The 71,446-nt window shown below is 47.8% G+C and overlaps 3 protein-coding genes and 2 long non-coding RNA genes across 49 annotated transcripts in view; 3 read left to right on the top strand and 2 right to left on the bottom strand.

Annotated features, from left to right (window-relative positions):
- Nucleotides 1-20,315: 20,315 nt before the first annotated feature.
- On the top strand, nt 20,316-20,750 carry LOC120669457 (probable E3 ubiquitin-protein ligase ATL45). Its single transcript, XM_039949205.1, has one exon. The coding sequence runs from the start codon at nt 20,316-20,318 to the stop codon at nt 20,748-20,750; it is 435 nt and encodes a 144-aa protein (XP_039805139.1).
- Nucleotides 20,751-21,392: 642 nt separating this feature from the next.
- Nucleotides 21,393-25,949, bottom strand: LOC120671619. Of its 44 annotated transcripts, XR_005673724.1 has the most exons (8): nt 25,249-25,940; nt 25,063-25,155; nt 24,446-24,525; nt 23,252-23,306; nt 22,801-22,855; nt 22,595-22,691; nt 22,063-22,266; nt 21,404-21,941 (listed from the first exon to the last, which is right to left on the bottom strand). XR_005673724.1 is itself a non-coding variant. In XM_039952009.1 (5 exons), exons 2-5 carry the CDS (start codon nt 22,867-22,869, stop codon nt 21,544-21,546), a joined length of 327 nt encoding a protein of 108 aa, XP_039807943.1. In that variant the 5' UTR covers nt 22,870-23,168; nt 23,252-23,306; the 3' UTR covers nt 21,393-21,543. The 44 variants fall into 44 exon arrangements, 2 of the variants coding, with proteins under 2 accessions (XP_039807943.1, XP_039807942.1); XR_005673720.1 differs by adding an exon at nt 22,375-22,437 and having other exon boundaries at nt 22,801-23,811; nt 25,063-25,944; XR_005673718.1 differs by adding an exon at nt 22,375-22,489 and having other exon boundaries at nt 22,801-23,811; nt 25,063-25,943.
- Nucleotides 25,950-26,956: 1,007 nt separating this feature from the next.
- Nucleotides 26,957-30,296, top strand: LOC120668809. Of its 2 annotated transcripts, XR_005672578.1 has the most exons (4): nt 26,957-27,153; nt 28,172-28,322; nt 29,937-30,003; nt 30,108-30,296. It is a non-coding gene; the product is annotated as an uncharacterized LOC120668809 (long non-coding RNA). The 2 variants fall into 2 exon arrangements; XR_005672577.1 differs by having other exon boundaries at nt 29,937-30,296.
- A 10,017-nt stretch (nt 30,297-40,313) lies between these two features.
- On the top strand, nt 40,314-50,058 carry LOC120671618. Its single transcript, XR_005673681.1, has 3 exons — nt 40,314-40,393; nt 43,294-43,389; nt 49,754-50,058. It is a non-coding gene; the product is annotated as an uncharacterized LOC120671618 (long non-coding RNA).
- An 18,266-nt stretch (nt 50,059-68,324) lies between these two features.
- The window catches only part of LOC120669456, an 8,185-nt gene continuing 5,063 nt past the window's right edge, over nt 68,325-71,446 (bottom strand). The window contains exons 2-5 of the mRNA XM_039949204.1: nt 70,059-70,223; nt 69,930-69,983; nt 69,708-69,848; nt 68,325-68,693 (exon numbers count right to left, since the gene is read on the bottom strand). Of these exons, the coding sequence (XP_039805138.1) occupies nt 68,325-68,693; nt 69,708-69,848; nt 69,930-69,983; nt 70,059-70,223 (729 nt within the window). The remainder of the gene's footprint in view (nt 68,694-69,707; nt 69,849-69,929; nt 69,984-70,058; nt 70,224-71,446) is intronic.

The following is a 71,446-nucleotide window of genomic DNA, read 5'->3' as shown; positions in this document are numbered from 1 at the left end:
ACTTTTGTGCAAACTAGTTGGAGCCATAGGTCTAAGTTTTTATTAGTGCCTAATTCACCCCCTCCCCCTCTTAGGCTAGAGCACCCGATCACTTTCATATCCCATCGGTGAGGCGTTGTCGCATCGTGGTACTGTCGCGACTGTCCGGGCTCGTGCTGCGGCATGGACGAGTAGTCATGTCAGCCCACGCGGGCCTTCCCTTGACTATTAATGGTCTCCACACCGCGGAATGGTCAAGCTGTCATGTGGTCCCGCTCCCTCCCCCTCTGCGGGGGTCGGAGCGATATTTTCCCGCAGGGTCGGGCGAGGAGGAAGCCTTCCCGCGGGGGGTCAGCTTGAGCGGGGCGGTCCCTCTTGGGTTGGACGAGGCGGGGTCGGCCCCCGGCGGGCCTGCTGCACTCGTCTTAAACCGTGCTTGTCTTAATCTTATTGGGTCTTTATCGCTTAATGGTGGTTTTGGGGATAAAGATCCAGCAGCAATCTCGACTAACATAGATCAAGGAAGGAGATGCCAACACCAAGTTATTTCCCCTCAGAGCCACGACAAAGACGGTGGAAAAACTTCATACCAACTCTGGCAACAGCAACAGGCATGGTCATTGCACAGCAAGACAAGGCAAACACACTACTGTCACACTACACTAAGCAGCTCAGCTCCTGCCCAACCCGAGCACACACGCTTAACTGGGAGTTGATGGATATACAGTGCCACAACTTGGACCATTTGGATGTGCCGCTGACAAAGGAGGAAGTCCGAGGTGCCATCTTTGACTCACTGGCTGAGAAGGCACTTGGGCCAGACGGATACATTGGCCTATTCTACAAAACCTGCTCGGCAGTGATCTGCAATGACTTAATGCAAGGGCCGCACCAGGCAAACATCGTGTTACTGCCTAAAAAGGAAGACCCGGCGAGAATCACAGATTACCGCCCAATCAGTCTGATGCAGTGTTGCTAAAATCTTAGGGAAAGTGCTAGCTAACTGCCATGCGCCTCACTTGAATGACATTGTATCGCGCAGCCAGAGCACATTCATGAAAGGCTGAAGCATACACGACAACTTCCAGTACATTCATGGGGCAGTCAACCACTGCCATAGGTCCAAAACACCGATGATATTTGTCGGGTACCATGATTAGGGGCACCCTAATCAAAGGACTAAATTGCCCTCAAAACGCAAAACACGTGTTGGGCGATCAGGCCTATGAAGGCCCGCAGTCTCATCCCGATCTAAAGGAAACGAAAGGACTCAAAGAAGCCCAATTCACAGCCCATCTCCACAGTACGGCCCATCTGAACCCCCACGAACCCGCGGAGCGATCTCCGCCTCGCTCGAGGCCTCCCCGCCGAGACCCTCGATAGCGCCCCGCATCTTTGCCTCGCTCGAGGGTAGCGAGCCTACCCTTGGGAGAGCAGGCCGACTCCGCCTCGCTCGAAGCCACCCCTCGGCAGGCAGAGTTTGCAATCCGTTGGCTCACCGTCTGCCGTACAGAGGCATTAAATGCCAACTACTCCCCCGCAGCACCTGGGTCAGACGGCGTCAGGCCGCCACTCCGCACAGCAACAGCGCCCGAATTCTCTTTCACCAACTCCGGTCACTGCTCCTCCATCCCTGACACTGTGATGACACTGTGGGAACCTGCGGCGCGCTGTGCGAGACGTGTTTGGCACTGCTCCCGCCACTGTGCTGCCAACTCCCCGTACTTCCCTCGTACTTTCCCAACCACGGAACCCTCGATCGGCATGGGCACAACCCTCGAACGCGGTCTGGACCTTGACCATAGCAAGACCCCCCCCTGCAGGACCCTCGAGACGCCTCCATGTCAGGCGCAGAGGACAGTACCATCCACAGCAACCACCATGACGCCCGCTGGAGCCGCCAGGACACCGGCGCGATCTCCGCAAGGCTAAGGACGACGCCCAGGACGACCGCACACCCGGCTCCATGTCCTCCAGTGCCCCACAGTGTACTTTCTACAGTAGACATCCACTGTGCGGCCCCGATTCGGGGAGGAACGACGACTTCTTCCCCCCTCCTGTACATGTACTCCGCCCTTCCTTGTGTCTATAAAAGGGGGGGGGGCTCCATTTTCTCCAGGCTCATCTCCTCTCGCATGCTCACGTACACGACCAACTCCTTAGCTTCACTCACTCACTCTCTCGATATTGGCACTTGTCTCAATAATCTAGCAGTGACTTGGGAGCTTCCATCCCTCTCTCGCCTTGCTTGTACCGCCTACTACAAGTATCCTGGTGCAAGATAGTATAGTGCGCTCGCACACCCCTTTGCTGGATGTACGGCCCCGTGGCCGGAACCAGGATAAACCCGTGCGTTCCTGTGTTACCTCTTGCATCAACCATCTAGGGTGAGGGACCACGCAGCACGTTACTAGTTGGTGCCGGACCGCTGGGTCAGGACGCCGACAGTTGGCGCGCCAGGTAGGGGGAGCGCTACGTGACTTTTGTCTTGTTCTCTCTTGTTCCCTGGATGGTAGACGAGCCACGCCCACTCCTGGCGGGCATAGTGCTTCGGTTCGGGAGCTTCGACTTCGTCGCGACCGGCAACGGTTACGACATGGAGCTCCTCCCAGCCGAGGCCAACCCTGACACTCCGACTCCACCGCCCTAGCGCAGGAGGTGCTCGGGCCAGCGCACGCGACAAGCGCGCATGGAGCGGCGCAGGGCGGCTCATCTCAGCTCCCCCCATGCGTCGAGGCTGGTGTGCCGCAGCCCGGTGCCGTGGCGAATGGTGTCACCACTTCTTCACCACCACCATGTGCAGCTCCGGAGCCTCCCAGGGAGGGCGCGACTGCACCGTCGCCCTTTCCATTTGGGTTGCGCAATGTGGCCACGACCTTCGCTTCGTTGGTCAGCACGGACATGGGTGCGTACGAGGACCTGTCGGGTCATCACCTCATCTCGATCCGCAACCTCATCGCGTCATCTCCTGACGACTCCTACCCCGACCCGGCGGGCTCGATTGCCGACAACATCAACTTCTTCATGAACAACCTCACAGCCTCAGAGTGGGACTACTCTGGGTTTGCGACTTCGACGCTTTCCGGTCGTTCCAGCTTGCGGCGATGTACTGCCTCACCTGCTCCGAGGACTCCAGTGAGGGGGATTATGATCCTACTCGGGACTGCTTCATGGTCGAGCTGGCGGACGGGGTGGTCAATGAAGTGCCAAGCGACGACGGAAACAACGAGGAGCCCCCACCAGCAAACCAGGCAGTGGTGCCGGTTGCGACGCCCGCTGCTTCGTCAAGCTCGGCGGCGCGACGGGCATAGCTGGCGCAGCTCACGGAGCTTGAAAAAAGGCTCGAAGAAGAGCAACGGCAAACACGACTACTATGTTTCGCGCTTGAGCAGGAATGCACCGCGCAGTGCGCGAGCTCAGGCGGCAAGGCGCGTCGCCCGGGAGCGGATCCTGGCCGACGACAACGTTGACAACCCGCTGGACCTAAAAAGGGCCAGCCAGAAGCTCGTTGCGGTGGCTTACCTACTTCAAGCCATGCCCGAGCCCTCAACTACCATGGGTCGCAACCTGCGCAACGAGGCGCAGGTGCTCATCGAGTAGGCTGTGGTGCAACAGGCTGAGAGCTCTGTGTCTCGAATGCGCTCAGCGGCATCGGCAAAGGCCGGTGGAACTGCACGGCAGGACCACGAGGCCTCGGTGCATGTCCCACCAGGTGGGAAGGGCAAGGCGGCTGCGGCGGACGATGTAAGGGCACCCTTGGTGCACGATCGCATCAAAAGGCCTCCTGTGAAGGAGCACCTTCACGATGCGCGCGGACACGCCGACGACGGTGACTCCCGCAACATCATCAACGGGAGGAAATACACCCCTCGATGGGGTGGTCGCATCGACCCCGAGCACGACAGGGGCGTATCACCGGAACCTCTGGGCACCCATGTGTTCAGTCAGGAGATTCGCACCGTTCCCTTCCCTCCATGCTTTCGACAGCCCACCACCCTCATCAAATACTCGGAAGAGACCGATCCCGCAGTCTGGCTCAATGACTACCGCCTGGCATGCTAGCTGGGCGGTGCGACGGATGACGCGGTCATCATCCGTAACCTTCCCCTTCACCTCGCCGACTCCACGCGAACGTGGCTTGAGCATTTACCCGCCGATCAGATCCATGACTGGGCCGACCTAGTCAAGATCTTCGTGGGTAACTTCCAGGGCACTTACGTGCGCCCCAGGAACTCCTGGGATCTTCGAGGGTGTCGACAGAAGCCCAACGAATCCCTGCACGACTACGTGCGACGCTTCTCCAAGCAATACACCGAACTCCCCAGCGTCACGAATGTGGAGGTCATCAACGCCTTCCTCGAGGGTACGACGTGCAGGAACCTGGTGCATGAGCTTGTGCGAAGCCGTCCCACCAGCACCAACGAATTGTTCGATGCCGCCACCAACTTCGCTTCCGGCGAGGAGGCAGTTGGTGCCATCTTCGACAACAAGAAGAACAAGCGCAAGGAAGATGCGCCCGCGGAGGGCAGCGGTAGCAAGACCAAGACCCCCGCCAAGAAACAGAAGCGAGGGAAGAAGGGAAAGAAGGCAGTCCCACCGAACCAGCACGGACAGGGGCAAGCAGAGGACTCCGACGAGGTTTTTGTCGCTTCCCCAGATCGCAAAGGCCCTCGAGGACCCCCTCGAGGCTGTGGCGGCCTATTCGACGACATGCTCAAGAAGCCGTGCCCTTACCACAAGGGCTCGCTCAACCACACCCTCGAGCAGTGCAAGATGCTCCGCAGGTACTGCAACTGCGTCATGCACCACGACAAGGACGAGAAGAAGGAAGGTGACAAGGGCGGAGATGGCGAGTTCCCCTCGGTGGAGAATGCCTTCTTCATCTTCGGAGGGCCGACGACGAACATGACCTCTCGGCAGCGCAAGCGCGAGCACCAGGAAGTTTTCTCCGTCACCAAGGCCACACCATCCCACCTTGACTGGTCTGAGGACACCATCTCCTTCGGCTGCGAGGACCACCCTGACTATGTATCAAACCCAGGACAGTATCCACTAGTTGTGGATCCCATCATCGGTAACACTCGCTTCTCCAAGGTGCTCATGGATGGAGGCAGCAGCCTCAACATCATGTACGCGCACACCTTAGAGCTCACGGGGATCTGCTTGGACAAGCTCCGCCCCAGCAAGTTGCCGTTCCACGGTGTTGTCCCGGGGAAGCGAGTCCAACCCCTCGGTCAGATCGACCTGCCCGTCTGCTTCAGCACGGCAGCCAACTTCTGCAAGGAGGTACTCACCTTCGAGGTGGTGGGGTTTCGGGGGGCATACCACGCCATCCTTGGGCATCCATGCTACGCAAAGTTCATGGCGATCCCCAACTACACCTACCTCAAGATGAAGATGCCGGGCCCAAAGGGTGTCATCACCATCGGCTCCTTGTTCGAACACACATACGAGTGCGACGTCGAGGGCGTCGAGCACACCGAGGCTCTAGCGCTCGACGAAGCCCTCGCTGCGCAGCTCCAGGAGATGGATGAGGAGGCCATGGACTCCAAGCAGTGGCACACAGGCAACTTCGAGCCTACCGAGGGTACCAAGGACGTCCCCCTCGACCCAAAGACCCCCGATGGCAAGGCGCTGAAGATCAGCGCTACCCTCGACAGCAAATAGGAAGTGGTGCTCGTCGACTTTCTCCGCGCCAATGCTGACATCTTTGCGTGGAGCCCCTCTGACATGCCTGCATTCCGAGGGAGGTTGCCGAGCACTCCCTTGATATCCTGCCGAACTCCAAGCAGGTCAAGCAATGCCTGCGGCGCTTCGACGAGCTCAAGCAATGGGTGATCGGCGAGGAGGTGCACAAGCTTTTGGAGGCCGGATTCATCAAGGAGGTATTCCATCCCGAGTGGTTAGCTAATCCTGTACTAGTTAAGAAAAAGAATGAGAAATGGAGCATGTGTGTAGACTACACTAGTTTAAATAAAGCATGTCCTAAAGTTCCCTTTCCTTTGCCATGAATTGATCAAATCGTGGATTCAACTGCGGGATGTGAACTTTTATCCTTTCTTGATGCGTATTCCGGCTACCATCAGATCAAAATGAAAGAGTCTGACCAGCTCGCAACTTCTTTTATTACCCCTTTTGGCATGTACTGCTACGTCATGATGCCCTTTGGCCCTAGAAACGCCGGAGCCACATACCAGCGATGTATGCTCCATGTGTTTAGAGACCATATAGGACGCACCGTAGAGGCATATGTCGACGATATCGTTGTGAAATCTAGGAAGGCAGACGACCTGGTGGCCAATCTCAGGATCGCGCTCGATTGCTTTAGGGCCAAAGGGGTAAAACTCAACCCCGAGAAATGCGCGTTAGGAGTCCCTCGAGGGATGCTGTTGGGCTTCATTGTCTCCCAGCGGGGCATCGAGCCCAATCCTGAGAAAGTCTCGGCCATCACTCGGATGGGACCGATCTGAGACCTAAAGGGGGTGCAGAAGGTCACGAGCTGCCTAGCGGCCATCAGCCGATTCATCTCACACCTCGGAGAGAAAGACTTGTCTCTGTATCGACTCCTGAGGAAATCCGAACGCTTCTCGTGGACCCCCGAGGCCCAGGAGGCCCTCGACAAACTTAAAGCATCGCTCATGAGCGCTCCAATCCTAACACCACCAATGGACGGCAAGCCCCTCTACCTATACGTGGCGGCCACGACTCAGGTCGTCAGCGCAGCCATCATTGTGGAACGACAAGAGGAGGGACACGCTCTGCTGGTCCAGAGGCCGGTGTACTTCTTCAGTGAGGTGCTGTTCGAAACCAAGATGCGATATCCTCAGATCTAGAAGTTGCTCTACGCAGTGATCTTTGCTCGGCGCAAGCTGCGCCACTACTTCGAGGCCCATCCTGTCACCGTGGTCTCGTCTTTTCCCCTCGGGGAGATAGTCCACAATTGGGTGGTCACGGGTAGGATTGCCAACTGGTCAGTGGAGCTGATGGGAGAGATTCTCACCTATGCCCGTCGAAAGGCAGTCAAATCCCAGATCTTGGCAGATTTCATCGCTGAATGGACCGACACTCAGCTACCCCCACCTCAGATCCAAGTCGAGTGCTGGCTCATGAACTTCGACGGGTCCGTGATGAAGACCGGTGCAGGCGCGGGCCTGCTATTCGTCTCACCCCTCGGAGAGCACATGCGATACGTGGTGCGCCTGCACTTCCCGGCGTCGAACAACATGGTGGAGTACGAGGCCCTTCTCAATGGCCTCCACATAGCCATCGAGCTCGGCGTCAAGCACCTCGATGTTCGGGGAGACTTCCAGCTCACCATTGACCAGGTGATGAAGGAAGCCAGCTGCCACAATGAGAAGATGGGGGTGTACTACAATGCGGTGCGTCGCCTTGAGGACAAGTTTGACGGGCTCGAGCTTAACCACATCGCATGCAAGTACAATGAGGAAGCGGACGAACTGGCCAAGATTGCGTTCGGGCAGGCCGCCGTTCCCCCGAATGTCTTCGCTCGCGACCTCACCAAGCCATCTGTCTATTTTGGGAACCCTACGGAAGCCATCGGAGCAGCACCCGAACCCTCGGGGGCTGCGACCGTCGAGCCATCGGCCAAATACTCCTCGACGGAGGAGCCCGAGGCCATGGACACTGACGTTGAGACCTCCTCTATGGACGAGGCTGAAGCAATGGAAATCGACGAGGTCTCGCCTCCGCGAGATTGGCACACCCAGTACCTCGACTGGATGATTCGAGGGGTCCTACCCTCGGATCGCGCTCAGGCACGGCGCATCGCTAGGCGGGCCAGGTCTTTCATCCTGATCGATGACGAACTATACAAGCGCAGTCCCTCGGGCGTCCTGCAACGATGCATTCCCATCCCTGAGGGCAAGGAGCTGATCCGAGGCAGCCACGCCGGCATCTGCGGTCACCATGCCGTGCCGTGTACCCTCGTGGGCAATGCATTTCGGCATGGCTTTTACTGGCCCACCGCAGTCACCGACGCCACCGACATCGTGCGGACCTGCGAGGGCTTCCAGTTCTACGCCGGAAGACACACCTCCCGGCTCACGCTCTGCAGACCATCCCCATCACGTGGCTGTTCGCCGTGTGGGGACTGGACCTCGTCGGGCCTCTGCAGAAGGCGCCCGGGGGCTTCACTCACTTATTGGTGGCAATCGACAAGTTCTCCAAGTGGATCAAGGCTCGACCCATCGGCAAGATCAAATCCGAGCAGGCTGTTTTGTTCTTCACCGACATTGTCTTTAGGTTCGGGGTCCCGAATTCGATCATCACCGACAACGGCATCCAGTTCACGGGCAAGAAATTCTTGGAGTTCTACGACAACTACCACATACGAGTGGACTGGTCAGCTGTGGCACACCCACAGACAAATGGCCAAGTAGAGCATGCCAATGGCATGATCCTGCAGGGCCTCAAGCCAAAGATCTTCAATAAGCTGTACAAGTTTGGTCGAAGATGGCTCACAGAGCTACCCTCAGTTATTTGGAGCCTGAGGATGACCCCAAGCAGAGCCACGGGCTTCACCCCGTTCTTCCTCGTCTATGGCGCCGAGGCCATACTCCCTACAGACTTGGAGTACGGGTCGCCAAGGCTCAAGGCCTACCAAGAGTAGCAGAACCAGCAAGTTCGCGAAGACTCGCTAGACCAAGTGGACGAGGCTAGAGACGTGGCGCTCCTACACTCAGCACGTTATCAGCAATCCCTGCGAAGATATCAAGCGCAGAGAGTTCGACGCCGAGACCTCAACAAGGGGGATCTGGTGTTGAGGCTTCGACAGGACAGCAGAGGACGCCACAAGCTCTCACCGCCATGGGAAGGCCCATACATCGTCGCTGAAGTGCTCAAGCCTGGCACGTACAAGCTAGCTAATGAAAATGGCGAAGTCTTCACCAATGCTTGGAACATCCAGCAGCTACGTCACTTCTATCCTTGAATTTCCAAGGTATCCGTACATAGTTTATACTTGTATTCAAAGTTTCCCGAAGCAATAAAGAGTATGCTTTACTTATTTTTCGGGAACCCTCCGAACCCTCGGGGGCTCGGGTGCGCACAAACATTGAGGTATGCTCGGCTTTACCCTCGGCAAAGCCAAGCCTCCCTCGAGGGCTACTATGGGGGGAACCCCCGAACGTCCTCAAAATCGCCAACGTTTCCAAGTTTCTCGCATACTTCGAAAGGGCCGACACAAGGCACAAACGACCGTGGAACGGGATCAGCCGAGCCGCGGGACCGCCTACACCTCCGGGATACATCATCCCCACTCACCTCCCTATGCCTAAGTCGCTTGTGAACGCAAATCTTTCTCGCCGAGGCCCATCTAAAACATATAAGAGAACACGAAAGTAAAGTAGAAAAAATGAGGGCTCGAACGCACAAGGCCTCGATCGGCCACACTGTTAATATACAATAACTAGTTTTCTCACTCAGAAATAGTTACGACAAAATACTAACTCATTTACATGGGCTCTGAGGCCCAGACTTCCTACAGGTTACCCTCTCCCCCTGCGGATCTTCAACAGTGTCGATTTCGGCTATGGGAGGATGTCGACCTCAAGCTTCTTGGCCAGGACGGCGGCGAAGTCCTCGACGGTGGCGTCGGCATCACCTATGGCAGCCACTGCGGCATCCCCGATGACACCTTGCCCGACGACATACCCCGACGACTCCAGCTTGAGGTCCATGTCATAGTGTGTCGAGGCCATGGCAAGGGCCCGTTGAACACCGAGGCGGAAAGTGATCTTGATATGCTCGGCCACCCGACCGCCCAGCGACCGCAGGCGGCTGGCCACCGAGCTACCAGATAAGGCCCCCTCCCCCTCGAGCTCCTGGCACATGGCCACGGCGGTCTGCTCCAGATCCGCGTACTCAGCCTATGCCGCCGTGAGCGTGATGTGGACAGCTTCCTTCGCCGCGGTCTCGTCCGCCACCGCTTTCTTCAACTCTGAACGAGGGAACGAAGATAAGTTGTTGCAAATTAGAGCCAAGTTAAACAAATCCTCAGATACTCGCCTGCGATAGACCCTCGTGACTCCTCCAGCTGGGCCCGCGCGGCTTCCTAGAGCGTGGACAAGGAGGCCTCCTTATCCTTGAGTGTGGCCTCTGCATTCTGAACAGCCACCTCCTTCTCCTCGAGGGCTGCATCCTTCTCCTTAAAGGCCGCGGTGAGCGTGGTGACGGCCATTTTCTCGCGCTGGAGCTCGGCATCCCTGCGATGGAGCTCGGCCTCCTTGCACTGGAGCTCGGCTTCCTTTGCCTCGAGCGTCTGATCCTTCTGCACAAGCGCATCTCTAGCTTCCCGCAGCTCGGCCTCATGCGCCTCGGCCTCCTGGGCCTTCTGGACAGTAGCGGCTCGCTGCGCGTCGCGCTCACCGTTGGCCCGGTCCAGCTCGCGTTCTAGCCCGCGGATCCGCGCCTCCAAAGGCGCCGTCTGGTCAGCCCGGGCGTTGCCCTCGTTAATCTGCGTGACCAGGGTCGCATTGTGCGAATCGAGCCAATGCACCTTGGAATACATCCACGACAGCCTGTTGCTCTTGTCCCGCGACATGGACAACAGATGCTGCAGACGAGGAAACATGAGGCCTCCATATGCGCCCGCCAGGTGTCACCGTCTTCCCGCTCGGCGTGGGTAAAATCCGGGGGGAGAACACACGCTCGCCAGGCATCGTCCTCTTCTCGCCCGGCGCGGGCGAAATTCGAGGGGACCCGGATCGAACGTTCGCATAGCTCGCTCCATGACCGAGTCCCTCGGACGTCCCCGCACCGAGGACATCCTCGGAGGCCGAGATGAACTCGGCAATCTGGGCGGCGGCGCTAGCCGCGACGGCCGGGTCGATATCTTCCGACTCCCCGTACTCCTCGCTCGGCGGGAGTTCCACCACCAGCACCACTTTCTCCAGCGTCATTTGAGCCATCGCCGCCGCAGCGGCACTCTCATCCCCAGCCCTCGCGGGCTCCGGGACGTGGGTCTCTTCCGCCACCGGTGCCGTTGGCGCCGTCGGCGCCGTTGGCGCTGCGGTAACACCCTCGACCCCAGCCCTCGAGGGCTCGAGGGCGAGGGTCTCTCCTTCTCCATTGGTGGGACGCTCCTGTGCATCCCTGCCAGTGCCTCCACCTTCTGCTTCCGGCTGGGCTGCGCCACCCGCGCCGCCTCGGCCGGCTTTGTCCCCAACCTCCTGCGCCCGGGTCCGCTGGGCCTCCTGGGGCCTCCGAGCCATCGCCTCTCGGAGTTTCACGGCCTCTACCTCATGGAACTGGTCCCCTCCGGCAGAGGGCTGCGGTGCCAAATGCGGCGTGGCGCGCGCTTCGGTCTTGAGGGCCATGGTCGGCGCTAGGCGGACCGGACCCTTGGTGGTAGCCCTGTGGTCGGACAAAGGGGGAGGAAAACGCCGAAGTTAGCAAGATCGGGGGGTCGAGCAAACAGATGCAGAAGCAAAGTCGAGATCACTTACTCCGACAGGGAGCTCAGGCTGCACTTGCCCGTGCCGCTCCTCCGAGCCCGCGGCACGCTGGCGCTTCCTGACGACGGACCCGAGGGCGTCGCCCTCGGGTCGGCTTGAAGCCTTGGGGCCATCTGTACGGGCGTCTCTATGCTCACTGCGGGTGCCCCACCGCCAGTCAACGCCACGGACGCGGGCGACCTTTGCCTCGTCGCCGCCGCGGATGAATCCCTGCACGCCGTGGGCATGGGCGACCTCTGCCCCGCCGACGGCGTGGGCGACCTCCGCTCCGTCCTTGCTATGGACCCCACCACGAGTGTTGCTGGCGCGAACCCCCTCTCACTCAGCGCTGTTGACGACGCCTCGGCGCCGGCCCCTCACTGGGTCGGCGGGAGACTCGCACCCATCACCGCCTCAAAGTCATCTGACTCTGAGAAATCGACCCCGCCGGACAAAGAATCCTCCTCCTCGGTGGACTCAGGAGCGGGTGGTCGCGGGAGGCCCTCCCTCCTCACGCTGGTACACGCCTTCTTGTGCTCCTCCTCTCTCTCTCTCTCTGTCTCTCTCTCTCTCTCTCTCTCTCTCTCTCTCTCTCTCTCTCTCTTCCTGGCGGCCTTTGCCTTCGCCTCGTCTTTCCACTTCTTGACCGCCAGCCCGTGCATGCGGTTCGCCTTGCAAGCCTCGGGAAGCGGGGGGCTTCGAGACATAGCCTTTATGGCTTAGCCCCTGCGAGCGTGACTAGATCAGGAACAAGAAGTAGGGGAAGAAACAGAGCAAAATCGACAACAATCGCAAGCCAGACTCACCAGACTGATGTACCCCTCCTCGGGGCGCATCTTGATCCTCCAGAGATCCGCGGGGTCGGAGGAGAACCGCGCCACCGCGCTCCTCGCCCTCTGGGCAGCGGCGTCGAGGGGGAGCAACACGCTCGACATCCTTGAACCCACGGCCACGGCCTTGGAGGTGAGCTCGAAGATCGGCAGCTTCCTCTCCATGAGAGGAATCACCCTCTGCCGATGGAAGTTCGCGATGATGGCGGCTGCCGTCAACCCCCTCTTCACCAAATGCTGCAGCGCGTTAGTGAACACCTCGAGCCGGGCTTGCTGCTTCGGGGGGCGACACCCACAACCCCACTTGTCCGGCTTCTCCCGGAGCACCATGTCGGTGAATGCCGGGAGCTACCCGTCGTTGTTGCATAGGTAGAACCACCCTCGGGTCCACCCGGCATTGTTCATGGTCATCTTGCTAGGGATGTACAGGTTCACCCTTTGCCCGCGCACGTGGAGCGTAAGGCCGCTGACGCGAGCGTACCTCCTCGGCTGGCCCTGGACGGAGTCGGTGTGGAGCTCGCCGTGGAACAGATGGATCCACAGGTCCCAGTGCACCTCAACCCTCAAATATCCCTCGCACACGGCGACGAAGACCGCCGCCTGCGAGATGGAGTTGGGGGCGAAATTGTGTAGCTCCACCCCGTAGTAGTCGCAGAGTGCGTGGACGAACTTGCCGGCAGGGACGCCGAACCCCCGCTCATGGAGCCGCACGAGGCTCACGATGTAGCCGCTCGGAGTCTTTGGCTCGCTCTCCTCCGTCCGCAGAGGGATCCACACCAGCCGCGACGGGTCGGTGTTCGGAGGCCCGAGCCCGTCGTTGACCAGTCCTTGCAGGACCACCTCGGTGGCGGAGGACTTCCCCCACGGCAGCGGCTCCTCGTACTGCGCCATCGCTCCGAATTGATGGGGAACGCGGGGAACAGGCTTAAGTGAAGGCTAAGGTGTGCTCGCTCCTCTCTTCTCCCTCCTCTTGCTTCTCGACTTTGGGCCCTGGATGCAGGGGAGGCGAAGAAGGCAAGAAAGGCGAAAGCAAATGGCCGGGTAAGCCGAACGGGTCCCCCCTCTCTCGTCTTTATTCACTGCGCCGGACAGATCCCAGGCAATGACACCAAATCTACCACATTGAAAGAGGGAGATTCCGCAGCCACCAACAACTGGGCCCCGCGCCTGTGGAGACCCCCACGCGCGCGCACGGCAATAATTGCGGCACGTTAACCGATGTGGGCGGCGGCACTGTAGGGCCGTCTCATCAGCCGGCCACCGCCCACACCTCTCCACTTGCCCAAGATGACCTTCTGAAAAGGCGCACCCGCTCTGCGCCGCACGTACCGGGCAACGTCACCCACGACCAGCGGGAAACCCGCGCGCATAGCCGGCAATTCTGCGCCGTTTTGCAAACCGTGATGGAATATTCCCTCCGGGGGTTCCTTACCGTCGAAGGAACTGTATTCTGAGGCCTTACTGATCAGGGGTTCGAAGCCTGGCCCGTCGAGAGTTCGACAGGCACCCAGATCATCAGAGTCAGGGACTGCACGGGTGTGCTGTACAGGCTACCCTCGAACGCAGAGTTCGAGACATCCTACGCAGTGTTCAAGGCCGGTCGAGGGTGCCTAGCAGGGGGATCCTGTCGAGGGAGAGCATCAAGCCCTCGGACCCTATCGAATGGGTCCGAGCCCCGCCTAGCGAACCTTTGCGAGTGCTCTTTGTGACGTGTCCATGGACCACAAGCCGACCCCTATCGAACGGGGCACGGATGTCCACTTGAACCACCCGCTAACAGCTCACTGAAGCAACCATGACTCGCGGCCTAGGAATGGGTAGCATGGCACGCTTCACCCCTCCTCCCTGCGGAAGGGTGATGAGGGTCGTAACGAAAAGTCGAGGGTTTTCCTGAACAGCTTCACACTGGCCAGGGCTCGGAGGCTCCTCTCATTCCACGGCTCAGGCCGTACCCTCGAATAAATCGGCCGCCGTCGATTGTGAAGTCCCAAGTGTCGAACAAACCTCCCGCGCTTACACGTGCCTGTCGAATCGATCAACAAAATTGTGGACCACCGCACCAGCACGAAAACGTCGAGGCCAGCTGAAAGGAAAGCTGAGGCTGGCTGAAAAAGAAGCTGGGCGATTACCGCACCTAATCGACCATGTAGAGCGACGTTTACAGCCCTTGGATTAGAGCAAGCACTCCCCCAAGGCCTCGGGTGCTACACCCGCGGGTGCGCTGACGCGCCCCCATGGAGGAAATCTTCGCACATCTAATGGTCGGAATCCACCGCAAGCATCCGACTCTTCTTCTCACTCCCACCTGGCTCCGCAAACCAGCCCGAACCTTCCCGACAGCATGGGAGAAGCTAGACCCCCACGGTCTGCACCCGGGTCACGCCCTCAAGGGATCAAGCCTCTGCAGGGCTAATGCTTATCTCTACAAAGGCTCGGGGGCTACTGTCGGGTACCATGATTAGGGGCACCCTAATCAGGGGACTAAATCACCTTGAAAATGCAAAACACGTATTAGGCAATCAGGCTTACGAAGGCCCGCAGTCTCCTCCCGATCTAAAGGAAAGGAAAGGACTCAAAGAAGCCCAATTCACAGCCCATCTCCACAGTACGGCCCATCTGAACCCCCTCGAACCCGCGGGCGATCTCCGCCTCGCTCGAGGCCTCCCCGCCGAGACCCTCGACAACGCCCCGCATCTCCGCCTCGCTCGAGGGTAGCGAGCCTACCCTCGGGAGAGCAGGCTGACTCCAGCTCGCTCGAAGCCACCCCTCGACAGGCAGAGTTTGCGATCCGTCGGCTCACCGTCCGCTATACAGAGGCATTAAATGCCAACTACTCCCCCACAGCACCCGGGTCAGATGGCGTCAAGCCGCCACTCCGCACAGCAACAGCGCCCGAAGTCTATTCCACCAACTCCGGTCACTGCTCCTCCATCCCTGACACTGTGATGACACTGTGGGAACTTGCGGCGCCCTGTGCGAGATGTGCTTGGCACTGCTCCCGCCACTGTGCTGCCAACTCCCCGTACTTCCCTCGTACTTTCCCCACCATGGAACCCTCGATCAGCATGGGCGCAACACTCGAACGCGGCCCGGACCTTGACTAGAGCAAGACCCCCACCTGCAGGACCCTAGAGACGCCTCCACGTCAGGCGCAGAGGCCAGTACCATCCACAACAACCACCATGACACCCGCTGGAGCCGCCAGGACACCGGCGTGATGTCCGCAAGGCTAAGGACGACGCCCAGGATGACCTCACGCCCGGCGCCATGGCCTCCAGTGCCCCACAGTGTGCTTTCTACAGTAGGCATCCACTGTGCGCCCCCAATTCGGGGAGGAACGACGACTTCTTCCCCCTCCTATACATGTACTCCGCCCTTCCTTGTGTCTATAAAAGGGGGGCGGGCTCCATTTTCTCCGGGCTCATCTCCTCTCGCATGCTCACGCACACGACCAACTCCTTAGCTTCACTCGCTCACTCTCTCGATATTGGCACTTGTCTCAATCATCTAGCAGAGACTTGGGAGCTTTCCTTCCTCTCTCGCCTCTCTTGTAACCCCTACTACAAGTATCCTAGTGCAAGATAGTACAGTGCACTCGCACACCCCTTTGCTGGATGTACGGCCCCGTGACCGAAACTAGGATAAACTCGTGCGTTCCTATGTTACCTCTTGCATCAACCATCCAGGGTGAGGGACCACGCAGCACATTACTAGTTGGTGCCAGACCGCTGGGTCAGGACACCGACACTATTCATAAAGCTAGATAGTGAAGGGGTTCACGACGTAGTGGCAAAGGTCACTGGTTGGAGTGCTCCCACCCAGGGTTCAAATCTTGGGTGCCGCACCTTTATGCTTTGAGGGCTTCCCTTAGAGTTTTCCTATCAAAAAAAGCTAGATATTGCTAAGGCTTTCGACAACGTCTGCTGGGAATACATGTTGGAGATCATGGAATGACTTGGGTTTGGACAGTGCTAGAGAGACATCATCTCACTTATCTGGTCGACCACCTCCTCACGCATCATCCTCAATGGTGAGCCGGGGCGACCGATCAGACACATACGTGGATTCCGTCAAGGCCATCCATTATCAACGATGCTCTTCATCCTTGCCATGGACTCATTGCAGAGGGTCCTCGACAAAGCCACAATACAGGGACTCCTCCACCCAATTGGTCCAGACCCGTTCAAGCTCAGAACGAGCCACTACGCTGACGACGCAGCAATCTTCCTTCGCCCCTTACCACATGATGTGACAAACCTTCAACGAATTCAGCAAAAATTTTGAGCAGCGACAGGTCTTTTTACCAACATGCAGAAATTAGAGCTGTTCCCTATCCACTGTGAGGACAATGATCTGGCAAAAATCACAACAGCCTTCCCGGGGCAGAATTGTCAGTTTCCATGCCGCTGTCTCGGCCTACCACTTTGCATTGGTCGCCCGCACTGAGCAGACGAACAAATTCTTATCGATAGGATTAGGGCTCGGCTACCAGGATGGAAAGGCAAACTGCTCACTAAAGCAGGGCGTCTGACTCTTGTCAATGTTGTTCTCTCGTCCATCCCCACTTACCATATAACAATGTTCCCTCTATCCAAACACGCAATCTAGCGCATTGACAAGTTACGCCGCAGTTTTCTCTGGCAAGGTCAAGAGTCTGCAAGAGGGGGTCACTGCAAAGTCAACTGGAAGTGGGTATGCCGGCCGAAGAAATTGGGAGGTCTTGGCTTCCCAGACCTTGAAATTTTTTCCAGACCACTCAGACTTCGATGGCTGTGGTTCCAATGGACTGACGCAAAATGACCATGGTCCGGCCTTCCGATACGAGTCACACAGGTGGAACTCGCACTCTTCAGAGCTTGCACCTCCATCACCATGGGAAACGGCATGAAGACTAGCTTCTAGAAGGATAAATGGCTCAATGGGAAGGCTCCCATGGATATCGCCCCGCTGTGTTTTGCTCTGGCTTGGCGGAAAAACATGACTGTGGCTCGCAGTTTGCAACAAGGAACATGGATGCGAGGCCTAAAACGCATCAGCACTAGTGCTCAGCTCCACCAGTTTGTGACTCTCTGGGAGCAGCTCCAGGCGGTTCAGCTAAGTCAACAACCGGACCAGATAAGGTGGAACTTCATGGCGGATGACAGCTACTCCTCTCGCTCGGCTTATGTAGTCCAGTTCCATGGAGCTTATCCGGACTTCACTTGGACGAAGGTCTGGAACCTCAAGGTGGAGCACAAATGCAAATTCTTCGTGTGGCTGCTTCTTCAACGTAAAATAATGACATCAGATCGCATAATTAAAAGAGGTGGACAGGCAAACCCCATCTGTCAACTCTGTAGAACAAGAGAAGAATCCATTCTGCACCTCGCTGTCAACCGCTCCTTCACGCAGTCGGTATGGTCCTTGATATCGCAACAAACGGGACAACAAAACCTCACGGGCACGACCACGGATCTCAAGAAATGGTGGCTAGACCTGCTGTCTGATTCACAGGAAAGAAACCAAATCATCACCTACACTACAGCTGTCTGATTCTGGAACGTGTGGAAGGAGCGTTGTCGGCGCTTCTACGACAACAAAGTTCTCACCGCCCTACAGCTGACCAGTTTGATCCGCCAGGATGTTGCTGCGCTGCATGCAGCGCTCCCCGCCCCTGTTGTAGTTTAATTTTCCTTTCCAGTAGCGCCCGTGCCGCCACTTGGGGTAGCCAGCTCTAGCTGTACATGTTTTAGGTCGATGGCGTGTGTTTACTCCTGGCTCCCGGCCGGGCTTACTTCCTGGGTCATTGTGTTTGTTTTAATGTTTTTACTCCTGCTTTCCACTATTAATGAAAAGGCAGAACACCTGCTATTTTCCTAAAAAAAATGATGGTTCGCCGAGGCAAGCAGCCACGGAGTGGATCTCACACGTGGGAAAATGAGGCGGAAGCCGAGCCCTCCGCGGTCCAGGAGCAGTCACCATCCAATCCGCTGGCTGGGCAGGTGGCGGGCATCGGACGAGGGGTCGCACGGAGCACCCTTATGCCCGGGCGTACCCATTTTCTTCCAAATTTTCTGAGTTTCGGTAGTTTGTTTTTTAGATTAACTATTTTGAAAATCAGACCGCTTACGGAATCTAACTTCTCTCCGACTTTTTTCAGATTATCCATTGGATCAGTGGAGGCGGCCGACTCTCGGGATGGATTCACCATCACCCTCCGCTCCGGTGCGCTTACTCACTCATCTTTTTTTTATTTAGATAATTCCTACGAGCCACTGTAAAAGGTCAAAATTCATATACCACCGAAAAACTTGTGCCTCACATGCTATTATTTTATTTTGTTGCGTCCCTCCGTGCCACTGCCCACTACCATCTAATTTTGTTGAAACGGCAGCTAACCAGACATCAAAATACCCATTTTGCCCTTGTCTTCCCTCCTTGCTCTTCTTTCATCTTCATGCTTCAAAATTATATTATAACTTACTTTGGTAGATTATTGATAGGAGGCAGACTAAAATACCCTAAAATGATGTTTCATTCAGCACCATGGGTAAAAAAGTCATTTCACACTGCTTTTAACACAGTTCACTTGTCAAACTAACGGAAGGGTCCAGAACCAAAAAGGATTTCGATTTTGAGCCAGATAGCAAAGTTCAATTGAATAGGGACTAACAAACTAAGATCAACGTTTTTAGGGCTAAGAAACTTTTAAAACCCTTTTTTTCTCCGTGAGTTGCATTTGCATCTCGTCTCCTCTGCCCTTCCATGTCTTCCAACGAGAGGAGATCCCGCACGATTGGGGTGAGTTGAAATGAGTTTTATGGGGTAGGAACACATCGAGTGAGACCACTCTGTTTCATGTGGAGTGTGTTAATTTTGATGAATCAAAATGTGTTGTACGTACTCTATTAGATAAAAGGGCGGGACGGAGCGGGTTCTATATAAATGTGGGTTGGGCCAAGATGAAATGAATACTTTGTGCAAAACAATACGCTTATATATGAATGTGGGTTCCATGTTTAGAGCCGGACCTGAAATTAAAAACACATGCCATAAAATTTTATCAAAATTGACTTGATATTTGTTGGAGATGACTTAATATAACTGGCAGCTCTCTGTGCAGAGTAGTGTGTCTAAAATTACATGTGGGCCACACGTCAAAAGTCGGATCCTAGAAATGAAACCCCGCATTCACACTATAAAATTTTATCAAAATTTATTAAAAATTGCTGCAGATGACTCAGTAATTGCCGGCAGCTACTCTGTGCAAAACAGTGTGACTAGAATTACATGTGGGCCCCCATATCAATAGCCGGACTTTGAAAATAAAACATCGCGTTCACACTATAAAACTTTATTGAAATTGACTGAAATGTGTTGAAGATGACTCAGCATGATTAATAATTACTCTGTGCAAAATAGTGTGGCTACATCAACAGGTGGGCTCCACAAGAGCGGAGCCACTAAATTTCTTTATACAGTTAAATATGGGTTGAAAGATTTTAATTAATAGATTTAGCCATACCTATAGGTTTAAGCATCAAATGGGTTGGGCTAGGGTGGGTTATTTAGTTGAGCTTTTGGGTTGGGTACGGTAGTTCCACGGTATAATGGGGTGGGCTAGGATGGGTTATTTTGTTGAGCTTTTGGGTTGGTTATGGTGGTTTCACGGCATAATTGATGGCATGGCATCTGAGGGTAAAAAGAAAGAGTCAATTCCCTCAATGCCATTAAAATTTTCGCCAATCCTATTAAAATTTTCGCCAATCCCTTGAATGTCATTGATCCCACATATCATAGACACAAAAAAAATCTTTGAGCGTCATTCAGTGGCATTCAAGGGATTGACGAAAATTTTAATGGCATTCAGGGAATTAACTAAAAAAAAATTGAAGTTGTGGGTCTGGTGCGATCGCAACTTTTCTAGTGGCAGAGAAAGGATTTGGAACTTTCATAGTGGCTAGTAGGGAATTATCTCTTTTTATTTAAATAGAATTTGCAGTAGAAGGTAGTGTTATATATTTGATACAAATAGTATGGTCACTAATCCTTCTCTTTGTTGATGCAGCCAGGCATGAATGATCTTGGTTACTCTACCGATGGAGGCACAACTGACAGGGTCTTGTCACCGACATCTTCTGCTCTGGTGATTTTTGGGATTTTGATTTTCTTGGCAGGCGTCATCCTCTGTGCTTTACGCGAGCGTCGAAGGCAGGCGCAGCCTCCACCGCCACCTCCTCTGGTGCAGGTCCAGCACCTCGAGCTACCACCTTTGGTCCAGCAGGATGAGGATGAGGCGGCGGCGGCGGCGGCTCTTTCTAGAGTTCAGCGGTCGGCTTTTTCGGTGGAGGAGGGAGGCGAGGACATCGAGTGCACATTGTGCCTCACCGAGTACGAAGAAGGAGAAGAGCTCGCTCTTCTTGGCTGCGGACACAAATATAAAATTGCCTGCATAACCAAGTGGCTCCATGTTAACGCCAACTGCCCGCTCTGCAGAGTTGACGTGTGAAATTGTGAATAGTACAAACTATGCAATTCATTTTTTATTTCGTCTAGATTTAATATTTCATACATGTAAGATTCTATGGGAACCTTGATTCCGTTGGAGAATGCGGTGTTCCTACTCAAATTATGTTGTACACTGCTGCCGAGAACCATGCAAAATTCTGGTAAATGTAGTGTAGCTCAGTAGCTGCTTTTCAAAAAAAAGTTAAGTGTAACTCACTAACACCATAGCATTAGCAGTTTCTTCAAATGTCATCCGTCCTCAAGACGGCCACCGCGGCAAGTACGGCCACGGCGATGAGCACGCCGACTACGACCACCAAAGGTTTGAGTTGAGCATGCCAACCACGGCCACCGTACCACGTCATGCACCCCGGCCACAGCCACCAAGGTTCGAGCATGCTGATCGTGGCCACCGCGGTGGTACGGCCACACACAGCCACCGTGGCAAGCACGCCAACCACAGCCACCAAGGTTAAGGATGCCGACCACGATCATCATTTATCAAAAACTGCTTCCTGTCCAATAAAAAATTATCTTAGCCGCTCCCTGTTGAATAAAAAATTATCTTAGCCGCATCGATGGATCTACTGTATCTCTACTACTACTAGTAAGGTGCCCGTGCTAACGCCACGGATAAATTGCAGACTTACAAAATAAACATTTATTGATATCATAGTTTACCATTTCCTTTCCGAAATACATACTGAAAACATAGGTTCAGATACATGATAGTAACACAAGTGTCGAACATCCGATAGCCACTGAAAATGAGGTCCAAACAGCCAAACTCAAGTTCAGACACGCGCACACACACGCCCCTCTCCGATCAAGATAATAATATGACCAGAGATATAGTCATTCTTCGAAGTCCTCCAAAAAATTTGAGGATCCTAGTACGCAAAACAAAGAAATCAATAGGTGAGGTAAGCCACACAAACAAAATCTTCAGGCAACAACTCCGCAAACATGATCACATCCATGACTGCAACTTATTAACCTCAGACAGCACTTCAGATACGACCATATCAAGTTGTTGCTAATTTTCACTCAACGGATCAGTTGGAAAATAGGACCATTGTCCAAAGGTGAGCTGCTCGGAGGTGCAAGATGATATATCATGGGTTCACCTTCTTCCATCTCATTTTCCATGAAATTCTCCCTGCACTCTGTGCTGCAAAAGGCTTTGTCACCCCTGTAATTTATGAAACAAAGGATACCTGACATTAATCAACAATCAGAAGAATCACATGTCTATTAAGCAAACGTAAAAAACACCCGTAACAGTGGTTCATTTACCACACTTGATCACTTACTGATAGATGTAGATATCTCTCCCTTATTTCAGCTTCTCACTGCAAAAACTACAGAAGCTCATGGCACCCTCTTTCACAAGAGGAGGCATGTTCTCTTTATCCTTATTTTCACCAGGCATCAGGTGCTCAGCTTGAAGCTTAAAAACATGATCTCCAAAAATGTGGGTAGTTTTAGGGTTTGGGCCACGGGAAACAACACATGTACTGGAACCATTTGTTCAAATAGTGAGCACGACATGTGATAAGTTTTACCATACGATGTCAAGGAAAGAATAATTCAGAGAACTGCCTGTGAAGTATTTAAATATATACCATGACTAACTCTAGCAATATTACTGCTATACTCATTTCCTCTTCAGTCTTTGCCATGTGTTTCTGGCACAAAATCAACAATTTACTACATCTCAGTCCAATTACACATAAAAGCCTGGAAAAGCCAATGCGCCTCAAAAATTCAGAAGGGAAAATTTGGAGACCTATTATGCATATTAAATTAGAGCACAATGAGAAAATCGAAATACAACCCACTAACCTGATTTATTCTGAAGTGAAAATATGGTAGCCCAACCTCTCTTGCCTTGAGTGCTTAGAGCCTTAGGTAGATCACCACAGACAACGGTGGACATGTACTACACCCAAATCAAAGAGGAAATATGAAACATATGGGATGGGATAACCAATCTGAATGGCAGGTAGAGGCAGGCAGGATTGGTCTTGGGTCGGCAAAAAAGCATATACCTGTGCATGACTCCTGGAAGACATGTTGTTGAGCACCACATCATCGGGGGACTTCCTGCCCAGACGCATTGCTTCTCGGTAAGCTCCACATGGAAATACACAACTAATCCACTCAAAAATGTTTAGCAAAGACAATTACTGAAAAGAACATGGATAGCCTAATCTATTCTTTCATTATGCGGACCATCATTGCATTACTGAAAAGAACACAAAGCTATTCAATGCAATAATATGTTATAATATAATATAACTGCATACATAAACTGATTATTAAGAAGCTTAAACTTCACCTCTAGCAGTGGTGCAAATTTACTGTTCTCTCAAAACCAATCAAAGACAATTCGTTCATGGGTAATTTCATCCAGAATCTGACAATCAAAGTACAATCCTACCATCCAGTAATTTTATCAAGCACTTGGCATGCATCGGTGGGAGGTGGTGAGAGGAGTACCTGATAACAAAATTCGTACTGAGGCAGATGCATTTGCTTTTCTTGTAGCACAATGCTTCTAGCATGGACAACACAGAAAAATCAAAATACTAAAGAGTTTCTGCCAAAAAAAATGTCAATCTTAAAAAATAAACAATCAACAAGTATATAATTCCAGGTATAGCTTGATTAATCTGGTTATCTACCAAGGTATAGCAGTGTCTGACCAACAATGAAATATTGCTCCATCAAAGCTCTTATAAGCTATGTGTGTCATTTGAAGCATGCACATGAAAACAACCAAAACATAACATATGTCATAGGGCTATTATCAAGAACACCTATTGCAGATCCATTCAACAAATCAAAGGACGAACTGATAAACATAGGTTTGCAAACTCTATGCAACTATTAATATATTTAAAATCGACCCTCCCATAAGAGAATGCACCTGCTCTACTCTGTCAAAGCATTATTATGATATTTTCTAAGAGACCCATGTAGCACATAGCAAGAAGCAACCTGGCTCTTCGCTTGGCTCTGTTCTTATCCAGTAGCACACTGCTTACTGCTACCATCTTCTATCTCGATCAAGCAGAAACCAGGAAAAAATTCAGTTCGACTGCCTTTGCTTGCCCGTGCTAATGCTATGGGTATCATTTTAAACAACCAAGCATGATATATATACACATTGGCAACCAAAAACCATCTCAAAAGTTGTCCTATAATGCATGAAATCACATTATGGGCAGTTCGCGCACTCTCCTAATACATTTTTGAAATCTGAAAAATGATAGGCAATTAATAATGATGAAATAAGTCTTGTTGCATGTTGTATTCAAGCCAAACAGAGAGAATATATTTGCAAGCAGCATTTTAGGCAAACGGAGAGAATATCTTGGGATCTCAACCATACTAAGCCTCTTAAACCTGATGGATAGCCTCCTCGACTTCTTTCCAGAATCAAAAGTAAACAGCAGGATTAACAATTTAAGAAATAAAAAAAGTTTAGCACACTCAAAAAAAAACTAACCATAGCGTAGAGTAGGAAGCCCAATCAATAAAAGGTCTGCATTAATGTGGTAGCATGGGGGGGAAAACAGACTGAACTAAAAAAATCAATGTCTACTGCTCTACCTTATGTCCTTATCACATAAATGTACAATACTTGCACCAGAAAATAAAAGGTCATGTATTAGACAGAGAAAGACATACCTTAAATCACCGTCAAGTTCATTAGCGTGCAAGATGTTGAAAGCTTTGACTGCCCATATGCTCCTCCAAATCTAATACACCTGCAAACCAGAAGGTTTGGATATCAATAGTCAATAAAATCCTTTCCTGCAAACTAATGCTTCGGCTCATTAAGATTATCTATGGCTTGTTTGGGACTTTGGGTGTGAACTTATTCTTATTATCATGCTTGGAAAAGAAATTACACTAAGGCTAATATACACAATGAATAAAAATTCAGATAACATTAGGACAAAAGAAACATGTCACACCAATAAAGAAAAATAACCGGCGGACAGGCAGGCTGGCAGCCATTTCCTTTAAACATGTGACTAACCCATTTCGACTACAAATAAGTTTTCAGTGGCTAATCCAAAATTAAGAAACTTTTTATATGATAGAACTTGAGAGAAAAAGGAGGAGGTTGAGCAAGCAAGCAGTGGAGAGTTATTTTTCCAGATCGCGTCGTCATGATAACTTGCTGCTGATTTCTCAATTCAAACGTGACATAGCCTCACAGGATGGTGATAGAAATAATGAAATATTGGATCCGGCTATTTATATCATTAATGAATCAGAGGGGTGGAAGTCTCACTCACCAGTTCTGTACCTCTTGCTTCGAGGATTCGCTGACTTCTCCAGAGATTTGGGGCAACGGGTGTTCTCCCGCACAAAACGCAAGAGGTGTTCTCCTGCAAAAAACATTTTCTATTACAGTTAAAACCTTGTTTTATTTTTATACATGATTGATGATTCAATAAGAAAAAAAGGGCAATTGCACATACCTCTGGTCTTACCTACCTCTAGAACTGGTGCATAGTCTAATACATCCTCCTATTATCTCAGTAATAGACACAACAATAGTTCAGATTAGGAAAACAACCCAAATAAAAAATATCCCTGCTAAATGTATGGACAACCTTGCCACCTTTTGTACTAACAGTAGCTTATTTTAATTCTATACATAATTGATGATTCAGTAAGAGAAAAAGGACAGGAAGGGGAGCACTACCTTAATTCAAGCAAGGATCTGGCTAAGCTCATTCGCACGAGCAGTTCTCCCTTCTTCAGCATAGGACCATGGCCATCCTTCCTATCCAGATTAGCGAGGAGGCGTGGAGGTCGAACCATCAAATCTGGAGGGAAGGGGCCGGCAGGCCGGCGTCCCGCCGCTTCACCAGCGCCAACGGAGGAGTGGGGCGAGGGAGAGAAGGGGCACCCGCACCGGAAGACAAGATGGGGGTGCCCCGCCGGTCCTGCAGCAGCGGCCCCCGCTGCTCGCCCAACCGCCGCCCCCGCCGCCGCGGCCCTCACCGGATCCGGAGGGGAGGAGCCGCCGCTCCGCGAGACAGACCGGCTGGCGCGGCCGGTGCTGCGAGCCGCGCTCTCGCCGGATCCGGAGGGGAGGAGCGCTGAGGTGAGGGGTGCGGGGAGGGGCGGCTAGGGCCGGCGGTCTGGGGCGATGGAGAGGAAGAGGAAGGGTTGAGCTCCAAAAGATTGATCTTTCCCTTTTCTTTTTCTCATCATATAGGGAATTCTTTTTTTTAATTTCAACATATATAAAAAAAGTGCTTCAGCAGATTGATTTTCTCCTTTTTTATATGGAAAGAGAGATGTGATATCTCCTTTTTCTATTGGGAATTGGAAGAAGTACTTCAGCAGATTGATTTTCTCCCTTTTTATATGGAAAGGGAGATGTGATGTCTCCCCTTTTTATTGGGGATTGGAGATAAATTATTGATGATTGAGAAAAAATAAAGGGGAAAGGGAGATGGAAAATCAATTTGTTAGAGTAGATTTTTTCAACATCAATCTTCTATATTGAGAAAAAGTGGAAAAGAGAAAGGAAAAGATAATCTGCTGGAGTTGCTCGCTCGTTTGATTTTTTTGTAAGGGCCGGCGCGCGAGAGGCGGCTGGGTTCGAATGCGCGCGTGCGTGCGAAACGATCCGAAGGGAGGGATGATCCGGTGGAGATGGGCCGTCGGATGGGATGAGCCAATCATCAGGAGTCTGCCAGCCATTGATTTTGAAAGAGATGCTTTCCTGTGTACAGTTTGCTGGGGAGGTCTTGATTGGATGGGTTCAGATTTGTATTCCTCCGTGTTTGCGTGTGTAGGTAGAGTCTTGCTGCCAATGGTGGGCCATGTTTGGTTGGAGGGTGGAAAAATTTTGATGAGAGAGAAACGATGCTTTGACTACTAATTAGGGGTATTAAATAAAGTCTAATTACAAAATTACCTCCACAACTGTGGTACTGTAGCAGTTGCTCTAGCTAACGAGGTCTTTGATCGCATGATTAGAGGATGATTGAGCGCGGTTACTGTAGCATCACTGTAGCCAATCATGATGAAACTTGGGTCATTAGATTCGTCTCGAAAAATTACACCCATTCCTAAAAAGATTTTGCAAATAAACTTCGTTTAGTACTTCATGCATGCATTCGTCTTTTTGTGCAAAAAATTTCGTGGAATCATCCAAACATGGCCGTGCAGGTGGTGCCCTCCAACGACCTCAACTTGTCTGTAAGCTGCTATCCGTCGATGAGATTCAGATCAGATGGTGCGATTTTTTTAGAAATGCTCTGCTTCTGAGCAACTTGAGTTGTTGTCTTATATTTCTTTACAGCATAATTCTCCAATCTAGGATATCAGTCAAGGAGTGGTGCCTCGGTTCATTGAGTTTCTCATGTGTAAGGACCATTCGTCATTTGTTTTGTAAGAATATTTGAATTGCAAATCCTGCTCATAGTAGAGGCAAGTGGATCTTTTGTTACATTCAAGTGATCAATTAGCTTTGCATTGGGCCTGTTATTGTTTTTTCTGAAAATTGCTATGTCAATTTCTAAATTATGAAACAGTTAGCTCATAGCAGTTAAATACGTTTTCTGCACCATGAACATGGCTAGGAACATGGAGCATTGGTTTTTTACAATGAAAGTCTTAGAGTTCAGATAGTCGACTTCAAATATTTGATTTGTCAAGACTGTTTGGAATGCAAGTCCTGCTCATGGTAAAGATAACTTGATCTTTGTTGCATTCAATCAGCGGTCAATTAGCTTTGTATTAGGCCTGTTATTATTTTGCTGAAAATTGCTATAACATAGTTTTTTGAAATCTGAAGGTGTTGGCTTGTAGCAAGTTTTGGGTCTTTTTTCAGGATGGTACAAACGTGTAGTGGTCCTGCTGGTATAGCTTTAGTGTGATTACACCTACCTTTGTCAGCCAGTTTTTGAACTTGATTAAGATAGTCTGATGGTATGAAATTTAATTTGTTTGTTTATTTGACAAACATTCAACTGTAGATTTCCTTGTACATCGCCCTTTTTTCATGCATGCTAGACACACTACTTTTTAGATTATACAGTGAGTTCAGCTATGTCCATGATTGCCAAATAAATCTGTTTCTTGTGTAATACAAGCTAGCTTTACCTCTATAAGATATGAAGATAATTGAACTGGATAACTGCAATAGGTATATTTGAACTTATTAACTTCTAATTTATGCTAGCATCATGTGAAAACAGACTCACCTATGGTATATTTGTTCTCTGCTGTTGAAGTGGACTATTGGATGGTACATGGGTTGTATTTTTAGACTGCATTTTGTGTTCGATTAGTAATCAGACTATGACTATCAGATTAAGAATCTATGCCCAGTTTTGGATACAAATAGTTTACATGGATTATTTTCCTGCCCTTGTATTTCAGGTTCCTACTCTGTGATCCAAGAGGTCTCCATAGTATGCCATCAATTATGCAAAAGTTTACTAAAAGTATGTTTGAGTTAGCCAATCTTTGGGACCCGGGATGAAGCTGGATGCTCATGGAGGTGTCTTTTCTCCTAAAATTTGGCACCGAGGTGAGTGCAATCAGTCAGATTTATATACTAGAGATTAATATATGCTCACGTATCCTCTCTGTTGTAATTGAGGCTAGCATGTTTAGTTTGGAAAGTAGAGAGCCATATTTGAATAAATTTTAAGCCTTGGTGATTGCAAACAAGCCTTAGTGACTTAAATGTAGTATCTTCATTTTGGAAGCAGTTTTCTTAGGAACTCGAAACATGGTATTAATATAAGGGAAAATTGGTTGTTTAGCACTGAAAGATGACGACTTCCGTAAAATACCATCGAAATCTTTTGGTCCCGTAAAATACCACTAAAAGTTGCAACGTTAGTTGAAAGTAGCATTCCGTCACGTTTCTCCGCTAACTCCTCGTCACGACGTCTTCTTCCTCCTCTCGCACGCCTGCTACTGCCCGTCACCCAGCTCTGGCCGCCGGCGATGCATGGTCGTGTCCCTCTAGCTCCATCCCCATCCAGATCCCGCCAGCGCTGCTCCACGCCGTTGCGGGGCTCACGCTCACCGTCCCCCCGGCGCTCGGCTGCGTCTCCCAGCAAAAACTCAACCTTCGCTGCGCTATAGCGGCTGGGTGATTTTAGCGCCGCTATCTCTGGTTCCTACCCGCAGAAGTTGGAAGTGCCATGGGAAGCTGCGGGGGAACTCCGACGTTACCTTGCAGTGGAGTTGGGGGAGCCTCATATGGGGAGCCCACCGAGTCGAGAGCAGCATAGGGGAGGCAGGAAAGTCAGGTCCTACTTGTTGCATGGGCATTGTGCTCGATTGGGTGGTGGCAGATGCCATGGCGGCTCCTTCATGCTGTGTCGAGGAAGGCGATGAAGGGGAATTAGGTGAATCGAGTTTTTGCCTGCTTCACGTGTTGCTCCCGCATGAGGAGTCAGCTGTCTCTCCCTGTTTAACGCTGCGAGAACGGCCACGCGCTCGCTGTCCTGGGACTCATCGCCGCCCGGTCCGCCATGGCGCTTGGCGCCCTCGACCCCGACAACGACGCCGCGCCCTCGACGCCGACAACGACGCCGCGCCCTCGCCCTCCCCGCTGCGGCACCCGATGCCAGACACCACAGGAGGCTGCTCCCGTGGCCGCGGCTCCGGCGGATGGTTCTGCTGCCGCCTATGCGTCGACGAGGGCGACGGCGACCTCATGCGCCCGTTCCCGGCACTCCCGCGCACCCCTAGGCCTGCTCATCCCTCTCCTCCGGCGCCTTTCTCCTCTTCCTGCCGGGTGCGTCCGCCACTGACTCCACCACCCGCTCCACTCCGACGCAGCCGAGCGCCGCGGGGACGGCGAGCACGAGCCCCGCAGCAGCGTGGAGCAGCACTGGCGGGATCTGGATGAGGAAGGAGAGGGAGACGGCCATCACCGGCTGCCGGAGCTAAGTGACTGGCAGCAGCAAGGGTGCGAGAGGAGTAAGAAGACGTCAGTGAGAGTCGTTAGCGGAGAACGTGACGGAATGGTACTTTCAACTAACGTTGCAACTTTTAGTGGTATTTTACTGGGCCGAACGATTTCGATGGTATTTTACGGGAATCGGCATCTTTTGATGCTACATGACCAATTTTCCCTTAATATAACTGGAAGTTGCTGAATATTCGTTGCCATGTATGATGCCAGTAATGAAGATACTACATTTGTAAGCTGTAAGGTGGTGCCCTCCAACGACCTCAACTTGCAGCTATCTGTAAGCTACTATCCGTCGATGAGATTCAGATCAGATGGTGCGATTTTTTTCAGAAATGCGCTGCTTCTGAGCAACTTGAGTTGTTGTCTTATATTTCTTTACAGCGTAATTCTCCAATCTAGGATATCAGCCAAGGAGTGGTGCCTCGGTTCATTGAGTTTCTCATGTGTAAGGACCATTCGTCATTTGTTCTGTAAGAATATTTGAATTGCAAGTCCTGCTCATAGTAGAGGCAAGTGGATCTTTTGTTATTCAAGTGATCAATTAGCTTTGCATTGGGCTTGTTATTTGAAGGGTGGTTGAGCACTCATGTGATTTTTGTCATTTATGTTGCTTGATATAAAATAGCATGAAGTGTGGTGTTGTTGGTTGAGCACTTATGTTACTAAATAATAACTTTGCCTCAATAATGTATACAAAAGCAATTATGTGATTTTTGTTATTTATATTGCTTGATATAAAACTTGTGTTTCATTGAAAAATGTTGATACTTCCTTTCTCAATCAATTATTAGGCTCAGAATCTTTTAATGCCTGTAGCAACACACGAGCATAAACCTAGTTATACTATCCAAAAAAACGATCACTCCCTTGAATCTACCCCTACTGTGGTTCTGCCCACCTCTCCAAATTGAGCTGTCCTCGTGTCCGGGGTCGATCCCTCCCTCCTTCCTCGTCCGCCCCCCACGTTGCTCGATGGTTACTCCACCTCTGCCGAACCCCGCGCCCCTCCTTTGCCGCCCCACGCTTGGCACCTCCGCTCTCGCGCCGGCCCGCGCGCTCCTCCCCCACACCTCCACCAGCTCGGCGCCGCTGACCTGCCCGTCCCTCATCCGCTGAGCCCTGCGCCCCTCCTCCGCCGCCCCCGCCGCTCTCTCCCCGCGTTCGCTCCGGCCCGCATGCCTCTCCTCCGCCAGCTCTCCGCGGCGGTGGAGGGGGCTGCCTGAGACAGCCCACGCCACGGCCTCCACCGCCCCGCCAGAGAACCGGTGCGACAGCCCTTGAGCTGGAACACGGCGAGCCGAGCCGCGCCCCCTTCTCCTTCGCCAGCTCGGCGGTGGTCAAGGCGGCCCTCGCAGTGCCAGGTGCCCAGCACCCAGCACCCGGCACCGCCGCCCACGCTCGACGGTGTGACCGGCCGCCGCACGCTCCACCCGCCTCGACTTCCTGCGGATCCACGCGCGCGGCTGCACCGGCGTCTCCCTCGACACCCGCGCGCTCGACGGCGTGATGCCGCCACCGCCGCCGGGCAGGACGCCTCCCTCCCCTTCGCCCAGCGCCCGCACCGGCTCGAGCGCTCTCTCTCGCTGCGCTCGACGGCGCTGACGCCGCGTGCCATGGCCTCTGCTCGGCTGGACGCCTCCCTCCCCTTTGCCCGGCGCCCTCACCCTAAACCATGCCGCCCCAACACCTCACCATCCACCGCGCCGTGATTTCGCCCGGTGGCTGCTCGGCCGTCGCCCATTCCTTTTGGTGAGTCTGCCTCACTTTCCTCGCTTTTGTCATTGATGCTTCTTCCTCTTGTCCCGGATTCGATTTGCTTCGCTCATTCGTGATAACTCTATCCACGCAACCGGAGCCGGCCGGAATCCGGATCCACGACGACACTAAGTGTTGACACATAATCGCGCCAACACACTCGAATGTGCTAGAACGCGTGACGATCGTCAAAACGATCAACACGGCGAAAACCTTGGGCGGACCGGTCTGACCGGTTTCGCCGACCGGTCTGACCGGTGCGCCCAGGGTTTTCGCCGTGTTGATCGTTTTGACGATCGTCGCGCATTCTAGCGCATTCGAGTGTGTTGGCGTGATTCTGTGTCAACATACTTTTTGGCGACTCCGCTGGGGAATAGATTAATCTTGTTTTAAAAACCGATCTAATCTACTCCTTGAAGAAGATGGGCTCTTCAGAGATCGACAAGGAAAACATCATCACGGCTACAATGGAGGAGCTCACCGAAGAGGAGCGCAAGGCCTACCTTCTTGTGGAAGAGCACATCAAGGCACAATTCTTGAAAGGCTTCAAGAAGGATCGTGGTGGCCTCGTCAAGAGGGTAGAGGAGTTCGTACTGCCATCTCTCAAGCTTAGCAAGGATAAGATTGAAGAGATCCCCAATGTAACCCTCTCTCCCTCTGATATGTTTGATAGAATGTCATCCATAATGGATCAAAAGATTGTTGCTGCACAAGCTGCTGCGGGTGACATTTTGATTAAATTGAGTAGTGATGTTGATGCGCTTAAAGGTAAACAACCCATGTCAGATCCTAACTCATCAAATCCGAGTTTGGCTACCCCTGAGTTCACACCTGAACCACTCTATGGTATGCCGCCGAACTCGTTCCCAGGGCAAACCCCACCACCGTTGACCGTGCACACTGCACCTATTGGACCGGTCCCACAGACCGGTCAGACCGGTTACTCAGTACCATCGCCGACGCCTCTCGAGACAATTCCAGGTTCGGCTGCCCCTAGCCGAACTAATGAGTTGTCACTGTATGCACCATCTCGCACTACTACTATAGTGGGAGGGCCACGAGGATCTGGACCTAACCAAGGACCGATCCCGACTTCTTCACAAACGATGGCTCATGGAAATTCTAATGCACACCATTTTTCTGAGTTTTATACCAGCCAGTACTATCAGGCCGATCTCCTTAAGTTCAAAGAAGATCTGGCAAATGCGATTAAAAGTAAGCTTGGGGTGGATATGGGTACTACGCGTTTGTATCAAAAACCTTATCCCGCCAAGTTTGATTTTACCCCTTTTCCTGCTAGTTGGCGTATTCCTGAGTTTACTAAATTTAATGGTGATGATTCTCGTACGACTTGGGAACACGTTAGCCAATATGTCTTGCAGTTGGGAGAAGCCGGTTTCAATGACGCTTTGCGTGTGCGTTTATTTTCTTTATCTTTGACTGGAACGGCTTTCTCTTGGTTTTCCTCGCTTGCTCCTAATTCTATTCGCAATTGGGCTCAGTTGGAGCATAAGTTTCATGATCACGTCTTTAGTGGGGAAACCGAAGCAAAATTGTTGGACTTAACATCGATTAAGCAAGGACGTGATGAATCTTCTTCGGATTATTTCAAAAGATTTAAAGAAATTAAAAATCGGTGTTTTAATTTGACAATTTTCGAAAAGGATTTGGCGGATTTGGCGTTTAATGGTTTGCATTCTTATTTGAAAGAGAAGCTCGAGGGCTTTGAATATCATACTGTGAATTTCTTGCAAGTCAAAGTTATGTGTTTAGAGTTTAAACTTAAAAATGCCAAAGATAATTTCAAGCCTCATCGGTCCAACACACATATTCTTGATCATGATTCGGATAGTTCGAACGATGATAGCAAGGAAGTATATGCTGCTGAGTTTGTTTGGCCATCAAAGGCCAAATCCGGTTCAGTTCCGTCTCTCAAGCCGATTCAAAAAAATCGGCAAGAGGAGCTGAAATTTACTTTTGATGTTTCTAAGTGTGATCGGATTTTTGATGAATTGCTTAAGAATGGTAACATCCGATTGTCACATGCTATTCCATCTCCCGACGAACTTAAGCAACATGCATATTGTAAGTGGCATAATTCTACATCTCATGCTACTAATGATTGTAATATTTTTCGTCGACAGGTATAATCGGCCATTAATGAAGGACGATTGGTACTTTCTGAGATGCAAGTTAAGAAGGCTCCTTTCCCTGTTCATACATTGGAATTGAACAATCCAAAGGTGCTCATTCGGCCGGAACAAGCCGAACGAGCTAAGGGGAAACATGTTGTCATTGGTGATCCAAGACCGGTGGATACGAGTGACAAAATCCTTGCCCGAGAAGTTATCAAAGAGAAGACTGATGATGGCAAGGATACTCTGAAGATCATAGTCAGAAATCCCAGACTCGGGGGGCAAGGGAGCTCTCCGCCAGAAAATCAGTCTGCTGATCAAGCACGACCGGTCAGACCGGTGTCTCCGACCGGTCAGACCGGTCGATGACCGTCCCCGGACTTTCAAGCCAAAGCATCCAGAGGTGGGTACTTGGAAGACCAACGAGGTGAAGGTGCAGGGAAGGACTGCTAATCAGAAACCCACCTTCAACTAGTTGTTGAACAAGTACACAAAGGCCGTTCAAAACGATCGGCCGCTAAAAAAGAGACCGCGATCACCACCGCGCCAAGATCGTCCAGCATCCCCAAGGAGGGAATTCAGCTGGCGCAGAGGTGATGTTGTCACATTATATCCTCGCCAGAAGATGTATGCTACCATGCCATGGGTGCTACCGGCGTCAAATGCAACAAATCCGGCGTGGGAGCATGAAGAGATATGGATGTAGTGTTTCCCAATGCCTTATCCTCCACATTATCAGGGGGAAAGCTCCAGAGTACCCGTGCACGACCGATTGGGACCACGCCAATCCGGTCCAGTGCAACAGGCTGCACCGGTCAGACCGGTCTCACCAGAGGCCGGGCCAGGTTCCTGCTCCGAGATTCGAGTATCGCATCAAGGAAAAGAAAGAGGAGCAGAAGCCTGTTGCTGATCCAGAGAAGCCTAAGGCCGATGTTGTTCAAATCGGTGAAATCAAGGTGCCCATAAAGGATACGTGCAAGAAACCGATGGATATAGATACATCGGTTGACGTTCCTTCGCAAAAGCCGGTCATGGCCAATGATCATGAGGCCGGTAGCAGCAAGAGCGCAGCGGACAAGTACCATCAACCTAGGTGGTGCCCTTCGGGTTTAACTCATACACAGAAGAGAAAATTACAGCGCCTTCGCAACAAAGAAAAGAAGGAACAGGAGAAAGAAAAGATGAGGGATGAGGACTTCAACAGATACATGCCCATGTTCCCTCAGAGCAAGGTTTGGAAGGTCAAGACAGCTGATCAGCCAGCCAGACCGGTCCAACCGCCGCAGCCGACCGGTCAGACAGACCGGTCCGACCGCTCTGACCAACCGGTCAGACCGGTCGAGCCTACTACAGAGCCAACAGTTGAATCGGCGCCGCCCGTTTCAGTTTCTTCTGTTGACGAAGCTCCAGCAGTTCCTCCGACAGCAAAAGACGAGGAATTGGTGGATTATGAAGCGTCTCCGGAGCGCACCAACCTGGAGATTAATGTGGTGCATTTGTCTTCGGATTACTTCGTGGTTCCGGAGGAGGATTTGGCTCATCTTCAGTTCGGGCCCCGTGAAGCTGTGTTCCAGAAGCCAAGCGAGAAGGACAACCATCTGAAGGCTCTTTACATGAGGGGACACATCAACGGGAAGCCGGTGACTCGCATGCTAGTAGATGGTGGGGCCATTGTAAATCTTATGCTCTACTCGTTGTACAAGAAACTTGGTGGCCAAGACGAGGACTTGATCAAAACAAACATGACGGTCAGCGGTGTTGGAGGGAGCGAGCCCCTTAGCGCCAAAGGAGTTGCTTTCATGAAGCTCACCATTGGGAGTAAGACGCTTGCTATAGCTTTCTTCATCTCGGAAGTGCAAGGTAACTACAACTTGATTCTTAGGAGGGATTGGATTCATGCAAATCAGTGTATTCCTTCTATCTTGCATCAGTTTCTTGTTCAGTGGATCGGCGATGAGGTCGAGATTGTCCATGGGGACACTTCGTCCTTTGTTGCTTTGGCCGATTCGGATTCTATTAGTGCACACGACAATGTCAAGTGTTTATCGGGCGTGGATCTGTCCGATTATGATTTGATCAATTGCACTAAGGATGGTTTTGTTTCTACTGTACTAAAGCCGATGGATAATCGGCTAAAATATTTAATGTAAATCAGATCAGTACAATAGAAGCTCCAGAAGAGACCGGTCAGACCGCCCGTGCTGACCGGTTAGACCGGTCTTATCCCGTTCAGCGCACAGGGCCGACCGGTCAGACCGGACATCCCGACCGGTCAGACTGGTCCAATGCAGAGTGGTTACATCAGAGGCTAGATCAGTATCGGGCGCGTACGAACGATATGTGTGAAGCCATTGAAGATTCTGATGATCTAGACAAGCTGGGCCAAGGGTTTACATCGGCCGATCCTTTAGAAAAGGTAGACATTGGTGATGGAACTATTCCTAGGCCGCCCTTTGTAAATAAAAATTTATCGATTGAGTATAAAGCCGATTTGGTTAATTTGTTGAAAGAATATGTTGATTGCTTTGCTTGGGAGTATCATGAAATGCCTGGTTTGAGTCGTGATCTTGTTGAGCATCGCTTACCAATTAAAGCCGGTTTTAGACCTTATAAACAACCGGTTAGGCGTTTCAATCCTATTATATATGACCGAATTAAAACTGAAATTAATCGTTTACTTGATGCTGAGTTTATTCGGTCTTGCCGTTATGTTGATTGGATCTCTAATATTGTGCCCGTTGAGAAAAAGGATTCGGGGAAAATTAGAGTGTGCATTGATTTTAGAGATCTTAATAAAGCTACTCCCAAGGATGAATATCCTATGCCTATAGCTGATATGTTGATCAATGAGGCATCCAGACATTGTGTCATTAGTTTTCCTGATGGTAACGCCAGTTACAATCAAATATTTATGGCCGAAGAAGATGTATCTTAAACGGCCAATAGATGTCCAGAATTTGTCAGCTTGTTTGAGTGGGTTGTTATGACTTTTGGTTTGAAAAATGCGGGTGCTACTTATCAAAGAGCTATGAATTTAATTTTCCATGATTTGCTTGGTGTCATCTTGGAGGTGTACATTGATGATATTGTCATTAAATCGGCCGGTTTGGATCATCATTTAGCCGATTTGAGACTTGCTCTTGAGAGGATGCGCCGGTATGGTTTGAAGATGAATCCGCTCAAATGTGCTTTTGGTGTATCGGCTGGAAAGTTTCTTGGCTTCATTATTCATGAGGAGGGAATAGAGGTTGATCCTAAAAGAATTGAAGCCATGAGGAAGGTTGAAACCCCTACATGTAAGAAGGATTTACAGAAGTTCTTGGGCAAGGTAAATTTCTTGAGAAGGTTTATATCTAACTTGTCCGGGAAGATCAATGCTTTTACTCCTATTCTTCGGTTAAAAGATGAAACCGAATTTACTTTGGGGGCAAAACAGCAAGAAGCGTTTGAGAAGATCAAGATTTATTTGTCTTCGCCACCCGTGCTCAAAGCACCTAGGAAAGGAGTACCTTTCAGACTTTATGTGGCTGCTGAAGACAAGGTTATTGGGGCTGTTTTAACTCAAGAGACCGAAGGGAGGGAGTATATCATTACATATTTAAGCCGACGACTTATTGATGCGGAGACAAGGTATACATTTATTGAGAAGTTGTGTTTGTCTCTTTATTATGCTTGTACCAAATTAAGGCATTATCTACTATCTAGTACTTGCATAGTAGTATGTCAAACCGATGTGATCAAACATATGTTATAAAAACCGATTTTGAGTGGTAGAATCGGCAAGTGGGCTTATGCTTTGGTTGAATATGATTTGGCTTGTGAACCTTTGAAATCTATGAGTGGCCAAATTGTTGCGGATTTTATTGTTGAACATCGGATTAATGACAGGCATGATCTAGAAGTCGGCTATATTACTTGCACACCATGGAGGTTGTACTTTAATGGATCGGTTTGTGATGATGGTCAAGGGATTGGTGCTGTTCTTATTTCTCCGAATGGTGCCGTTTTTGAATTTTCAAACCGATTGGAAGAAGAGTGCACAAATAATCAAGTTGAATATGAGGCTCTTCTATTTGGCTTGGAATTTTTGCAATCCATGGGCGTGAAGCATGTTGAAGCCTTTGGAGATTCTCTTCTGGTGGTGCAGCAAGTATCTAAGGTATGCCAGTGCTATAATGGTTCTCTAAATGCATATCTTAATAAATACCTCGATATTATTTCTTTCTTCGATGAATTTATTATCAAACATATTCCGAGGGAAGAGAATGGAAAGGTAAATACTCTGGCTCAGCAAGCATCTGGCTATAATGTTACGAAAAAATATTTCAACATTCGCAAGCCGATGCAAACGAAAGCCGAGTGTCTGGTTCTGGACGCACCGGTCCGACCGGTCAGCGAGACCAGTCTGACTGCCTAGACCGGTCTGACCAGTGATGCCGCTGTTGGTTCTAATTCGGTCAAAATAGATGATTCAATTGTCTCGGTCGAAGCCCAGGATTGGAGGGTTCCTCTTATATCATATTTGAGAGATACTGGTCGTGGTGCGGAGAGGAATATTCGGCGTTTGGCTTTCAAGTACGTTTTAATTGACAATGAACTTTATCGTCGAACTGCCGAAGATTTGCTTCTCAAGTGTTTAGACTCGGATCAGGCCCGGGTTGCTATGGGTGAGGTTCATGAAGGTATTTGTGGTACTCATCAATCGGCTCCCAAGATGAAGTGGTTACTTAGAAGAGCCGGTTTCTATTGGCCCACCATGCTATCCGATTGTTTCAAGTACTATAAAAGATGTGAAGAGTGTCAGCGGTTTGGTGATTTGCAATTGGTGCTTGCTGCGTTGATGCATCCTATTATTAAACCATGGCCATTCCGAGGTTGGGGGTTGGACTTCATTGGACAAATTAATCCTCCATCTTCAAAGGGGCATCGCTTCGTATTAGTTGCTACGGATTATTTCACTAAATGGACCGAAGCGGTTCCTTTGAAGAATATAACACATAAGGAGGTAATTGAGTTTATTACTGAGCATATTATTCATAGATTCGACATTCCACAAACTTTGACAACGGATCAAGGTTCTTCGTTTATATCAAAAAAAGGTGCGTGCGTTTGCCGAATCTTACAAGATTAAGTTGCTCAATTTATCTCCATACTATGCTCAAGCCAATGAGCAGGCCGAGTCTAGTAATAAGATTTTGATCAAACTTGTCAAGAAGAAGATAGAAGAAAATCCTAAGAGGTGGCATGAAGTGTTATCCGAAGCATTGTGGGCTCATCGTATATCTAGACATGGTGCTACTAAAGTTACTCCTTTTGAGCTTGTATATGGTCAAGAGGCCGTTTTACCCGTTGAGGTAAATCTGGACGCATATAGATTGGTAAAGCAAAATGACCTCTCCGCTGTTGATTACCATGATTTGATGATGGATAATATTGATGAGGTGACCGACAAACGTTTGAAGGCTTTGAAGGAGATTGAGAAAGACAAACTCCGGGTGGCCAGAGCTACTCCTGCTAATGGGGCGGGGTTTGATGAGTTTTTTGGGTGGATTTTAATACGGGTACTATTGGATGGGTGGAAACGGGTGACACTATGAAATGGGTTGGGGCGGGTTGGGTTGATGACATAGACGGGTTGGGACGGGTTGGGGCGCTATGGTAGTAGATCGGCATGTAAGTCACATATCATCTTCCATCGTGACTTCGGGTTGGGGCGGGTTGGGGCATTGGGCCGACGGGGTGGGTCGGGGCGGGTGGTAGTTAGGGCTCTTGAAATATGGGTAGGGGCGGATTTGGGGTGGTTCAACCCCATTAGCAGGCGTAGCCAGAGCTTACAACAAAAAGGTAAAACTTAAATCTTTTCAGGTTGGGGATCTGGTTTGGAAGACAATTTTGCCTCTTGGAATGAAAAGCAATAAGTTTGGCAAATGGTCGCCAAGTTGGGAGGGTCCATACAAGATTATCAAAGTTATCTCCGGTAATTCGTATATGGTGGAGACAATGTAAGGTGAGCGTCTACCAAGGGCTATCAATGGGAGGTACTTAAAGAAGTTCTATCCTAGCGTATGGCAAAGTGCATGAAGACGAGGATGGCCGGTATTGGATATCGCCCTTAGTTTTATTTTTGGACTTGTATGCTCTATGTAAAACATGTACATCAGAATAGTTCTTGCTTTTTGGCTTGTGAAACTCACCAAAAAGCAGGGAGGCATATGTTGATAGCCGTTTCCGGCAGTTTAGAGGCCGATCGGTCTGACCGATCAGGCTGACCGGTCAGACCGGTCTGTCCAGTTGTAATCCGAGTAGGCTTCGTTTTATTTTGGAAATTCTTGTATAAATCGACTTGGAGAGGGGTACGACTTCCCCGGCCTATAAATATAAAGGCTAAGGCCGATTGAGGTATTCCCAATCGAATCAATAAAAAAAATCGCATTACTTTTTATCTCTTAAACCCTAGCTTTTTCCAACCCTAAATTGCTTTCCAACCCTAGCTTTTTCCAACCCTAGATTTTTTGTATTGATTCGATTGAGAATACTTCAATCGGCCTTAGCCTTTATATTTATAGGCCGGGGAAGTCGTACCCCTCTCCAAGTCGATTTATACAAGAATTTCCAAAATAAAACGAAGCTTACTCGGATTACAACTGGACAGACCGGTCAGACCGGTCGGCCTCTGAACTGCCAGAAACGGCTGTCAACACTGAGGAGAGGAATGGACAGCGGACACTGGAGGTGCAGGGCTCAGGCTTGGGGCCGGCGGCTACAGCTTCTTGCGTTGTAAGCAGTTCTTCTCTTTTCCCGAAAGGTCAGATGAAATCAGCGAGAACCTTCCTCTTCTCTCTCAATCGATTATTGCAAGCACCACAAAATCGAGCTGCGGCAACCGCACCCCTCCCTGCCTCAGATGCAAATCGAAGCAGCAGCTAACAACACATTTCATTCCTCTGCTTCTAGTCCAAGGCACGGCTCCAAGTCAAAGCAGCACTTGGCGTTGCATCCCGGCCTCTGTTTATTCCTCGAAATTCAAGCTGTAGAGCAATGAGCAAGCACTAGAGAACATTATTAGGAAATATACAAATTTGAGTAAAGCAAGGACACTACAGCTAATGTTGCCTTCTCTTTTCATTGTTAACGCACGAGAGCAAACTGATTGGGAAACATACCCAATTAGATGGTTTGTAAACTGCAACTATAACGTAAAGGTTACCTTCTCTCGACTTATGTGTGTACTGCTTGCTACGGGACAACATATTCTTTATTGAGTTGTAGTCGATGACTGTTAATTGTGGGTGATTTGTGATCTCAAAAGCTAGCCTGCTGTCTGCTCCACATGTGTTCATTAGAATAGTTAATAGAGGGCTTATCCTGTACTCGTACACTTCCTTAGAAGTTTTTGATAAATAAGATAGGCTTTTGTACCAGGAAAGCGGTATTCATGGTGCAATCTCCTTGCAGGGTTAAAATTTGGTGTTTCCTTACTCTATTATACTTAGCAATGCCTAATCTTTGATTGCTATAGATGTTGATCCGTGATGAGTTATACATTGGACCTTAAATGGGGCGCGCGCGCGCACACACATACATACATACATACATACATACATACATACATACATACATACATACATACATACATACATACATACATATATACATACACATATACATATATATATATATATATGTATATATATATAATGCACCTGGGTGCATTCTGTATAGAGAATGCACCCACCCCCTGGTTGCAACTGAGCTCGTCGTGTAGTTGCAACTGGGTCGCCTCTAGTTGCAATTGGTTCGCCTCTAGTTGCAATTGGTTCGTATCAGGTTGCAACTGGGTCGGGCCCAGTTACAATTGGTTCATATCTAGTTGCAACAGGATCAAATTTGTCGCAATAGTTCCGTTAGTTGCAATTAGTATGGTGTCACTGTTGCAATTGCTCTAGTGCTGCGGTTGCAATTGGTCGCACGCAGCTGCAATTGGTCCGTCTCTAGTTGCAACTGGGTTGGGTCTGATAGCAATTGGTTCGCGTCCAGTTGCAACTTGTTCATCGAGTTGCAATTGTTGCAGTGGCGCAGTTGCAACCGCCACGGTCTGTGCATTTGCTGTTCAGAGTGCACTTCTGTCGCGTTGCAATTGATACGGCGTCCTCGTTGCAATTGGTCTATTCCCGCTGTTGCAATTGGTCTTCGCGGAATTGCTACTGTACCAGTCCCATGCCAGTTCCGGAGCTTCACCGGAATCGAGATATAGTCCACCGTTTCCAAATCTGAGGGCATGGTTAGAGAGAGGAGGGTGAGGGGATTCGGTTTTGGGGATTCCCGATGGGGTTTGTTGCTGGGAAAGTAGGGGGCCATGGGCAACCATGGATGATGATTCTGGATCTCGTGGGGAGCTCTGTACACGAGGGGATAGCAAGGGGCGAGGCTTGGGGGGGGGTAGAGGAGGGCCTTAAGGTGCTCACCACCGAAGGAATCGAGCTTTGGTGGCCTAATCCAGGAGATCGACGAGGGCGGCCTTCCTCTGTACATGAACAGAGGAACGAGAAATTAAAATCCGTCATGTTGCAATGGATATGGTGTCGTCGTTGCAATTGATCTATTTTCGTTGTTGCAATTAGTTTTCGCGGAACTGCAACCCATGGCAGTTCGCCGGAGTTTCGCCGGAATCGAGCTACAATCCACCGTTTTCAAATCCGAGGGCATGGTTAGAGAGAGGAGGACGAGTGGATTCGATTTTCGAGCTTCCCGATGGGGGCTGTTGTTGGAAAAGGAGGGGGCCATGGGGCATCCATGGATGATATTCTGGAGCTCGTAGGGAGCTCTGCACAGGAGGGGATAGCAAGAGGCTAGGCTTGGGGATGGTAGAGGAGGGTCATAGGGTGCTTACCGTCGAAAGAATCGAGTTGTAGTGGCCTAAAGCGGGAGATCAACGAGGGGCAGCTTCCTCTGTACGTACGCTAACAGAGGAACGGGAAGAAGACGAGCGGAGAGTCGGGACCAAGGGCACCGAGGGCATAGGGGTGCGCGGGGCCCGGGGGAGGCGGCCGCGCGCGGGATGGGGAGGCGCGTGGGGGATCGAGGTCAGGGGCGCGGGGGGGGGGGGGGGACGAGAGCGGGGGAGGTGCGCGGGATCGGGTTGGTTGGTTCGGGAGTTTGGGGGTCTGTGTATTTTCTATAGCAAATGCAACAAGGTGCATTATATATATATATATATATATATATATATATATATATATATATATATATATATATAATACTAGGGTGATAAGAATACGTGCGTGTATTAATATGATTGGATTTATAGAGTATACCACTACTTTGTGTGGCACTACCACGTCAGTTGCTGATACATCTATATCACTTGTTTGACTTTATGTCGTATTGTTACTTATGGTTTTGTTCACTTGCAACATTGAGTCCAGTGTTTTGCATTGTCTAGAGCCCTCAACCTACTCATATCTTTCTGGTAAGTAGACATCCATTAGATGTTGACTGGTGAATGGTGATCTGTGATAGTGCAGTTATTGCTAGAAATGGTTATTTCTATTTGATGAACATATAGGAACTTAAAACTATTTGAAGATAGTGGGTGAGCATTCTGATGGTAATATGTTTTGTTCGTTGCTCTTGAACTTTTTGTGACTTGTTCTGACAAGAACTGCTTGATGGTGCAGGTATGAACTCCAAATACAGTACTCAAATTGGATGGTCAGTGGTGCATTGCCTGGTGATTTCGTGTGATTGCCTACATTGGTGATGGAAGCTTCCAGGTAATTTCACTGCCTGATGAAATGTCTTTTGCCCTCTACACTTTGATAGATGATGGCTTGATTATGTTGTGATCCTGGTAATTGATGCATGATGAATTGATTCTAATATGACACCTGATTGAATTCTAATGGATGAAAACTGTATAATGTTTATATACATCTGATGAATTATAGCCGATGCTTTCCCATGTCTTTCATGTTTTAGCACATTAGGCCAGGAGGATTGGAGCTATATATTGTTTCTGATCATACTATTTACCCACGTTTGAAATCTAGGCTAAGGAGTTGAGAATTTTCGCTCTTCAGGAACACGTCCTTTTTCAGGAAGCCAATAACAGAGGATCAAATTTTCTGGAGCCTAAATAAGTTAAGAAATAAATTTAACTAGGATTCCTTTTAGGGTTTTCCTTGAGTAGACAAAGTTAAGGTCTTGTAGTTTTTCTATATAGAAACACGTATCATGTGACTGACATATGACGTGTCGGACAGAGCAGATATGCACTTAGGTGCCTCTTCCATGTTTGGGCTTTAAGCAGTGTCTTTTGAATTTGATAATCTGCTTCTCTCCTTTTTCAGTAGGCTATGTGTTTTATTATATATGATCATGCTTTATTGTATTACCATGATCTTAGTTTCACCCGTAGCAACGCACGTGCACTAAGCTAGTGAGATATAAAATATAATTTACTGTAGTGTGATCTGCTCGTGTTGTTCAGGTGATCTAGTGCAGTAAACTTTAAGACTCTAGGTTATGCTGTCAAAACAATCGTGCCTATCTGTGATCCTATATCTGTCAACCTTAATGCCTGAGAAATGGTTGAATCGATCGTGTTTGTGAAAATTACATCGCACGTAGGGTTGTTCAAATCATACGCATTTATGAAATCGGTGTTGTTGCTTAGATGCATCTATCTAAACATTGTTTTTAGCTGCAAACAAACAAAAACAATGGATTTGCTGCTTAGCAAGCAAAAATAATTTAGCTGCAAACAAACAAAAACAATGGATTTGCTGCTTAGCAAGCAAAAATAATTTTACCGGGCTTGAGTTGTGAGAAGAACAGGTAGTGCCCCTGCAGTGCACGCCCTCTCACCGGGCTCCTCTGCCCAATCGGCACATGTCTGATCCAACGGCCTCGATGGTCCACCACATGTCTGCACGCCCTCTCACCGGGCTCCTCTGCCCAATCGGCACACGTCTGATCCAATGGCCTCGGTGGTCCACCACATGTCTGATCGAACGGCCTCGATGATCCAGGGGTGGACGGTAAATGTGGCCCACCCTGACCCCGGCAGGCCCTTCCACGAGCGGCGCCCGGCGCCTCAGCTTTGTGCTCCGGCTCGCTACATCACCGCCACGTTCCAGCCGCCACGCGGGCCCTGTCCTTGCTCCCGGCCGCCGGCATCCATGGTGCTGCGGCCTCAGCGAGCTATCTTCTTCCCCGAAAATCGACGCACCATGCCAGCGGAAAATCTTTCTCGATCAGCTTAACAGGATGATAAAAACTCTCTCGATCAAATGAAAACTCTCTCGGTCAGTTTAGGCGTTTAGCGTTGCAAATGTAACTTGCAGCAGGGCTTGCTGATGGCACGCGGGAGACAAAAGCCACGCGGCCGCCGTGATGAAGTAAAGGGATGGCGGTGGTCCAAGCGAGACGCCGCCACGCTGCGCAAAGAAAATGTGGGGTTTCCCTTACGCTGAGGCACTGTTGATGCATTCCACGGGCTGCCCAGCCGCTGCGTTCTGGTGGGCGAGCTTGGATGATGGAGCGTGCCCTGTGGTCTCGTGGACCACGACGTTCCTATGGGCTATGACCTCGGCGTACAATGGCTCCATGGAGGTGGAAGGAGGTGGAAGGCGCGGTGTGGCCGCGGCTGAGCTCGCCATAGAGCAGGCGGTGGTGGAAGCCGGTGAGTCTGACGCCCGAGATTATGGTGGGTTTTCATATAACCCTAGATTTTTTTTTCAAATAGACCCTTTATATGGATCGTAATTAATAATCTTGATCCAAGTATTTGCATATAGATTCCTAGTAATTTTCATATAACACCTTAAACTGGATCTCAATTATTAATCATGGTCTGAATTTTTTCATGTAGGCTCCTGATTCAATGGTTCGGATCTGCTCCTTCCTCTGGCCTGGACGCCATGCCCTGCCCACCGTCGTTGCTGTCAGCCCCACCCTCTGTCCCAACCCGAATCACGAGGCCCTATCCCGCCAAGCAACCTCCTATTGAACTCTTCTACATCCCGCAACTACCGGATGTCGTGGGCTCGCACATTGACTGGGCATGGTGGCCATGTTCGCATCTCACATTCGTCTTCCCCGAGAACATGCATAGCTGTGAACGCGAGGGTAGTGGCTCGTGGCTCGGCTCGCCAGAGCGACGTCACGTTCCACCGAATACTTGATCCCAGAGGCCGGCCTACCAAGTTGCATCAGCCGTGGAGTAGGTAGAGGAACATGCACCGGCCTCTCCATTGGCGTCCAGAACGACGATGTGTCCTCAAATATTGCACCATGCATGGCGCTGATGTGTCTTCGCCGACACCGTTGACATGCATTTGTGCACAACTCCGATCCCGATGCGATGGCACCGATGAGCTGACACACAACTCCAATCCCAGAACTTTTCAAGTAACTCCTTAATCGCGATCCAGATTTTTGCAATTAGACACCTAGTTCCATGGTTGGGACTTGGGATCGATTCCTCCTTTCCTTCCTCCAGCCGCCTGCTGTGCCCGAGAAATTTCAATATTTGACACTCAATTCGCACACCTCATGCGATCTAACACTCAATCCATTGACCTTTTAAAATATAACATCTCGCACGCGAATTCTTTCGATTCGAGGGTTTTCATTATATTTTCTCAACTCCTTTGGTTTTCCTTCTCATTTTCATTTTATATCCCCTGAAAAGACTAGATTGCCCCTGGCCTTATCCCTTTTCACCTTATGGATCCAATCTTGCCCCTCTCTCTCTCTCTCTCTCTCTCTCTCTCTCTCTCTCTCTCTCTCTCTCTCTCTCTCTCTCTCTCTCTCTCGCCTCTCTTTGTATTCTCTCGCTGCTCTCCCTCATAAAGAACAGGTCATCGCCGCTGGCACCTTCTTTGGACCATGCAGACACGTGGGAATTTGTGTGGTCAATCACACAATTACACGGGCAACCCAGCTACCCAAGCTCTCCAAATAAGTGTACTATGAAGTCTGAACAAGCTAGGGCACAGAAATAGAGCACGAGGCCTGGCTGTGTAAGAATATCAGTAACTTTGTACTCTAGAACATGTAATCTAGAAAACACAGGATCTTGTACTTGACAAGGACTAGGATATTATTAGAGATAGAATAGATTCTTGTTACACAAGTTGTAACCGAGTTCTATACAAGTACATCTCCTATTCATGTAATTGTTGCCGGCTACTTGCCCTATATAAACATGGAACCGTGATATGCCAAGATAGGCAATCACGTTAACTGAATTTCTTTCATGGTAATCAGAGCTACTCTTCCATAAACATCCACATACTTTCATAGGCATGGCATCGACATCATCCTCATCTTCCTCTTCGATGCAGCTAGGATTTGTCTCCGAGAAACTAACTCGGGACAACTACATCTTATGGAAGGCTCAATTTCTTCCCGCTGTTCATGGAGCTTAGCTCATGCTGGGCATCCTCGATGGATCTGTTCCTGAGCCGCCCAAAACAATTGAGGTGGCAAAGGAGGACAAGAGAGGGAGATTGTGCACAATCCAGAGTATGATTCATGGATTGCAAAAGATCAACAATTGTTGAGCTATCTGCTGAATTCTCTCATCAAGGAGGCTTTGGCACCAGTGGCAACGACAATTACTTCGGTAGAAGCATGGAAGGCGCTCGAAGAGATGTTCTCGGCACACTCAAAAGCATGGGTTGCAAACCTGCGCATGAAGCTCGCTACCCTCAAGAAAGGCAGCATGTCCTCCTCCGTTTACTTCAACAAGATGTGCTCAATCCGAGATGAGCTTGCAACTGCCGGTAAGATCATAAATGACAATGGGATGATTCAATACATCCTAACCGGCCTAGGTTTTGAATACAACTCCTTTGTTACTTTGGTTCTTGGCTGGATTGGATCAATCTCTCTGAGTGGTATATACTCCCAACTATTGTCCTATGATATGCGCTTGGAGATGTATCAAGAAGGAGGGTATAGTATCAGTCCTCAGCTAATGCAGCTGCACAAGAACGCAACAGAGGAGAAGGTCGAGGCCAAGTCAGTGGTCGCGGCAGCGGCCAAAACCATGGCAACAACTCCAACTCCAACATCAACTGGTCCGGAAGCTCCAAGACAAAGGGTCCCAAGTGCCAGATCCGTAAAAGGAGGCTGGTCATGAAGCACCCAGATGCTGCTACCGATATGACGATGATGAAGAGGAAGAACAGCAAAGCTACAATACTGCTGGTCCCTCAACCTCTGGATATGGCCATGACATGAATTGGTACGCCAATAGTGGTGCGTCTGATCACATCACTGGAGAATTGGAGAAGCTGACCATTCGTGACAAGTACAATGGTCGCGACCAAGTCCATACTGCAAATGGTTCAGGTATGAGAATTAGTAATATTGGTCATTTAGTTCTACGTACCCCTAGTAAAGATCTTCATCTTAAAAATGTTCTTCGTGTGCCTAGTGCCAATAAAAGTCTTGTTTCTGTTCATAAACTAGCACGTGATAATCATGCCATTTTGGAATTTCACCTAGATTTCTTTTTCATTAAGTATCTGCTAACGAAGAAAATCTTTCATCAAGGTAGAAGCCGTGGTGGTCTTAGTCCTCTAGGACCAAGCTCCTCTGAAAGAGATCCGACCAAACAAGTCTATGCTGCCAATAAACCATAATTGTCAAGATGACACAGTAGGCTAGGACATCTTGCCCTTGCTATTGTTGATCGTGTCCTTAGTTCAAACAATTGACCTTCTATCTTTATTATAAATCTATACTATAAATGTTGAAATAATTGAAATCATTTTTCACCAAGATTAGAGCCACCATACCTCTCACGGAGGTCCCACTTGCAAGGCCAAAAAGTTTGACGAAAGAGGGTGGAGAACTATTTTTTGATAGAAGGAAAAATGGTTCCACCCAAAAGCTTAAACTTTTTTCACCAGAGCCTTCTACATACCCACCTGGTGTACTCACCGCATGGAACACCCTCACACGCACAATTAATCTATCTATCTATACTATAAAAGCTGAAATAATTGAAATCATTTTTCACCAAGATTAGAGCCACCATACCTCTCATGGAGGTCCCACTTGCAAGGCCAAAAAGTTTGACGAAAGAGGATGGAATCCCATTTTTTGATAGAAGGAAAAATATTTCCGCCCAAAAGCTTAAACTTTTTTCACCCGAGCCTTCTACATATCCACCTAGTGTACCCACCGCATGGAACACCCTCACACGCACAGTTAAGGAAGAAAATTGATTCCCGCATATTTCTTTCCTTAGACACAAACTCGATTTTCCTTTGCGTGTATGTTTGTAAGAAAAATGCCCTCACGTGCACAATTAAGGAATATAAAATTGACCCCGCATATTTCTTTCCTTATGCACAAAGTCGGCTTTCCTTTGCACATGCGAAACTCCATAGTTCGCGCGACGGTATGTTTGGAAGAAAAATACCCTCAAACATAGCTTCTTTGGAAGTTTGATCACTTCCCGTTCTTCCTGCCATTATAGGAACGGCACATGTCTTCCTGCCTCTATTCTCCTTGCCACCGTCACCCCTTGTTCACCACCGACCATTGTTCTTCTGGCCACTTGCACCCATTGTTCTCCTGTCCACCGGCGCCCCATATTGTTTTGTCGTTGCTAGAGGTAACATGTAAGCCCATTCTTCCTTCCATTCGAATGGCCCATGTTTCCCTGGTTGTCAGTGCTGGTGTTCCCCTATTTTCCCTAGCGTCGTACATTGCATGGCCGTAAGCACCAGCACCCGTTTTCCTAGAGGTAACCGGCGCCCATTGTCTCTGGAATACACCATCGCCCCTGTCCCCGTAGAAGCCGGCCCTAGATGTGCGAATTGAGTTGAGCTGGTCGTTGGTTGCAATGATGCATATAGAAATCCGTCGAATTGAATGGGATGTTAAACCATTCTAGATGTTAAATCTGTATAGCAGGAAAGAATATTTTTTTTATGGATCCTTGCATTGATAAAAGGAGTCATATCAGAGTTAACATGCTCGATAAATTCCAATGTTAACTTGTATAGATAAAAGTTGGTTGATTGATATTAGTTTGGTATACTGGTGATGATTTCCCAATCTCTTATATTTTGAAATAGGTTTGTATGTTTAGATCATTTTTCTTATGATATTTAGGGCTACAAAAGCGGTGGTAGCAATAGCGGAAGAGGTTGGAAGTGGCGTTTATGGAGGAAAAGGCGGTGAACAATGCACCAAGGAATGGTAGTCATAAAGCACAGATTTTTGGTAACTTATTAAGGGATTTTTTGGAAGCGCGTGGAACCTCTTGCTCTGATTTTGGCTTTGTGCATAACAAGAAAAGAGTGACGATGGATATATATACAGGTGCATTTAAATTTTCTGATGTTTGGAGGATTAATATATGTACGTGTACATTTAAACTTTTCGACATTTGAACCTTGCATACATTAACATTGAAATTTAAATTATTACATGCCCCAAATGTCAACAGAGAATATTTATGATTTCTACGTGATTACAAATTTTGGTTAAAATAATGTGAATATAATATCAGAATGTTAGTTATTAGTGATGCATGAATTTTATAATGTTCTTAGGATTTTTGTTTACTAGAATTTTTGAAATCACGTATATTGATCCTCAAGATCTTTTTTAGAAGGACTTGTCTAAAATTAAAAGTTAGAATAGTGCATTGTATTTTAGCCCTAATTCGATGCTTCCAAGTAAAGCTAGAAAAAAAAGAATGTTGGGGATCGCCACACCGAAGGTCGGAGGTTACCCGAAGCTACAAAGACACAGGAGATCCAGAGGTTAGCTGAAGATACCGGAAGGTCGGCTCCGAACCCAAAGGTTGGCGATTGATCCGAAGGTCCTGAAGGAAGCTTCGGGATAGCATCAAGGTTACGATTCGAAATAGGTTGTCAAATTGTACAGTCTAACCTATAGGAAATGACTTTCAGACCAGAATATTCATAGAATATTCTAGTCGAGCGAGGGTATAATGGTCAAAATGTAATAAAGGTTGGGGGTATAAATACCCCCACCCAATCTGTATTAGACACGTGCTAACGTGAAGGGGATACTCTGCCGTTTTGTGAGATCTAACCTTCGTGTATGCTCACTGATTGGGTAATCAAAAGGCCGAGAACCCAATAGAGGCGCCAACCGTGTTCTCAGCCCGAAAATCAACCCTCGATGGCACCACAAAAAAGGAAACTCACACCCACGGACGCTCTAGAGGAGGAAAACTAGGATGAGCTTCGGACCTCTCCGGAGCGCCCACCTACTCAGCCCCCCTCAAGGAACTCAACCACTCAACCCCGCAACCGAAGCCTCAGGACCTTCGGGAGCCCGCCAGGACAAGTTCACTACAGTATCTCTGCAGCTTCAGGCTCTGGAAAAACAAAAAGAAATCTTAGCCAACTAGCTGACCACACAGCAGAGAGCACTGCAGTGAGCTAACCAGCTAGCTGAAGCCAGGCGCAAGGTAGCCGCCATGCAAGCAGAAGTTGCTAAGTTGCAACAGGAATGTGCAAGCACTCAAACCAATCATGAACAAATTCCACCCTCCTCAGCGGGGAATACACATCAGAATGAAGTCCTAAACCTTCGTGCTAACCACCTTTTCGAGGAGCAATACGTCGTACCTTCGGCTGGTTCTTACGAAGTACACCACTCTCCGCAGCTCTGCAACACACACCTTGGCCACTAGGCTACAAACCGACACAACTCCCAAGATACAACGGTTTGATGGACCCCACTCAATTCCTCTTGTCCTATGAAGCTACCATAGTTTCGGCAGGCGGCGACGGTCCCATCATGGCAAAGTCCTTCATCATGGCCTGCGAAGGACCAGTGGCCAACTGGTATTCCTATCTGCCGCCCAGCTCAATTTCAAGCTGGAATCAGCTAAAATCCAAGCTCAAACAAGACTTCCAAGCTTTCGGACGAATCGATCCCAACACCATCGAAAACTTTCAGTGCCTTCAAGGAGACAGGGAGCCACTCTACGACTACTTTCGAAGGTTTGTCCAAAAGAAGGCCCTGATCCCAAACTTCCCGGTGAAGGATGCACTCGCCAAATGCATCGCCGGCCTGCTCCCAGAACAGCTAGTCTCCCATTTGTCACGAGAGCCACCTAAAACACTAAGTGATTTGTATGCGGATGTAGAAAAATATGCCGGATCTGATGCATATCATAGAAGAAGGGTGGAGCAGCATGTTAATGAGGCAAGCTGAAAAATTCAACTGGAATCATCAAAATCGGAACCCTCAATTTGTGTTCCCTGTGGAACCCTCGCAGGATAACGACCCACACCAAACCTTCGACCCATTCATAACCCCTCCAAACAAGCCACCAGTCAATCATCGTGTAAACACAAACCATAACCACCCCAGAGGCAGGGGCAGAGGTCGCGGTCGCGGTCGTGGAAGAGGTCGCGGACCTTCGTAGGAACCAAAGAAATTTTTCTACCATTTTCACGGAAGTGAGTCAGATCACACAACCAACCATTGTCCTGAGAAGAAGAAAACATTAGATCGGATGGAAGTAGAAAAGAAGGCCAAAATGATCAACCATACTGCTTGGTCAGGACCTTCGGCACCACCCTACCCATCAGCTTCCCAGCTTTACAATCCAACCTTCCAACCTACACCTGCTTTCTTTTACAACCCATACCCAAACAGCTGGCCCACTCAACCACCAACCTACTCCAAACCACCCTCCTTACCTTCGAGCCAGCAGCAAGCTCAAGAAGACCTACCTCCACCTCCTCCGGGCCAACCCCCGAAGCAAGAACCTCAAAGCTCGCAAACTACTCAACCCGCTGCGCTGCCAACCTTCGGCATGATCATGCCCACCTCAGGAGGATCAACTCTAGAATTTCAGAACAAACGACAGTGCACAGACTATTTCAGACAGGTCAACAGTATCTTGGTTGACGGCCCAGCAAAGAAAACTCCTTGGCCGCACATGCCAATAACCTTTTCATAAGAAGACATGAGCCTTAACAGCTACCCCCACAATGACGCGATGGTAATCGAAGCAAATATCCAGGGCTGGACCATCGGGAAAATATTGATTGATATTGGCAGCTCCGCGGACATCATCTTTTCCAGCACCTTCGATAGAATGAACATTGACAGAAACCTTCTTTAGCCTGCTGATATTCCCCTCATTGGGTTCGGAGGCAAGAGGATCGAAGCTCTCGGTAAAATCTCATTACCAGTATCCTTCGGTGATACTTCCAACCCAAGAATAGAGCACGTTACCTTCGGTGTTGTCGAGATGAACTACCCCTACCTCGCAATCTTCGGTCGAGGGCTCATAAACAAGTTCGAAGCAATTGTGCACCAGCTGTACCTCTGTATGAAAATGCCCACCTCAAAGAGCATCATCACCGTTCGGGGCAACCAACAACTCGCCCGAGACATTGAGTGAGGACTAGCTCCTGGGCAGAGAAATGTTCACGTGCTCAAGACAGAAATAGAGAAACCTCAATTCAAGGAGCCCAAATGAGACAAGGAGAGGGCAACCTTTGACGAAGGCTGCGAAGTCAAGAGAATACCCTTTGACAAACATCTGCCAGACAAGGTTGTAACAAGTAGTGCAACTCTCACCACAAAAGAAGAAGAAGAGCTGCTTGACTTCCTGAACAAAGACAAAGATGTTTTCACCTGGTCGGCAAGTGACTTTCGGGGAGTTAGCAGGGACATAGTTGAACACCGCCTCGACATCAACCCTAGTGCCAAACCAATGTAGCAAAAACCTCGAAAAATGTCCGACGAAAAGGCAGCCGCAGTCAAGGCAGAGGTCCAACGGCTTCTGGATGCGAAGGTCATCCGCGAAGTCAAATTCCCAACTTGGCTCTCAAACACAGTTCCCGTCAAAAAGAAAAATGGCAAATGGAGAATGTGCATAGACTTCACAGACCTAAACAAAGCATGCCCAAAAGATGATTTCCCTCTCCCTCGAATCAACAAAATTGTCGATGATGCTGCCAACAGCCAGCTAATGTCACTCCTGTACTGTTTCTTAGGGTATCGTCAGATCTGGATGAGAAACGAAGATGAAGAGAAAACAAGCTTCACAACCCCTTTTGGCATCTATTGCTATGTGTTGACGCTCATTAGCGCCCCAATTTGTATACCGCAAGCGCACAGATCGTGTAGCTTTTCCCTTAGAGTATTCCCCCAAGATTTATCAATCCACGGAACCAAAGATACAAGAAACAATCTACTAACATAGAGAATCCTTTGTGTTGAGATGGTGTAAAATGAATCTAATCTACTAAAAACAGCAAACACCGAAGGTAGCGAGAGAAAGTTAGAGATAACCAATCTAGATCACCTAGATCATGCACATGTTGTAGTTCAAGCCAGATGTAGTGAAGCAAGATAGATGTGAATCTCAATGAAAAGCATCTTTAAACCAAAATCTCCAGTCCAATCCTTCGATAACCCGTCTACTAAAGCAACACCCTGTCACGATGCCCCCTTTTGGACAAAGCACCCCGAAGCATGATAAACAAGTCGAACCCCCTTTGGTAGTTCCGCCATGAACCTCTAGCCACCATGATTACAAGATCATGCTAAACGATCTATCTCAATAATAGATCTAGGATGAAGCAAACCCAAAGAAAAGAACAAAATCGAAAGAGAGAACATGGTCGCTAAAGATTTGGAATCACAAGTAACTTCACCATGAATGATTGCACATCACAAGATCACAACCGGGGCCCTACCTTGATCTTGATGATCCTAGCTCCAGAACTCCGACGTGGTCTTCCTTGCAAGATTCCCACGTCGGCTAGGGAAGCCCCTAGACAAATAGCACGACCCTCGGCTCTCCGAGAGGTGTCCCTCTATCTTCTCTGCTCCTTGGCGTCGTCTCCCGAATGATCTGATGCATGAGCCTCGGGGAGGGGGCTTTAAATAGCCCCAAGAAACCCTAGGTTGAAGGGGAGGCCGAGGAGCCCTGGAAAAGGCCTAGGCCGGCCGGCCTGGCCCATTTCTTTGCCGCCTCGCATCCTCCTTTCTCCCCAAGTCTTCTGGAGTCTTCTATAGTTTATCCCTTTTACGATTGCACCCGTTGGACGTCGTTATCTTTGAGATATCTTCGAGGGAAAGGATAGGACGGAGAATCCTTTCTTAAATCTCTATTTGCTTTGCTTAGCCCCGAAGTATCTTGATCTCATCTTGTGGGCTTTGTCCTTTGGGCCTCATTGGAGGGTGGATGTGCATGAACGGGCTTCTAGTCATCATGGCCTTTGCTCTTTTGTTTGGGCTTTGGCCTTCGTCTTTCTTCGTGTTATCGCGTGATCATGGGCCTCGTCATTTCATGCTCCAAAATTGGTCAAAATCCTACAAAAACGAAGTACCTCCAAAATATATGTGCAAATGCGAAAACAACCAATAATTGGGCCGAGGTTAGGATGGTTAGTGATTTTGATATTAAATTCATGCCACTATCAAAGTTAAATAGGGGATAAAATGGATACTTAAGGAGCGCCAACATTCCCCCATGCTTAAACCTTGCTCGTCCTCGAGTAAGTCTTTGATAAAAAAATTAGTATTGCCTTTCGGTGTCCAATCCCTGCACTTGATCATACATGAGAAAACACAATGCTCCCAAAAAATATTTTGCAGTTAATAGTTCAAGTTGTAACCAGCTTTTTCAATGTGGAAGGTAGATACAAGTTAAATGCTTCCCCACAATTATTAAGCACATGCTCTCAAAATTAAACAAGTCTCAGAGTTAAGAAAGTAAGTTCCAGTCTCAGAGTTAAGAAAGTAAGTTCCATAAGTAATGCTAAACCAAGATCAATAATTTAAATCTCATTGCAATTTGCTCATGGAAACTCTCAGCCCATCTTGTCTCTCAAACTTGCTAGAACTTTCTCCTTTCTTTCTCTCATATATATGTGTGAGGCTTTATCTGGAGCTCTGGAAAGGTTAGTCCTAACAAAAGATATTATAATCAAGATATTATCAAAACAAGAAATACTTCTTATGGGTTTACCGATACTCGTCAAAAAGACCATTGGAAAATAATTTCTTTGTGGAGAGGGAGAGAATGGAACACATACTTTAGATGGTGGACATGTGCAAATGGCAACGGTTGATCCCAAGGCACAGCTGAAGTCCTTGTTATCGGATTGCACATGGTTGGAATAATTGAGTATAGAATAATCTTCAAAGTACTTGGAGTTTAATGAAGCTAAAGGAACCGAGGAGCTTTTCATCATCATTCTTTTCTTTTCTTTTTTTCTTTCTTTTTGCTCCTCAGAACTGTTGGCAACACAATGCACTTACTCCACCTCCCCCTATGCTTGAATGTTTGCTTGTCCTCAAGCAATGAAGTGATGATAACCTGATGGAGTTAGTGCACAAAACTCGTATCAATTCTCTGGACTCAACTTTAGAATTCAAGGGGGCATCTCCTCGTAAAATATTGAAGCAAACAGAGGAGGAAAAAGGCCAGGCCGGCTGGCCTAGGGGTGTTGGGCCGGCCGGCCTACTGCCTGTAGGCCTCCACTTCTTCAGATTTTTCTGCTGCAAACTCTTTGATGCTTCCCAAGCTTATGTTTTACTGAATTTTGCTCTTGATTCTACTGTTTTGCCGTCGAAATAATAATACATACTCAATATATAGGTTGTGGTCAAAGAGGTGTTTCACAAAAAGATATTTTTGGTTAAGGGTGGATATCCAGCGAGGTTTGCGATGTTCCCGGTATAGAAACTCACAATGCATTGATAGAATGGCTTGCAAAAGAGAGGTACACAAAAATACGGAATGGTCAGCTTCTTAGTCACATACCAAAGAAGATAAATCTTGAATTAATTCACCTGAAAATAAATCTTGCTCTATGGTTTGTCATGATATAACATTTAGGCTTTTAGAAAGGTAGAGCAATTGCAAAAGGTATCATTGACAAGGTTAGCTCTAAATTAAATCCAAATTAAATTTTCCTTGACAAGCTTAAGTGAGAGAGCAAAAAAAAAGATATGTGTCTTAATTTATCATAACCTCCACAATTGAATTAGCCGGCATTTAATTAATTTTTCAGATCATGTTAGAGAGAGCATTAGTTTAAACATGCATAAACCAAGCACAAGAATGTAGACAAGGCGGTAACGATCATCATATTTTAACATGGCACAAACTTTCTATCATCATTACTATCCATAACATTAAAACGTGGGTGATGCATTTATTTATCATGGTGATGAAAGCAAAAGAAAGCAAATTGTACACATGCTGAAAAATAAATAAAACAGAAAATTGCTACGCACACACAAGCTTGCACACATGCTGAAAATAAATGAAAAAAATAGAAAAATCCAAACCACACGTGCGAGCATTTTATTCATGGTCTTGTCGTCGATCACTCTTCTTGATTGCCTCTTGCGTTGTATCCTTGGTCATAATATTGTTGAAATGCTCCTCCATCAAATTGTTCCGGTGGCACTAGGCCTAGAAGTCCCATTTGATATGCAATTCCTGCGGTTCCATCTTCTAGTTGGCTTGTGTGCCTCCGGATGGCGTCTATGTCTTCCATATTTCTCCTTGCATAGGCACCCATGATTCTCATTCCTTGTTCTAGTTGAGGGAGGTAAAAAAAAAATTGTGCTCCAAATGACAGGTCGGGCATCTCTCCTTGGTATGATGGGCTCCTTGGTATGATGGGGGTGGGTAGCCATAGTTGCTAAATGGTGGGGGCGCCGCCACACCATGCCCCCATGCTTGATCTTGGTTTGCTTCCCATTGACTCGTCCATCTTTGCGGGTGTCCGTGTCTACTTAATGCACCTTGAAATTCATTCCTCCAATAAGCAGAACTTGGTGGTGGAAGCTTTACTTCCAAATTTTCTTGTTGTGCTGACGCCTATGTTCCTTCAATCAACTTTTCTCCTTTTGTTTTCTTCACCTTTGCTCCAATGTTTTCAACTCGCTAATCAGTCCTTCCTCTTGTGAATAATTTTAGCCTTTGATCGGGGATGGAAATATCCATCTCGGAAATAATGAATCCCTTCTTTTCATCCCCTCCGATATAATGGCCTTGCCTCAAATGTTCAATCCCTATATCTCTTTCCGGGACATAATATTTTTGGATCACCCCTAACCCCGGATTCATGGCTCGGGCTATTAGTGTGAGATAATACCCCGAACCAACTTCTCCCGTGCCGGATGATGCTTCACAAACCCATCTATCAACCATGATGTAGGTGGGATCAATCACTTGCTTTTTTCACCAATGCTGCATACATCCAATTCAATTCTTGGTCGGTGACCTTTGATTCTCTCATCCTCCCGAGAATTCTTTTGCTCACCCAAGAGTGGAATATTTGGAAGATCACATTACCTACGTTCTTCCTTTGGCGATTGACATCTTTTGCTATCTTCATCCAAAACTCATCGAGCTCTCCATCTTCGACTTCCATCATTTCATTTGCATTGCTTTTGAACCCATCTATTGCTATGTGTTGACGCTCATTAGCGCCCCAATTTGTATACCGCAAGCGCACAGATCGTGTAGCTTTTCCCTTAGAGTATTCCCCCAAGATTTATCAATCCACGGAACCAAAGATACAAGAAACAATCTACTAACATAGAGAATCCTTTGTGTTGAGATGGTGTAAAACGAATCTAATCTACTAAAAACAGCAAACACCGAAGGTAGCGAGAGAAAGTTAGAGATAACCAATCTAGATCACCTAGATCATGCACATGTTGTAGTTCAAGCCAGATGTAGTGAAGCAAGATAGATGTGAATCTCAATGAAAAGCATCTTTAAACCAAAATCTCCAATCCAATCCTTCGATAACCTGTCTACTAAAGCAACGCCCTGTCACGACGCCCCCTTTTGGACAAAGCACCCCGAAGCATGATAAACAAGTCGAACCCCCTTTGGTAGTTCCGCCATGAACCTCTAGCCACCATGACTACAAGATCATGCTAAGCGATCTATCTCGATAATAGATCTACGATGAAGCAAACCCAAAGAAAAGAACAAAATCGAAAAAGAGAACATGGTCGCTAAAGATTCGGAATCACAAGTAACTTCACCATGAATGATTGTACATCACAAAATCACAACCGGGGCCCTACCTTGATCTTGATGATCCTAGCTCCAGAACTCCGACATGGTCTTCCTTGCAAGGTTCTCACGTCGGCTAGGGAAGCCCCTAGACAACTAGCACGACCCTCGGCTCTCCGAGAGGTGTCCCTCTATCTTCTCTGCTCCTTGGCGTCGTCTCCCGAATGATCTGATGCATGAGCCTCGGGGAGGGGGCTTTAAATAGCCCTAAGAAACCCTAGGTCGAAGGGGAGGCCGAGGAGCCCTAGAAAAGGCCTAGGCCGGCCGGCTTAATGGGCCAAGGCCAGCCGGCCTAGCCCATTTCTTCGCCGCCTCGCGTCCTCCTTTCTCCCTAAGTCTTCTGGAGTCTTCTAGAGTTTATCCCTTTCACGATTGCACCCCGTTGGACGTCGTTGTCTTCGAGATATCTTCGAGGGAAAGGATAGAACGGAGAATCCTTCCTTAAATCTCTATTTGCTTTGCTTAGCCCCGAAGTATCTTGATCTCATCTTGTGGGCTTTGTCCTTTGGGCCTCATTGGAGGGTGGATGTGCATGAATGGGCTTCTAGTCATCATGGCTTTTGGTCCGTTGTTTGGGCTTTGGCCTTCGTCTTTCTTTGTTTTATCGCGTGATCATGGGCCTCGTCATTTCATGCTCCAAAATTGGTCAAAATCCTGCAAAAACAAAGTACCTCCAAAATATATGTGCAAATGCGAAAACGACCAATAATTGGGCCGAGGTTAGGATGGTTAGTGATTTTGATATTAAATTCATGCCATTATAAAAGTTAAACAGGGGATAAAATGGATACTTAAGGAGTGCCAACACCATGTAAGAATGCCCGAAGGTCTAAAAAATGCTGGCCAATCATTCTCCCGAATGACCACGAAGGTCCTGGAGACACAACTAAGAAGAAACATCCTAGCCTACATCGACGACATAGTCGTCATCAGTGCGGCACAATAGGATCACATTCAAGATCTGGCAGAAACCTTCGCAAACCTAAGAAATGCCAACCTAAGTCTCAACCCCGAGAAATGCATTTTCGGGGTACATAAAGGAAAGGTCCTAGGATGCCTGGTCTCTTCCAAGGGCATCGAAGCAGACCCAGACAAAATTGTAGACCTTTGTAATATGCAAGAGCCCCAATCAATTAGGGACGTGCAAAAGCTCAAAAGAATCGCAGCTCTGAACAGATTCATCCCACGATGAGCTGATCAAACCATACCCTTCTTTAAAGTCCTTCGAAGCTCCCAGAAGTTCGAATGGGGGGGACTAGCAAAGGGAAGCTTTCAACTCCCTCAAAGAATACCTTTGACACATGGCCAAGCTAACCTCACCAAACCCAAAGGAAACACTCCTGCTATACACCTCAGCATCCCAAAAAGCTCTCAGTGCTACATTAGTTGTGGAAAGAGTGGACGATGGCACTCACAAATAGTTACCTGTATACTTCGTGTTCGAAGCTTTGGCAGGCTCTAAGCTACACTACTCAGAACTCAAAAAAATAGCTTATGCAGTCATCATGGCATCTCATAAGCTTCACCATTATTTCAAGGCTCACAAAATCATAGCCATCTCCAGCCAACCTCTGCACGACCTGCTCCACAACAGAGAAGTCTCCCCAAGAATAGCCAAATGGGCTTCGGAACTATCAGAACTGGTAGTCGACTTTGAAAAAAGAACGACAATTAAATCCCAAGTACTGGCAGATTTCATTGTTGACTGGACTTCCCCCGAAGCTCAAGAAGAAAAGCTCATGGAATCATGGACGATCCATTGCAACGGGGCCTGGCAGAATGAAGGTGTCGACATAGCAGCAATCCTCGAGTCTCCTTCAGGGGAAAAGATAAGATATGTTGCCCGCCTAAGCTTCGGCACCTCAACCCCATCCACAAACAATACCACCAAATATGAAGCTCTTTTACTTGGGCTTCGCAAGATGATGGCACCGAGGCACCAAAATTGCATCATCAAAACAGACTCGAAGGTCATCGCAGATCATATCAAAAAGGAGTCTGAAGCTAAGAAGCCCGAGCTCATCGAGTATCTGGAAGCAGTAAGAGCATTGGAAAAATAGTTCAGAGGCTTTACCATCACTCACATCCCGCGAGATCAAAATGACGAAGCCGACAGACTTGCAAAGGCTGCAGCCAGAAAACAGCAACTCCCCCCAGATGTTTTCCTTAAAGAAATCACCACACCATCAACCAAACCAAAGAAGGAAAGCCAAATCAACCCCATCTTCAGTGAGGATTGGAGAGCGCCGATAACGGCGTACCTTCGGGGCCACTACGAACCTTCGGACGTGGCAGAGGAAAAAAGGCTCTCTCAAAGGGCAAGAGGCTATGTAATCTCGCAAGGTGAACTATACAAGTCTGACATTGTGACTCCATGGCTCAAGTGCATTCCAGTGGCCCAGGGCATTGAATTGCTAAATGAAATTCATTCTGGCATCTGCGGCTCTCACATTGGTATCAGGACTCCGGCAGCAAAAGCTTTCAGGCAGGGGTTCTTCTGGCCATCAGCTCTAAGTGACGCTGAAAAAATCATCAAAACCTGCGAATCCTGTCAAATGATGGGACCCAAGTCCAGTAGACCTTCGGAGCCTCCACAATTGATACCACCCACCTGGCCCCTCCAGCAGTGGGGTATAGACCTAGTCGGCCCCCTGCCCACAGCCCAAGGCAACTACAAGTTTGTTGTGGTCGCTGTGGAATACTTCACCAAGTGGGTTGAAGCCAAGCTGCTGGTAAATATCACCTCCGAGGCGGTCTGCAAATTCTTTTGGCAAAACATCATGTGCAGGTTCGGAGTACCCAAGGAACTCACAGTCGACAACGGCAAGCAGTTTGACTCACAACCATTCAAAGAATTCTGCCCAAGCTTAGACACGAAGGTCATGTTTGCCTCAGTCTATCACCCACAGTCCAACGGAGCTGTGGAACGTGCCAACGACATAATCTTCTCTAGTATCAAAAAATGCCTCTTCAACCAAAAAAAAGGAAAATGGGTCGATGAACTCCCGAAGGTCATTTGGTCCCATAACACATCCGAATCCAGAACCACAAAATTCACCCCATTCAAACTACTCTACGATGTCGAAGCCATAAATCCAGAAGAACTCAAACACCAGAGCCTAAGAGCAACCTCCGCCGGAGAACAACACCAACCTTCGGATGAGTTGGACTTGATAGAGCTAGACATCCTACAGGCTGCCTCCAACTTGAACAAGTATCAGAACGAAACAAGGAAATGGAGGGACAAGAAAGTAGTAAAAAAAAGACATCTCCACCAGAGACTGGGTCTTGAAAAGGAGGCCAAATGCAGAAAAAGTCGGAAAAATGCAATCAAAGTGGGATGGCCCCTAGCTCGTAATCTCTAGCAGGAGGCCCGGATCGTCCCATCTAGCAGATCCCAAAGGCAATGAGCTGCCGGATTCATGGAATGCTGATGGCCTAAAGAAGTATTATATCTAGTAAATTGTAAAATAGGCTGGACTGCGAAGCTATAAGCAGATCCAGACCTACTAGGCGTCTTCCCTCTTTTTGATCTCTATTTTTTGCAACGTTCGGGCTGTACTCTTTTCCTCACAAGAGGGGACTCCTTTCCGGAGGTGAGGTTTTTAATGAGGCGGACCCTTTGTAAACTTTGCAATCTGTTAAGTACAAAGTGCTTTCCCCCCTCAACTCGAAGCTCTCGATGGTCGAAGCGGCATCATAGCCACGAATTTCGATCCCCGTTCGAAAGTGTAATCCAAAACTAAGTCAGCTAAGCTCGTATGCCTCACGAGCCTAGCATACTTATCCACCAATCACCTAAGCAAGGTACGATCCTATAAAATAAAGCATACCCCAAAAAAACAAAAAAAGAAGGTGCCCGAAACTTGCTTCGAGCAACATTGGCAAGGTGGGGGGGAGGAGACGTTTTTCTCAGCGTTAGTTTGCCCATGCCGCTCTGTAAGCATCTAGGCCCTCAAGGTATGTTTCGGTGATTAATGACAACCATTATTGTGACTAATGAGTTTGTACAGCTTAATAGATCATTATCGCTCATTTGGTCATATGTCAAAAGAGGCCCATCAATTTCATTATTCAAAAAGGCGATCTCGGTATTCAACTCATATATATGTCAAGACTAAGGATCTTTCTAGTCCTAAGTGTCATAAGGTTGAGAAGGACACTTGGGTTAGTATAGGTTTTATAGTTTTATAGTGATCGCACTATTAAGAGAGGTTAAGGCCAAGTAACTTGAGCATGGACATGGTCAATCAAAAATGGATGCACACTATGGTCACTCAGGTTCCTAGAAGTTCAAATAAGTGGTTTTTAACTCATATCTCAAGAACATTTGGATTTCATTCAAGACTCAAATCAGAAAAGGCAAAATCAGGAAAAGTCTTTAACACCGGTTTAACCGACACTTACATTTTTCTCTACGTCGGTTAAATGAAGTTAGCAGAGTCTGGACAAGTCAACACACCAGTTAAACCGACGTGTTTGAATTTAACGTCGGTGCATTAGTCCAGAGTTGGTTTTTTTCCAGTGTGTTTCAAGGTTCTATACACCGGTTAAACCGACGATGTTTGAATTGAGACGTCGATGCAATTGACCAGTGAGATGGTTTTTTTTCAGGGATTTCTGAAGTTATTCTCACCGGTTAAACCGACGATGGTTTTGAGTTAACGTCGGTGCAGTTGTCCAGAGACTTAGTTTTTTAGTTGATCAGTGGACAACTACACTCACCGGTTAAACCGATGATATGTCGGTTAATCTGCCCAAGTTGTAACGGCTAGTTTTCAGAAGGGGCAGTTTACATTCATCGGTTAAACCGACGCTGGCTATTGGAGGATCGTCGGATTAACCGGCGTTGCCCAGTTTTCTGGCAACTTTTCTCCAACGGCTCTATTCGTGTGAGCTGCCTATATATACCCCTCCAATGGGTCATTTTGCCACTCTTGACACCAGGCAACATCCATACACTTATACAATAGTCAAGAGCCACCTTGAGCTTCATCTTCCATCAAATTGATCATTCAATCATTCAAGAAGCAAGGCTAAGGACTTGAGTAGAGAGAAGCTTGTGTGCATCCGTTCTTGGTGATCGGTTCTTGCTCAAGTGAAGGCCCTAGCTTGTTACTCTTGGTGATTGGCATCACCTAGGCGATTTTGGTGATCGAGGTATTTCTCGCGGAGCTTGCCAAGGATTGTGGGAGCCCGGAGAAGAAGATTGTACGTGGATTGATCTCCACCACGCCGGGATGGTGAACGGAGACTCTTAGTGAGCGCCCTCGTCTCGGTGACTTGGGAGGTGACAAGACTCTTTGTGAGTGTCACAACGTGGATTAGGGGTGTGTGCCAACACATCGACACCACGGGAAAAAATCCGGTCGTCTCTTGTCCACTCTCTTTATTCAAGCATTTTCTTTCATGCAATTTATTCATGTGCTTGACTTAGAGATCATAACTTAGCTCTACCTTGCTAGGCTTTACTTCTCTTTATATCTCTCTTAGCTTGTGTAGGTAGCTTAGTTATCCGGTTGGTGAATTGGTGCCTTACTAGCATTGCATAGGTTAAGGTTGCTTTATTGTGTTTTAGAAATTGAAAAAGGCCCAATTCACCCCCCCTCTTGGTCCATCAATCCTTTCACGCTCCAAGCAAGCCAAAACACCTTCGCCCAAAAATAAAAAAGTGCAATAAGCGCTAAACGGCAAGGGGCTGTTGACCGAAGGTCGAAGCCAAAACAAGTTCATTAACAACTATTCTATATGGTCTCTTAGATATGGGTGCAGTTCCAAGTAAAAGCTCAATAACAAATTCAATATCTCGATCAGGTGGCATACCTAGCAGATCATCTGGAAAGACATCCGAAAACTCACACACAACTCTGATATCCTCTAGTCTATTGCCCTCAAGCTGATTAACCACACAATTTGTTACTGACGGCACAGTTGCTACAAACTCAATTCTATCTCCTTGTGGACTGGTCAGGTGCACTGATCTCTTGGCACAATCAATTACTCCCTTACAACCTCCCAACCAATACATCCCAAGTATCACATCAATCCCATTGGCATTCAGAATAATTTAGTTGGCTGGAAAGTCTACTCCCATAATTTTCAAACATACGTTGGGACACAAATATGCAGCTTTCATACCCCCACCAAGTAACTAACTAACATGGGTTTTGGCATAATGCACATGGGTACATTATGTTTTGCAACATACTGAGCAGTGATAAAAGAATGTGGTGCACCAGAATCAAATAAAACTGAAGCAAGGGCTGAGTTGACAAGAAACATACCAACCACCACATCTTGAGCTTCCTGAGCGCTCTCAGCGGTCACATGGATCACTCTCCCACGTGCATAGTTTTGTTGTCCTTTGTTGACCTGCTGGTTCTGGTTCCCATTGTGCCCTTGCTGTTGCTGGTTCTACCTCTGACCATTATTGTTCGTCTGTCTCGGGGTGTTCTGTGCAGCTTTATTTGGGCAGTTGTTGGCATAGTGACCTGCCTCACCACAATAGAAGCATCCCTTCCTAACAGAAGTGCTAGGAGCACTAGTCTTCATCTAAGGGCCAGGGAGTGCATTCTGACGATTTGGGGGGGTGCTGGGACACTGACTCATCTGATTAGGGCGCTGGAACTGATTCTGGTTCTTGTTGAAGGGCTGATTCTGGTACTAGCCCTGTTGCATCCCAGTGCGCTGCTGTGGCCCCTGTGGCATGGGTAAGCGAGGGCGAGTGCTACTGCTAGACTGCCCTGGGCAGTTGTACTACCTCTTGCGATCTTCTAGCTTACGACGCTTGTGCTCCAAAACAAGTGCCTTGTCTACCGCCTTCTTAAAGCTGGGGAAGGTGTGAGCTATCAGCTAATGCAGAGACCGGCCCAAGTTCATCCTTCGCGCCAAGAATATCGCATCAAGAAAAAGAAAGATGAACTTGAGCCGATGCAAGTGGATTCTGGGAAGGCTCCGGTCACCAATGCTGTGCAAGTTGAGGATGGCAAAGACAAAATCCAAGATGCACAGAAAGGACCGATGATAATTGAGAAATCGGTCAATGCTTCTCAGAAACTTGTGTTGGCCAATGACCAAGAAGCCAGCGGCAGCAACTTCAAAGATCAGGACAAGGATAGGTATCTTCAGCCTAGGTGGTGCCCGCCAGGGTTGATGCATACTCAGAAGAGGAGATTGCAGCGCCTTCACCGCCAGGAGCAAAAGAAGAAGGAGGCGGAGAAATTGAGGGATGAGCACTTTGAAAAATACAGGCCAAGATTCCCTCAAGGCAAGGTGTGGCGGGTTAAGACAGTTGACCTACCACGGAGAATAGAATAACTATTCTACGGCCGGCCACGGAGTATACTCTCTCTCTCTCCACACACACACACACACACCCACCCCTCTTAGTCGTATCTGTACATAGTTCATAATTTAAGCTCCTCATTGTTTATAAATTTTCATGTGTGGGGACCCTCCCCACAGTTTTCCAAGAAAAAAATCAAACCTAATTTAAATTTAAGGCACAACAAAACTAGTTATGCAGAAAAATAAAAATAAATGAAATGCATATAAATAAGTCATGATTTGTGCATTGCTCACATATACATGTTTTGATCCACCGCTTGAAGCCCTATTTATCATTGGATCAATTTTGGTGATTGGAGAGCTCATATTCAAAGAAACTCCTGCATTGGGATGGACACGATAGCTTGACATTGTAGCTTCAATATTTAGAAAAGGCACATATACCAGCATCACAAGGAACATATCCCGTAGCATCTTGCAAGGACGATGGTTGTGTTTCTATTATTGAAGTGAAATTTAGCAACTTAAGAAAATGGAGTCAGAAGAACTTATATATAGGTTGCAGAAAGATATCCTTAGTTGAAATAGATAATTTCTAGAGATATGCTTTGTTATATATTTATGTTGTACATGATATCTTTGGTTGGAATACATAATTGATACATATAGAGAGAATTTATTGAATAAATTTATTGCACACATTATATATACTAGGAGTTGTAGTGACAATCTATTTTTGTTGGGGTACATAATTGCTAGAGATATATTTTGTTATATATTTATGTTCTAAAAGGATATCCTTAGCTGGAATAGATAATTGCTAAAGATATGCTTTGCTGCTAGGGATATACTTGAAAGAAAAGTGAGTTGTTTTGGTGAAAATCAAACAAAAAACTTGCTCTTCTTCCGTAAAAAAATCTTCTAAACATACCGAACCCAATTGTTGCATAAAAGTTTGTACCGTACTTTTATGTTTACGAGCTAAAGTTCTAGCACATGAAAGTCGAAGTATATATTTTAGTCGATACAAAATCCGTTTTTTCGAAGATCCGCTATGATAATGAAAAAGATTTCTACATATCAGACCAAAACGATCAAGAATATTCAAATATGATAAATCGGTCCAAATGGGTTTACTAATAGGATGCCCTGATCCAGTACAAAATTGAGCTTTTGATAAGGATCCAACGAGGGAAGTAGCAGGGACTGTGGTATCGAATTTTTTCATTCGAGTATTCTGAGCTACGGCGGATGCCCCGCCGCGCCACCACCGCAGGCTCTGCCCCGCTGCTCCAGCGCCACGCACTGCTTCATGACGCGCGCTACACCCTGCCGCTCCAGCCCTGTGCGCTGCTCCGAGCCGCGGTGCCGCCACCGCGTGCTCCAGCCCCACACGTAGTCATCAGGTGACGGGCTGAGGGAGAAGGAGCAGAGGAATGAGTGTGAGAAACCCTAAAGTCTTGCATAAATATGTGTGCTCGCAGCTGGGCCTTTTGGGCTAGCAGGATGGGACTGATTTACCGAGGCGGTTGAGTTACAACGCCTGCCTCGATTAACTATTAACCGAGACAGTTATGTTAGGATGCCCGTCTCAGTTAATATATATTAACCATGGCAGGCATTTTAATAGTGCCCACCTCGGTTAATATATTTTGCGAGACGGTTGTCTTAACCACCTCAATTAATAAAAACTGACCTTCTCGGTTAATGCCTGGCATTAACTGCCCGCCTCCGAGGGTCTTTTTAAAGGTCACGGTCAAGCTTTTTTAGTAGTGCGGTCGACTTTCTCTACTGAACTCGTCCAATTCATCACTTTTTTTGAGTTCTTTCTTTGTGTTTTCCTTTGCTGGACCTTTGTACTTTATCATTGGGACTTACTGACATTCACCTGACAACTTCATTAGTCCCAATAATCATATTGTCACTCAGTCAACAAAATCATAAAACTATGGCATAATGGGGCCACATTGCTTACACAACTGTTTGTCTATTTGACCATGCATGCAAGAGTGCAAGATGCACCGTATCGCCGCGGTCGCCACGAAGCGCCAATGCAGTGGTCTATTGCAGACTTTCTAATTGTCACCTAGACATTGATTATATTAAATAGAGGTTAAGAAAATATTGGTAAGAAAGATTGTCATTTTTCTCCTTTAGCATGAATTTCAATTTATTTTGGGCCTCATTTTTATATCTTGCACTAGGATCTAAAAACTTTGGTATGACCCGGTTCAAAATCGGACTTTATTCTTCAGCGGACGAGAGCCATGCCGAGTGTCTTTGCCACAAGACGAGCACTCAAGATGAGAAGAAACAAATTTTATTCATACTTTCAGACTATCAAGGGGTCCTAATTATGCAACCACCAGGACCCCCGTAGTAAAACATACTATTTATAAATGGACTAGTCTGATAATATTTCTTGTTGCCCGAATCGACTTTAAGAGCCCAAGGTGTCACTGCGTAGCCTCGCCCATTAGTATCAACAAATTGAATATCCTGAATACTAGCTGAATTCTTTCCAGGCCATTGCCCATTACCCATAGGTGGGCTAGGATTCACACCGTAGCATCTGGTATAGCCACCCCAAGTTATTATGTCGGCATGGTCCTCCATTTTGTTAAATAAACTTTTTGGCCAGAATCCAACTGGATGGAGATTGTTTATGTCTTGGCCAAAGTGCAGCCACCAGTCTCCGTCATCTCTACTCTGCAATTAGATGCAATCAGAGAAGGTAACATGAATGCATAATATATATAATAAAAAAGAATAAAAGTGCATCTTTTATATAAAATATATATATATATCATAGTCAACTGTACTGACAAGAGATGCATAGCTTCATTAACATAAAAAAACACATTAAATAAAACAAGATTCACTATGATTGGACTATGGTCCATTTGAAATTTGAAATGCCACTTTGGGCAAGCTTGAGGCCCCTACATGCCCAAAAGCCTTACCATGTCAAGCTCGTATCACAAGGCTACTAAAAAATTTAACGACAAGTTTCACCGAAATAACAGATCAGGTCAAGCAATGAGATGGTCAAGGAACTTCTTACATGTCTATGAGGTAAAAGTAGAAAAGAAGGTATGCACTAATAATTGGTGGAAGCCATAGTCACCCTTTCACTGCATGCCTGTGGAGCGGCACTTATTGACTAGTGATGATGTACTGATGTTGCCCTAGCAGGGATCATAACTCTTAGAGGGTAGGAAAGCTAACATAGCTTGGTTGCCTTTGGGGTTTAGGGAATGACACGTGACCTCATAAATAGAAAAATTAAGGGAAAATGTGTAAATTGAACAAAGGCGAAAAACTAATTAGCAACATAGAAAGGAAAAACATTCTGGTAACCAACCATAACAGCCTGGTTACATCTCTATAAATGTGTTAACGAAATAGTTCCTTTTCCCCTAGTAGTATATTTTGTCCCAACTTTATCATCTTTACCCTTCTACCATTCCTTCATGTCCTTAGTTACTCTATGGACCCTAACAATTGTTCAATGATATTAAAACTCTTTAAAAAGGGAAAGGTCAGCAATGGTAGATGCATATTTTGGACATTTTTTAATAAAAAAGTCATCACTCAAGTTGAGTATACATACATATCAAACTACTTAGTGAGAAACCATAAATGTAGTATATGAGGAAAAACCATAGAAAACAGCCCGAGATTTTAAAGGTAGCCATTGGTTCCCACGTAATATTAGTGTACCTTAAATATCTTGAATGATATTTTAGCTTGGCCATTCACTAGTTCAAGAGTGTCCCCTGGTGTAATTGGCGCACCATTCACAGGCACGAAGCCATTACAATCCAAGTCAAGGCATCCAGGATAATTGCCAAACCCATTACCCTGCAATCCAAATCAAAAATTTATTCTAGAGCATGCAGGTTAAGGATATTAGAGTAAACAAGACAATGATTGATTTCATACCGTCCAAGCAACAAAAAAGTGTGATTTGCTATCTCCATAGCGGGACGGATCAACCTACACAAAAGACACATTTATGAACTGACATGTAATAGTAGTATTTTTTCCAATAACAATGGCATGTTGACTTACCAACCATCCAGCTTCTATAGCATTAATGTCGTCATTTGATGATATCCACATGACAGCAGCAATCCTATCCCCAATCTTTCTATTTGGGAAACTATAAACATCCATAGTTGCCATGCCACCGGAATATCCATTTCTAGGGGGTGTATTTGCTATATATGTTACAACCTGTGTGCAAATAATGAAACCGAATGACACCATAGCTTTACCTTGATTTTTAAATTTCACCGTGAACTATGAAACCATGTGTTTTTCACCCCCCCCCCCCTCCCCCCACTAATCTTTACATGGAAATTAAAAAAAAACAATTTTGCTGAGGGTGGTTCCTGCCTATGTCTGGAAGGATAGATCCACACTCTGTAGAGAAACCAGTGGACGATTTGGGAAATTTTTTAATCTAGCAGTGGTCTAGGGATGTGTATAATATGTTAATTTGCTAGTGGAGGTCATGGTGAAGGGTGATGACACCGCCAGGGAATATTGATAATATTGATAGGGGAGCAAAGAGGGTTCGAACCGCTCCACGTTTGCAAAGCTGCTCCTCCACATATACAAAAAATGGCAACAGTTACTAATGCAAAATAAAAAGTAAAAACAATGTATCAATGTATATATATATGTATATATATATATATACATATATATACACACACACACACACTCGCGTGTAGTTACTCTCATCATCAGTATATCACCGTGTATATGTTCACATACTCATTTATCACTTTGAGTATGTTCATATACTAATTCTAAGATACTTCAAATGAATATATATGAAAATTTTCAAAAACAACCCTATTTTTAAAATATACTACAATTATACCTTCGTATTAGTATATAAAAATAAGTATGTCCACATACTTTATGTATGGTCACATACCCAACGTATATATCATCATAGATATTCTAGTATGATCACATACTCCATGTATATACTTTTCGTTGGGTCAGATACATCCTAAATCGTGAGATACACACATTGAAGTAGCTACAAACGAGTGTAGGCAGTATATATATATATATATACACACACACACACATACTGCCTTTGTCGTATCTGTACATAGTTCATAATTTAAGCTCCTCATAGTTTATAAATTTTCATGTGTGGGGACCCTCCACAAAGTTCTCCAAGAAAAAAATCCAAACTAATTTAAACTTTAAACAACAAAACTAGTTATGCAAAAAAAAATAAAAATAAAAGAAATATATATAAGTGATGTTTCGTGCATTACTCACATATGCATGTTCCGATCCATCGCTTGAAGCCCCATTTATCATTGGATCAATATTGGTGAACAAAGAGCTCCTATTCAAAGAAACTCCTATATTGGGATGGACACCATAGCTTGACATTGTAGCTTCAGCATTGAGAAAAGACGCATATACAA

The sequence above is a fragment of the Panicum virgatum genome, chromosome 4N (genome assembly GCF_016808335.1).
Source record: "Panicum virgatum strain AP13 chromosome 4N, P.virgatum_v5, whole genome shotgun sequence".
In the NCBI taxonomy this organism is placed as follows: Eukaryota; Viridiplantae; Streptophyta; class Magnoliopsida; order Poales; family Poaceae; genus Panicum; species Panicum virgatum.
The sequence above is the reverse complement of the archived record's forward strand: the minus strand, read 5'-3'. Positions and strand labels throughout refer to the sequence as shown.

Coding starts and splice junctions, on each gene's coding strand:
- LOC120669457 (XM_039949205.1), top strand. CDS start 20,316: ATGAATGATCTTGGTTACTCTACCGATGGAGGCACAACTGACAGGGTC.
- LOC120671619 (XM_039952008.1), bottom strand. CDS start 22,869: ATGCGTCTGGGCAGGAAGTCCCCCGATGATGTGGTGCTCAACAACATG. Junction 22,692..22,800: donor CTTCCAGGAGTCATGCACAG/GTATATGCTTTT, acceptor ATTTGGGTGTAG/TACATGTCCACCGTTGTCTG. Junction 21,942..22,594: donor TTCACTTCAGAATAAATCAG/GTTAGTGGGTTG, acceptor CATAAATTACAG/GGGTGACAAAGCCTTTTGCA.